The sequence below is a fragment of the Schistocerca piceifrons genome, chromosome 1, assembly GCF_021461385.2.
Source record: "Schistocerca piceifrons isolate TAMUIC-IGC-003096 chromosome 1, iqSchPice1.1, whole genome shotgun sequence".
Taxonomy (NCBI): domain Eukaryota; kingdom Metazoa; phylum Arthropoda; class Insecta; order Orthoptera; family Acrididae; genus Schistocerca; species Schistocerca piceifrons.
The window spans coordinates 38303969-38376057 of NC_060138.1; positions in this window are offsets into that span (position 1 = coordinate 38303969).

The following is a 72089-nucleotide window of genomic DNA, read 5'->3' on the forward strand; positions in this document are numbered from 1 at the left end:
TAGGATAACAAAATAGTATAGTACTGCAGCGATCAACAATTCCGGCCAGCCCGGTGCCAGGGGCACGTTCACCGGGATAGCTCGGTGAACAGGGCCACTAAGTAGGTTTATACAACGCTGGCACAACTCTAACGCTGCAGGTAGATGTACATTAGCATAAGAAGAATAAAATAACATAGAAAGACATAATCGTAGTGCCCATAGTGAGAACAAAGGAAAACTAACATAGACTAAGCTGTAGTAGTAGTGCCAAATTGTATCAATTAGGACCCACTAATTATATAAGGTGGTGGGTTGTTATGTATCACATATATAGAAGAATAAAGATTTAAAAAAAAAAACATCCCTTCACTTCTAAACCCAAAATAGCAACATTTGGATAAAGGGCTCACTTCTGCGACATTTTGTTCTTTTCAGGCTTAATAGACGGCCAGGCAGCAGAAGCAACTCCAAACTTTTGTATTAAGTATGGGAAGAGCGCATCGTGCCAAAATACGTCAGAAAAGTATTTCCTGCATTAGCTGTCGTGTGGTAGTAGAATTTTATTCTTCTTCAAACCTTGTTTGACAGCCTTAACTCAGAACAAGTTTTCTATATGCATGTAATCAATAAACTGCATGTGTATTGTCAGACAGTTATAGGTAACATCAGTGAATTCGCATATTTCGTTGATGATTAATTTGCCTCTCAGGTATACTATTGTTTTAACAACACTAAAAGAAACCTTACGAAAACTGCGCACTGTGGCATTTCATAAACAAAGATATGTAATCCTGGAAACCCAAAATTTGCTTCGCAGTAGTGGAATGAGGCGTTACCTGTTGTGCAGCATTGTATGTTTTTCGCCATTGCACTATGAGCCGAAAGTATTTTCTTACGATTTCCTTATCGATGTTTGATCTGACTGCTTGTATATCTTTCACAGGAGGGATAAAAACATCACAGTCAGTGTGACTAGAACCGGGAAGCATAACAGATGGGTTTTCACAGGTCAGTACATTACTACAGAGCTAGCGAAGAAATATGTGCCTTCGCTTCCTCTTACGAGGCGATTAGTGGCTAGCACTCGTAAACCGCTGTTTAAAGGACTAGATTAGTTGCGATTTCAGAGTACTATGACTTTCGTGGACTGAAAACCGTAAATTTACAATGTTTTGTTACACCTCAAATAATAATAACTCAGATTATTCAATGGAAATGACTGAAAAACTCAAGTGAAGTTTGAGGCTTAATTCCGTGAACACCAGTAAGTAACTTATCGAGCACAGAGTTGCCAAACGTACCTTGCCCTGTTGCCAAATCTCAGTTACAGTACCAACAAGAAGATGACGAACAGACGTGTGCCTACAGCGGGCTAGGAAGTGACCAAAGATGCGGCTGCCACGGGCTGGAATACGTAATGCATCGGATTCGCATTTCTGTAACTAGTTTTAGGGACTGGAGTAGAGTTACTAATAATACTCAGAACTGACTGCAAACTAAGCATCATAAAGCAGTAACTCTCATAGTTGTTTTTATATTCTTTTCGTAAGTGTACTCAGAACTAAGAAATTCATTCATGGTCATTTACTTGCCAGGTCGATAGTCGAGCACAACAAACAAATAAAATTAAAAAAAAAATTGTGTATGTGTGTGCGTCTGTGAGACAAGAGAGAGAGAGAGAGAGAGAGACATAAACAGAAAAAAGAATGAGACAGAGAGAGTAAATAATAGTTGTAAAGAAATTGAAACATTGTATGTAGAGAAACCTTTCATAAAACTGACACGTTCCACATCATTACGAAATGTCGTATTCATGATCTGTGGAACAAGTATTAATGTAATCAGATCTAATCTAATTTAATCATATCATATTGCTGACTGGCCATGAAGAGTCAGGAATTACCGAAATTTTTGCCAATATCAGTAACCAAATCTAAGCTTGAAAGTAAAAGACAACTGTTTTTGTAATAAACTGGGACTCCAATCAAGACTCTTTCGTCCCTGTTAACTAACCACGAAAGATGTCTAATATACTTCCATTCACAAGTAACAAAGTGTGCATGCTTTTTAAGATGAAGTGCATGATGAGAAGTTCTGTGATGGAGATACGAACCCAACTCATAATCGGATTGTTAATTAAGTAAAATGAAATGTTACGTATAAGTTTTTCTTACCAGCTGCTAGGTGTTTGAATCTAAAATAACGATACAAATTTTTGTGCCTGAGAGACAATCGAACCGCACATCTACCGTCCTTCTTTATCATCCACGAATGTAGCTTAAGTATCAATTGTTTAGTGATCAACAGTAAGAGGTGTACGTATTTGACCAGAAATAACGACGCCTATAGCGATTGTTGACAACACATGAACAGACATTAAAAATGCACATTAATTTTCACTAGCAGGCTGGTTTGCACGTGAAAATTAAATTATGAATATTTTTGTACTGGATCAGGATTCGGAGCCACTTATTTACCTTTGGAGGAGACCTAGGGAAGAGTGCAGTCTTGGAAAAAGGAACGAAATTATTGAACTATACTCTTCCGAGAGATTCAGATCCCCCAAAGAGGAGATGCGAATTCGAATCACAGTCCAGCACCAAATTTTTCAACGTCTCTAGTTCATTCAAGTACAAATAAAATAAAAGCCCTGTTCCTTTAAATGACTATCGGTTCATGAAACAAAATAAATTTTTCTAATGTAAGTAAGTTTACTAGCGACAGTATTTCTGTTTATCATGACATCCGCCTATGTCATTTCCCAACGTAAACTGCCTCTGCCCAGTTGGTAATGAAGGAACGTGATGTTTAATGCGGATTCTGGATTATAACGACTTTCTCTTGAAGTTACCAGAGGTAAAGTAAATCTGTCTGTGCGTCTCAAAAGTAAAAGTCTGAACCCACGCGTTGCACCTGTGATAGTTCGTTCCACCAGACCATTGTGGCCACATATTCCAGCTCAAGGAGTGTGCTGCAACTGAATATGTGCTTAGCTTTCAAAGTGCGAGTCTATAAAATGGTTAAGTAGAAGCAAGCTTCTGACGTGGAGATTATGCTATTCTCATGTCAGCAGGATGTAAAGACTCTTTTAGGCATCGTAGCCTCAATGTTAAACCATTTTGAAATTTTCACTAATTTAGGAAATGTCTTACTTCGTGAAAATCCAGTGTGAAGTGTGAAGTTACCGGATTATTCGATTATTACCGTCACTGTTAGTATCATTTTCTTCATAGCGCTGTTGGAACACATTTGCTTGAAGATCTTTTAATGCCTTTTGATGATTATAGAAGCAGTTGCCCAAGAACAGGTTCTTTCCCTGTCTACGGAATCCTTTTCATGTTTATATCAAACATCAGCAATTACTCGTAGATTACATTAAAACTAAAGTAACTGATGAAGACGTTACTTGATAACAAAGCGCGCTGTATTTCTTCTTTTACTTACGCCTAGAAATGGCTGTCGAATACTGCCAAACCAAAAGCGAAAGGATCTTACTGCCTTCCGATATACGTCGCTGTCAGTCTTTCCATATGATTTGGTCGACGTGACCTGTTTCAAGTTGTGTATGACAGAGAATGTTTTAGATAGTCAATTGTTTTCCTTTGCAATAAACAGAAAGATTTACATTCTAAGCTATGCAAGTTCAAACTTTTCGCAATATTAGTTCAAATTTAATATTCGCTTCTATAATGTAGGAAAGTATTCCACAGTTTCGGAACCCGCATCCGACTCATTGACCTCACACTTGGTCGCTGACCGTTAATTCTAGGTCAAAGTGACGCCAGTTTTAGTAACTTAATGCAGCGACGACTGTTTGCCATTGCTCTTTCTCACCGGAAAATAGGCAGTTCACTCCTTGGGCTCCATAAGTACACTGTAACAGTATTCGTTTTACCTGATTTTGTAATCATTTAAATAAAACAACATGACCTTCCAGTGGGAGACGTTTCGTCCCCCTTCTCCCTCTGTGAAATTTGTCAGTAAGCTTTTTGCCTTCCAACCAGCGAAATGCGGCAGAGGATGGTCGGTGAACGATTCACAGACCACGATTTAGTGCCGTTAAGACGATTTCTTTAAACATTGTGGTAGCTGAAGGAATTTAGTTTCTTCTTAAGGATGCTGCATAAGGATGCAGCAACGTTCACAAATATCTCAAATAGGAAAATGCCTCTATGCAAATACGAAGGTTGTAAAATAAACTTCCCACAGTTTGTGTCAGATAGATCTTTTCGTCTGACAGCACTGCGTAAGTATTTTGTCCAAGAGGTATCACAAGTAGTTTTCGTATAGCTGTGGGATTCATTGGTTGAAAACGGTTTTAACACCAATGGGTACAGTACTGCTAATTATTCAAAATGATGATCAACCTAAGTCTGAGTTCATCCACAAACTGAGGCGTATTTATAATACTGAAGCTAGACTGTGTATCCTTGTCTTCCTTGAGTGGGCATTGGAAGGCGTTTACACACACGTATACAACACTATGAATACTTCGAACGCTATAATTAATATTGATCTCATAAACTGATTTTTTGTAAATTATTCTGGGTCTTGAGCATGCAATACGTGTTGTAGATACAGTCTTAGACAAAAACATTGACCGCCGAGTCGTTCACGTAAGGTGGACAATACAGTCGTGCTCCCCTCAGAATTCTATGACCGGCAATATACTCGATCTGGCAACATTGTAGACTGAGGCACTTCCCGGAGGAATTTTTGACTGCAGTCTGAGTACATCACCCTTGACTACGACCATACTCTTGAGGAAAAACGCGGGACTTGCTAATACGACGTCTGGCAACCGAAAGCACACGTCGACAAAGTTTTTATCGCATCTTTCCTCTCTATGCTGAAGCTATGAGTGTAATTCAAGCGAATGTACAACATATTCCGCCGTCTGTCACATCGGTAATAACAGTTATGTTCAACAATAATTTAGCGAGAGATTTCTTGGCTGACCATCTGCCTCTGTACACTGCATGTGTCTCAGTTCTCTGGGACCCGTTTGCTGCCTACCGGCGGGGGCTTAAGCACTGCGCTGCCTCGCCTTCTCCAACAACCTCTGCTCCACTACTCACTTTCGACGGTGTAACATGCACTAATGTTGTTGAGTGGTGACCCATAAAGTCTGTCTACGATTTGTGTGTCACACTCGATAGCAACGGAAGCACAAAACCGTTTTTATTTGATGAGTATTTTAGTACACTAGTATGCAATACATCAATGTGGCACAGAATTAATTTCATTGTTCTGGATCCAGTGGGATATAATTAAAGCGTCACATCCTTTTCTTTTTCCTTTCACAGGAGATTCTTAAAATAATTTATTTTTGTCTTGGATTCATATGTGTTAGTCAATGCACAGAGAGTAAATGCAGTGTAACGTGTTTGGTTTCTTTCTTTGATTCCCTATGGTAAATGGATGCGAAACATTGTCAATACGTTTCAGAACCTGTTCTATAACTACTCAGGCAAATTGCTTGTTTTCAGGTTCATACATTAATAAATGGAGAAGTGAACGTTGTTCAAAAGTGTTATTTAAAATATTCAATTGGATTTAAGGCGACAAAATTGCACATATTTGAAGCTACTCAGTGAAAAAGTAAGTTGTTAGAGCCTCTGTTAGCAAATGTCTGCAGGGAGTTCCTAATTGCTACTGTGGAAATTCAGTATAGAGGCCCTATAGTAATCAAGAGGTTCATTTCCTTCATACTTATCATCGTGGCATGTGAGTCCTAAGTGAAGAACAACAATGAAATTCGTATCGTTGATGGTCGATCCGAATTTCTACAGAGACGCTTGTACTGTGAAGCAGCTTCGCAGTCATAAAGCCGAGATCTATGACCATTAACACAACTTACTGAGTCGAGCTACCAAGAGGACTTGATGTGTAAAGGTTTTCTTCCGATTTCGTTAAGGAATTTTTCTGGGAATTCACGGCTCCATTAAATAAATCAGAAATGAAAGCTCGCACATGCTGGCCCCTACCACGGTTAGAATTGACGACTAATTGAACCGATGTGACACGAGAAACGGGCGGAACGATGCGGCTACGGACACACTGCTGCCAGCACGCCACTCTCGTAATTATATTGGTCGCTCAGCCTAATAACGCATCGTGAAAGATAATAAAATTTGTCATTTACGTAAAGAATAGCATTTCTTTATCCAAAAAATTGAATTTTCAATCTCAGCGTCTTAGTTTACGTGAGGATTATATAGCACGAATCATTCAAATGGAAAGGGGATATCACGTGAATTTAGCAAGTCAGTTCAGTACCATACACGGAAGTGATTGCACTGTCACAGTGTAGCCAAATGTTTGTGACGATGTTGCCAATTCTCAGCTGTGCTAGGACCAGCACATAGAGGCATTCGACTGAAACATAGCCATGACAAAGATTGTAACTGGGGTCGACAGCATCGTCGTCTACCACCTTGAAAACTCGAACGGTGACAGTGCTCGGACAGTTACTTACGTTTACTGGTATCAAAGCTACAGCGTTAAAACACAGAAATGTTAATAACCCAGAGATTATTAACTTTGGAACCCATAGTAAAGTAAAGCAGTCATCAGTCGGAAGATTGGTTTGAACACCATAGTGCTTTAATAGGCACGGTCTTTGTGGAGACCATATGCCATTGCTTTCCTCCGACGTTTGAGTTGTCTTGCCTAGCCAGTTAATAGGGAAACCTACTGTTTAACGAGGCTTTCAGACCACAGTGCAGCTCGGCATTTTTCACATCAACAAACACTTCGCGAGGGGAAATATGTGTAAAATGGTAATTAAAAATTTTGGGGGTTTGACCAGGGATCGAACCTGAGAACTTCATATTCCTAGTCTTGCTCTTTACCACTTTTTTAGGTTTTTTTCTTTTTTATTTATATATTTTTTTCAATGTCTACTTTATTTATCTATTTACTTTTAAGAAAAGGAATAAGGATTTTGGAAGGTTTGTTTTTCTGCTTGATTTTTATTTTTATTTCATTTTATTTTTATACAAATGGATAAAAAGAAAGCCGTTCCTCTTCGGCTACATAAACAGAATAATAGGAAGTCGTCCCGTTACGATAAAGGATGCTCCAAACTTTAGCCCGCTGCGAATTTTTCGATGACCGTCGTCTCGTTGCTGTGTTGTTTCCGTTGTTTGTTCAATCTCATAAAAAAAGGAACTGGGAAGAGGTGGAATGGTTATCTTCTCATATCATCAATAATCCAGCTGTGAGGCGGATTATGGAATGCGCTCCAAAGAAAATTAGAAAAATATTGCCTAAATTTAGGGTTTTTGACGTTCGCAAAATGTCGTTCGTTAAGGTAATACCAAAAATCGGGTACTGTCTTTTCGCCATTACCGAACAGGTAGTGAACAGCGTGGCCGCTAATCCACGTCAAAGAGTTCGTTTTTGCTCTCTGGAAATACATCTCATCGGGCAAAAGAAGTGATCGGGTAGTTATCCAGTCGAGAGTATTGCGTGTGCGAAAAGCCAATATCTGACGCACCAAATAACAAACGTACTTTGCCGACCCGCATTCCAAACGATGTTCATCCGTGTCAGTCACTTGGCATGTGGCGCACAAGGGTGTATCAGCGAGGTGGATGTGATGTAGGCGGGTCTGGCACAACTGTTTCCCATTAACAGTGACGTACCATGCAGACTGCACGTCAGTATCAAGGGTGGTGGCATTCACTGCGTGCCACACAGTGCGCCACTTTGTAGTGGGATGATTGCTTTCAATCACATTCGGCGTCCTGTTCATTTGCATGGCAGCATATATCGCCCTCGTCATCATCAAGCGTGTGGGTGGTAGTGCGGTGCGGATGCAGCTTAATTCAAGGAAGAATTGGCTAATGTGGAAGAAAGGTGCTGGGATGTCCGATGTCATCACAGGGGGTGCCAGTGAGATTGGTCGCAATGCCTCCAGTAAGAGACTTGTTAGGCGCGTCGGACTTCGTCGCCACAGTTGCAGGTGACACCTGACGAACAGGGCCTTCGCTCTGTCCTGAACATGACAAAGGCCTAAGCCCCCTCTTCTCCTCGGGAAGGTTAGGCACTCGTAACGAATCTTAAATAACATGCCCGTATTAACAAAGGATCCCAAAACCGCCAACATGCGGTGAGCCAGGGTAGGTGGTATCAGGAGTACCTGTGCAAAATGGGGGATACGTGACGCCAAATAGATGTTAGCGTATCGTGTTCACTGCAGGAGGCCTAGATGTCTCACACGGTGGTCACTTATTCCTGCTCTCATCTGATTCAATAAACGGCTGTAGTTAAGGACTGTTGAACGCTTCATGTCAGATGTAAATTCGTGCCAAGACAGCGGATTGAGTTACTGATTCGTAGCGGTGCGACGCTCTCGTCGGGTAGACCTCTGCCTATAGACAGAGCGTGCGATTTGTGGAGTTTGAGATTGCTCCCCTATGCCGTGCCGTAGGTCGCCACCCACGCCACTACTGCACAAACATCGTTAATACTGCGAAGAAGGAGTACCAGATCATCCGCATAGGCAGTGCAGCAAAAAGTGTGTCCACCAAGGGACATGCCAGTCACGTGTTGCCGGAGGCCGCAGAGGAGTGATTCCAAGACGAGGGCGTACAATATCGCCGAAAGAGGGCAGCCTTGTCGCACCGATCGCTGGATCTGTATCGGCGGCGTGAGACGGCCATTACATAACACCTTGGAGGTCGCGCCGCGTAGGAGACGCATCAGTACCTTAACTATGACGTCCGGATACCCAATGTGTCGCAGTACCTCCATCAAAAATGTGTGGTCGACTCTGTCAAAGGCCTGGCTAAAGTCGAGTGAGGCCAAAACTCCTGGCAGTTGGCGAGCTTTGGCTAGCGTAATCATATCTCGATATCGGCAAAGTGCAGTGCGAATATTATGGTCACCACCTAACGATGCCTGGTCCTGCGACACAACACACTGTACCGATCGCTTTAGGCGTGCTGACAGAAGCCGGGTGAAAATCTTCAAGTCACTGTTGAATAAAGCCAAGGGGCGATAATCACCGATCCTGGATCCGCCTCGTGGTTTGTGTATGGGCACAAGCAGTCCTTCTAGGAAAGCCCCAGGAATCTGCGACGTGGGAGACATAAGATCGCGGCAAATATCAGTCCATGCTCGTGCCAGCAATTGTTGATATGTCCGGTATAATTCCAGAGGAAGGCCATCAGGTCCCGGGGACTTATGAGCAGCCCCGCCTGTATTGCTTCAATGATTTCCTCTTCCGATACATCTGCAGTCAAATCCGCTGCCGCTATCGGAGAGATCGTGGCCTAAGTGAGTTGAGAAAATTCGGCGATCACCTCTGGGGGATGTCGATGTTCCGTGTACAGCCTAGTGTAGTGAGCATGAAGGGCGTTTCCTATATGGCGCTGAGTATCAAGGCGTCGTCCGTCTTCCGTCGTGATAGCTTGGATCAGGGTCCTGCGTCGGCGCCGTCGTTCTGCAATGTCGTGATACATGGACTGTTCCTCCTGGCCCACTCTGTCTTGAGTGCACGCACTGACGTTCGCACCCTCAAGATGGCAACGTGTTAATCTGATGATCCGTGCCTTGGCACGGTTCACTGTCACCTGCCGTGCACGTGAGTACCGCAATGTTGTACATTTCATTAAGATGCTGTAGTAAAAGTCCATGGTATGTCTCTTCCATGCTGCAACATCTCGGCCGTAGCCTATCAAGATCTTCTGGAGGGCTGGTTTGGCGCAGAGTAACCACCACGACAGTGTAGACCGGTAGATTCCACGCCGGCGGCTACAGGAATCTCACATGTTCTCTATAAGGCTGCGGCATTCCTGAGAGGCTATGTGAGTGACGTTCAACTTCCAAGGCCCACAGCTGTGCCATACCTTCTGACGGCCGAGGGTAATGGCGCAGATGTAGGCCTCGTGGTCAGAAAACACTATGGGCCTAACTTCGGCAGCTCTCGTCCCCACAGCTATGGAGCGCGAGTTGTAAATTCGGTCGATACGGCTGGAGGAATGGCTGGTGTAGTGAGTAAATCCGGACCGATCGCCACAAACATGTTCTCACGAGTCCACCAACTGAAGATTATTTATAATTGTCGCAAGTTCTGTGCAGGGATAATAATGTGGTAACTGATCTTGGCTACAGCTGAAGTCCCATCCGAATAGCCATAAAGAGGGGCGTGATTGTATGAGCGAAAAAGGTGGATCGTTCGCGACGCCGACCAGATCCTGACGGTGCATAGATGTTAATAAGTTTGACTCCTTGGATAGTAAGAGCCATGCCTCTGGCGTCAGGGAAATACTCGACATCTTCTGCGGATATACCTTCACGGAGGAGGATCGCCATACCACTGCCATTGTCCGACGCATGTGAGACTTGTAGCTATAGGGTTCCTTGAAGTCTGCGACATACACCTATACACCTCTTGAAGGAGCGCAATGTCGATGTCTGCTGCGTTGAGCAGAACCTATAGCATCGCTGTTTATGTCGGGCACGTATGTTGTTGACGTTAATCGTTGCTAGGCGATATGTCTGGTCAGCCAGGTCAGCAACTGGGTTATTTAGGAGGCCAGGTGTGGGCGGCAGGGGCGGCCCCACAGAGGCTGACGATACAGCCGTAGTCACTGTGGTTGGTCGGTGCTGGGTACAGCCGAGGGAGCATCTCTGCCCTCGGCATCCTCCTGGTGCTGTGGCTCATCCTCGACGTCATCCGCCCAAGAATCAGATGCAGCAATTGGTAACTGTTGACTAGTGCTGTCAGTAGAGCGCTCACGTGCATGTTCAGTAGCAGAAGTGGTGTTGTCAGACCGAGACTCAGAAGCAGTATTCGCCGTAGAATCGTGACGGGAAGGGTGAGCTGTGGTGGTAGAGTCCTGAGTGTCGCCCGACGCCGGATATTCGTCCGGGTCACACATCCGAAGCAGGCAATCATCGGATGGCGTATGGCGCCGTTTCTTGCGTTTTCGAGGGGTCCGTTGTTTTCGGACATGTTGTTCTATGTCAGAGTGCGGGTGACAATCATCTGATGCGGTCTCCATTGGAAGGAAGGCAGGGGTCGGGTCAATTTCCGTTTCTGCTTCCACCTTCTCTTTAGGCTCGTCTCGGTGGCACAATTGATCACCGTCTTGAGGCAGGTCTTCCGATGACGTCGTAGAGGGGGATATGCTGTCCGCCACACTGTCATCGACCACTGACTGCAATACGGTGTTACGATCCTGGGCAGGAACAGCTGTTGCGGTTGCAGCCGCTGCATCCGTGTTGGGGAGTGAAGTAGGCGTCGCCGGCGAAGGAACTTCAGCAACCGGTGTCTGGGTCAGTCGGCGTTGAATGCACACCGATCGGACATGTCCTTCCTGGCCACAGCCGGCGCAAGTACGCGATTGTCCGTCGTACATGACAATGGGTCTGCAGCCGCCAATTACTGCTTCGTCAGTTCAATCTTAATTTGTCGCACTCCCTTTAAGACGGGGTACGTCTCAGACGTTTGCCATTTTTCAGCCAAGTGGCTTAGCACGTTGCCGTACGGTTTGAAAGCTGTCATCACAACATCTGGCGGTACTTCCAATGGCAGCTCGAAGACCCTTAGAATGCGAAGGCCTAATCCAGCGTGGTCGATCGTGACAGTTCCTATGTGGCCATGAGTGTGTCGGCGCACAACATCAGTGGACGCCTTTTCATTGATAACTTTGTGTTATGGAATAGTGGATCCCAATGATGTCTTGAGGTGCAATTGAAGTTCTTCCCGGATGAAACGTTCAATGTCAAGTGCTCGATGTCTTGCGTAGTCCGCTTGAAATGTGATCTTAATTGTGGTCTTGCGGAACGAGTGCGCCATGGCACTACCGAGACACGGACGCGTGACATTCGCCGCAGCGGAAGGTAAACAAGTAAACACGCGCTCGCGCGGTACGCTAACAGGGGGACACAGGCACGGCGACCTTGCCCCACAGCTGACTGCTCTTTACCACTTTGCCACGACGTAGCCACCACTGTGGCTTTTGCTTGGCCTTAACATTAAGAATCTCTCGTTTGTGCCAGCGTTGGCACTTGCGTGTCCCTGCACCAGAGTAAATAGAACTGAATTGAATGTAGTGCCTCCAAGTTGGCTTAAACAGAAATGGAGAAAAGTTAAACAACATAAATGGTCTCTCTTTTATGCCTTAATCTTCATTGCCATTATACGTCTTATGAGAAAAAACGTACTCTTCGCCAAAATTAACATCTTCGTCTTGTTATGCTAATATTTGCGATTTATTTTACATTAAAATTTTACTAACAAAATTAAGATAGGAGACGTTTCCCTTTTGTTCACAGCATCTTAATCTCTGAAGAGAAGGTAAGCTGAAATTAAACAATATGTGCTTTAAACAAAGTCGTCTTCCTATTAACACAGTAGTATCAGTACCGCGTCCAGTTCCCGTCCGCTTCTACAACTGCATTTAATCGCCAGGGAACAGAGGAAACAAGCTTTTCTGATGCATCTGTCACTCTCTGACATCTCTTTGCACGCAGCGTGAACTGCTTCCGACAACGCTGCCTTGGATGTTGGTGCAGGTCTTTTCCTCCTAGTAATTTTTTCCATCTCTGCCCACACGTGCTCTATGGGATTGAGGTCAGCAGCATTTGGAGGCCAGTCTAACAGCTCAACGTCTCCTTTCATCTGAAAACAGTGTCATACACGATTGGCTGTATGAAGTGGGGAATGGTCATGTTGGAAAATGATTCTGCCTCCTGGAAATCGCTGGCGAACAGAAGGAAATATGATTTCTTCCAGTATTTCGCAGTAATAAGCACTACAAAGCGGACGCTCAAGTTCCCACAGCACGCCGCAACCATTTGCTGATATCCAGCCCCAAACTGTGACAGACGTCCGGCCACGCCTTTGCCTCTGTTGGACATATTTACGGTCGTATCTCGATAAACTTGGTCGATACACATGGACAGAGCTATTTGGAGCAGTTGAAAATACCTTCTCGTCGGTAAACATAACTCTGTCCCAGTACGAAAGCGGCTTCCTTCTACAGGCCTGCGCGAAATTTAACCTGGCAGCCTTATGTTGCTCTTTCAGCATTTCCTTAACCGCCGATTCTTTGCTTCCTCGTTGAGCCGACGACGTATGGTCGACCTGCTCACTGTTAGCTGCAGGATGTTTTTACTTTCTCCTGAAAGGGTCCTCAACACTGCAGCGGAGTATACTCCTGTCTTCATTCCATGTGATAGTCCGTGGGCGTCCAGAGCGACGACGACGATTTACGTGGCCTTCATCTTCCATCCTCTTCACCCAGAGATGAATAGTGGATTTGCTGTATCCCAGAACACGGGAAATGGCACTGATACAGTACCCGTCTTACCGGACGGAGTGGCCGAGCGGTTCTAGGCGCTTCAGTCTGGAACCGCGCGACTGCTACGGTCGCACGTTCGAATCCTGCCTCGGGTATGCACGTCTGTGATATCCTTAGGTTAGTTAGGTTTAAGTAGTCCTACGTTCTAAGGGACTGATGACCTCAGAAGTTAAGTCTCATAGTGCTCAGAGCCATTTGAACCATTTGAACCAGTACCCGTCTTCATAAAGCGCAACGATACGACCTTTATCAAACTCAATGAGCTGTGACATGTCGCCTTGACAGAAGTAAGAACCTACTCACAAGGCATCAGGAAACGAAGTGCCACACAGGAAGCAGAGCACTCGCACCAGCACCGACGTCAAATTCATTCCCGATTTCAAGCTTTCAATACTGTGACACGCGGATTATATTCACGATTTCACTGGAACGTTTAGAGCAATATCATTAAATCAATGCTGTTGCAGACGATCCAGTTACAACAGATAGGTGTGTTTATTGGTATATCAGCCAAAATCACTAGTCTGAAATTGTTATGAGCTGTGTTAGATGACGATATATATCTGTCCAACAAAATTCAGGGTATACAGAAATATGTTTTAGTCGTAACTATTATTTCGATGGAACGAACATGTTTTAGTACGGAAGACTAAAGTAAACTGTGGCGTTCAGTGTATTCGAGATATTGCATACATTGCTGTATGTCACTTGGAACGTTCGTTGTGAGGAGCAGGGGGAAACAGTCTCCAAAAACTTCCGATTTGCAAATACGTTTCACAGGGAGAGGGTCTGACAAGTGCGCTACCGATTTTTGTCAAATATTGCATGGATGTTCTAGCTTTGTGCTATACACTCCCTAGCATCTGAAAAAATCGAGGACAAAGTTGAGGACGGACAATCGTATTTTCATTGTTGTACACCGAAATAGCGTCTACAAATAAAACATTTCATTATTACGTTAGAGCTTCCAGCCGTTACATGGTGGCGAAGTGGTAAAGAGCAACACTAAGACTACAATGGTCTCGGGTGCAACCTTAATCAGTACCAGGATTTTCTAGTGCCACTGTACACTTATTTCACCTCGGGCAGTGTTTGATGATGTGAAAAATGCCGAGTAGGACTGTGGTCCGAAAGCCTCGTTAAACTGTAGGTTCCATTATTAACTGGTTAGGTACGTCAACTCAAAGGGCGTAGGATAACAACGGCATACCACCTCCAACAAGAAAGCACTGTGGCGTCCAAACCAATCTTCCGACTGATGACTGCTTTACATTACTATGGGTTTCAAAGTTAATAATCTCTGGGTTATTAACATTTTTGTGTTTTCATGTTGTAGTTTTGATACCAGTAAACGTAAGTAACCGGCCGAGCACTGTCACCGTTTGAGTTGTCAAGGTGGTAGACGACGATGCTGTCGACCCCAGTTACAATCTTGGTCATGGCTATGTTTCAGTCGAATGCCTCTATGTGCTGGACCTAGCACAGCTGAGAATTGGCAACATCGTCACAAACATTTGGCAACACTGTGACAGTGCAATCACTTTCGTGTATGGTACTGAACTGACTTGCTACATTCACTTGATATTCCCTTTCAATTTGAACGATTCGTGCTATATAATCCTCACGTAAACTAAGACGCTGAGAATGAAAATTCAATTTTTTGGCTAAAGAAATGCTATTCTTCACGTAAGTGACAAATTTTATTATCTTTCACGATGCGTTATTAGGCTGAGCGACCAATATAATTACGAGAGTGGCGTGCTGGCAGCAGTGTGTCCGTAGCCGCATGGTACCGCCCGTGACTCGTGTCGCAACGGCTCACTTAGTCGTCAGTTATAACCGTGATAGGGGTCAGCATGTGCAAGTTCTTTTTCTGATTTATGTAATGGAGCTGCTAATTTAAAGAAAAAATTCTGTTAGATTGATTTAGCAGTACTGTACCCATCGGTGTTAAAACTAGTTTTCAACCTATGATTCCTACAGTTACAGGAACACTACTTGTGATACCTCTTAGACAAAATACTAATGCAGTGCTGTCAGACGAAAAGATCAACCTGACACAAACTGTGAGAGGTTTATTTTACAACCTTCGTACCTAGATAAAGAGCTTTTCCTGTTTGAGATGTCTGTGAACGTTGCTGCATAAGGCGAGTTAAGAAGAAATTAAATTCCTTCAGCTACGACAAAGTTTAAAGAAATCGTCTTAACGGCACTAAATCGTGGTTTGTGAATCGTTCAGCAACCGTCCTCTGCCGCATTTCGCTGGTTGGAAGGCAAAAAGCTTACTGACAAATTTCACAGAGGGAGAAGGGGGACGAAACGTCTCCCACTGGAAGGTCATGTTGTTTTATTTAAATGGTTACAAAATCAGGTAAAACGAATACTGTTACAGTGTACTTATTAAGCCCAAGTAGTGAACTGCCTATTTTCCGGTGAGAAAGAGCAATGGCAAACAGTCGTCGCTACATTAGGTTACTTAAACTGGTGTCACTCAGAGCTAGAATTTATGGTCAGCGACCAAGTGTGAGGTCAATGAGTCAGATGCGGGTTTTGCAACTGTGAAATACTTTACTACATTATAGAAGCGAATATTAAATTTGAACTAATATTGCGAAAAGTTTGAACTTGCATAGCTTAGAATGTAAATCTTTCTGTTTATTGCTAAGGAAAACAATTGATTTTCTAAAACAATCTCTGCCATACACAACTTGAAACAGGTCAGGTCGAGCAAATCATATGGAAAAACTGACAGCGACGTATATCGGAAGGCAGTAAAATCCCTTGGCTTTTTGTTTGTCAGTATTCGACAGCCATTTCTAGGGGTAAGTAAATGAAGAAGGGCAGAGCGTTTTTGTTATCAAGCAACGACTTCATCAATTACTTCAGTTTTAATGTAATCCACGAGTAATTGCTGATGTTTGATATTAACATGAAAAGGATTCCGCAGACAGGGAAAGAACCTGTTCTTGGGCAACTGCTTCTATAATCACCAAAAGGAATTAAATGATCTTCAAGCAAATGTGTTCCGTCAGCGGTATGAAGAAAAAGATTGTAATAATGACGGTAATAATCGAATTTTCCGGTAACTTCACACTTCACACTGGATTTTCTCGAACTAAGACATTTCCTAAATTAGTGAAAATTTCAAAATGGCTTCACATTGAGGCTATGATGCCTAGAGATGTATTTACATCCTGCTGACATGAGAATAGCATAATCTCCACGTCAGGAGCTTGCTTCTACTTAACCATTTTATAGACTCGCATTTTTTCCACCGTGACTAATTTTGTAAGCTACGCACATATTCCTTTACAGCACACTCCTTCAGCTGTGATATGTGGCCATAATGGTCTGGTGGAACGAACTAACACAGGTACAACGCGTGGGTTCAGGCTTTTACTTTTGAGACGCACAGACAGATTTACTTTACCTCTGGTAACTTCAAGAGAAAGACGATATAATCCAGAATCGGTACTAAACATCACGTTCCTTCATTTCCAACCGGGCAGATGCTGTTTACGTTGGGAAATGACATAGGCGGATGTCATGATAAACAGAAATACTGTCGCCAGTAAACTTACTTACATTAGAAAAATTTATTTTGTTTCATGTACCGATAGCCATTTAAAGGAACAGAGCTCTTATTTTATTTGTACTTGATTGAACTACAGACGTTGAAAAATTTGGTACTGGACTGTGATTCGAATTCGTATCTCCTCATTTGAGGATCTGAATCTCTCGGAACAGCATAGTTCAATAATTTCGTTCCTTTTCCCAAGACTGCACTCTTCCCTAGGTCTCTTCCAAAGGTACATAAGTGGCACCGAATCCTGATCCAGTACAAAAATACTCATAATTTCATTTTCACGTGCAAACCAGCCTGCTAGTGAAAATTAATGTGCATTTTTAATGTCTGTTCATGTGTTGTCAACAATCGCTATAGGCGTCGTTATTTCTGGTCAAACACGCACACCTCTTACTGTTCATGACTAAGCAATTGATTCTTAAGCTATATTCGTGGATGATAAAGAAGGACGGTAGGTGTGCGGTTCGATTGTCCCTCAGGCACAAAAATTTGTATTCTTATTTTAGATTTAAAAACCCAGCAGCTGGTAAGAAAAACCGATACATAACATTTCATTTTACTTAATTTACAAAAAGATTATGAGTTGGGTTCGAATCTGCATCACAGAACTTCTCATCATGCGTTTCATCTTAAAAAGCATGCACACTTTGTTAGTTCTGAATGGAAGTATATTAGACATCTTTCGTGGTTAGTTAACAGGGACGAAAGAGTCTTTATTGTAGCCCGGTTTATTACAAAAATAGTTGTCTTTTACTTTCAGGCTTAGATTTGGTTACTGATATTGGCGAAAATTTCGGTAATTCCTGACTGTTCATGGCTAGTCAGCAATCGATATGATTAAATTAGATTAGATCTGATTACATTAGTACTTGTTCCACAGATCATGAATACGACATTGCGTAATGATGTGGAACGTGTCGTTTTTATGAGAGGTTTCTTTACATTCCATGTTTCAGTTTCTTTAGAAGTACTTCTTACTCTCTCTCTCATTCTTTTTTATTTTTATGTCTCTCTCTCTCTCTCTCTTGTCACACACACACACACACACACACACACACACACACACACACACACACACAACACACAACACACACACATTATTTTTATAATTTTATTTGTTTGTTGTGTTCGACTATCGGTCAGGCACGAAAATGACCATGAATGAATTTCTTAGTTTTGAGTACACTTATGGAAGAAATATAATAACAACTATGAGAGTTACTGATTTATGATGCTTAGTTTGCTGTCAGTTCTGAGTATTATTAGTAACTCTACTCCAGTCCCTAAAACTAGTTACAGAAATGCGAATCAGATGCATTGCGTATCTTTGAGACGCCAGCTATGGTCACTTACCAGCCAGCTGTAGCCACACATCTGTTCGTCCTCTTTCTGTTGGTACTCTAACTGAGATTTGGCAACAAGGCAAGGTACGTTAGGCAACTCTGTGATCGACGAGTTACTTACTGGTGTGCACGGAATTAATCCTCAAAGTTCACTTGAGTTTTCCGGTCATTTCCATTAAATAAACTGAGTTATTATTATTTGAGGTGAAACAAAACTTTGTAAATTTGCGGTTTTCAGTCCACGAAAGTCATAGTACTCTGAAATCGCAACTAATCTAGTCCTTTAAGTAGCGGTTTACGAGTTCTATCCACTATTCACCTCGTAATTCTGTGGTAATGTACTGACCTGAGAAAAACTCTCTGTTATGCTTCCCGGTTCTAGTCACACTGACAGTGAAGTTTTTATTGCTTCTGTGAAAGATCTACAAGCAGTCAGATCAAACATCGATAAGGAAATCGTAAGAAAATACTTTCGGCTCATAGTGCAATGGTGAAAATCATACAATGCTGCACAACAGGTAACGCCTCATTCCGCTACTGCGAAGCAAATTTTCGGTTTCCCGGATTACATAACTTTGTTTATGAAATGCCACAGTGCGCAGATTTCGTAAGGTTTCTTTTAGTGTTGTTAAAACGATAGTAAACCTGAGAGAAAAATTAATCGTCAACGATATATGCGAATTCTCTGATGTTATCTATAACTGTCTGACAATACACATGCAGTTTATTGATTACATGCATATAGAAAACTTGTTCTGAGTTAAGGCTGTCAAGAATATAATTCCACTACCACACGACAGCTAATGCAGGAAATACTTTTCTGGCGTATTTTGGCACGAAGCGCTCTCCCCGTACTGGCCATCTATTAAACCTGAAAAGAACAAAATGTCGCAGAAGTGAGCCCTTTATCCAAATGTTTCTATTTTGGGTTTAGAAGTGAAGGGAATTATGTTCAAAGTTCCATTAGATTGAAAACCTCAGCAGACAGCTGAATTGCGTTTTAAGAAATGCAGCAGTGAATGTATTCAAACTCGCGACACTTACCATGACGCTACCAGCTGACACATAGCTACAGCAGCTCCAGAAGTCAACAACAATTCCTCCAGAACTTATACATTCCTCACTGCTGTGAGATAATGCATATGGACGGATCTAGACTTCTGAGAGACAGACGGTTACACCTTTTCTGTTGCACTGCACGACGTTTTCGACAAACAAGTAGCGTAATAGAGTAGCTCAAGTGGAAAGGAACACTTCCCATTTAAATTTCTGCATAATACAGTGTTGGCAGTTCTGTGCAGGTGGCAGTTACATGATTTTATTTCGGCGATTACACGATAGAGTCGAATGTATGCACTCGGTAGCCGAGGCAGCTAATTCATGGTGATTGGGTCAAGCAAGTAAATGAATGTACTGAACATGCTGCAAACCACTACAGGGAGCCGGTGTGTCAGAATTCTAATCCAGTGTCGCGCAACGGCGTTACAATAGAAAAATGAGTCACCGAGGATGGTCTGTTGGATTGCTAATAGATTCGTGTACTCATGGTCCAGGTTGGATTCCAGCTTCTGCTGATGAATTTTGTCAGGGAGAGAGAGATTCTATCCGCTTCTGGCTACGCCAAATGAAGAAGGTATAATGGCATTGTGGTCTGAAATTCACATGAAACATGATATTCCTTCTCTACCAAGTAGACGTTAGGTTGAACCACAATAGAGCCAGGAGTGGCGACATGTAGAAACTCTTATCACCAGTATCCTTCCTTATAATAGTTATTTGTTTCTAGTTATGAAACAAACGCTATGTAGGGTCACGGGACGATTATTCCGTCTTTTATTTGAGCTTCTGTATGTCGATAAAATTGGTTCTGAACTGGGGATACAACTCAGACCGCCTTTAACGCGGAATTTGACTTCTTCGTGACAATACAGCTCGACTACAATTTGTTGTTTGTTCAAAACTGTAGATTCTTCAGCATCTCCACATATTGCGCGTGAATGGGTTTGAATCCTGGCCGGGCACTAAAGTTTTCATTATGTATTATCAAGCTCTAAAATGAGAACACTTATCTGCTGGTGGACAATAATTTTGATTTTTGACATATTTTCATTCGTTGTCAACACTAACGATATCTGACGTTTTTGACTCCCAGTGAGACACAGAACAATTTGCGAGATCACTGTAAGTTCAAGGATGTGATTCTGAGCTGCTGGTGGAGAAAAATTCGGTAGCTACGTCTCTTTGTGTGTAGTCAACAACGATATGTGTGGGGTTCGATTACCAGTAAGCACAGAACTCTTCGTCATATTATTTCTAGTTCAAACATGCTCACGTGTCATTGCTGGCGTAACAAACCCGTATTTAACGTTCGTTTTCTCTAGAATATAACAGCGATAAGTGTCGGGTTAGTGTCCTGGGAAGGAAAAAATTAATGTTTAATCTCGTCATTTTAGTTAAAACATCTCGCTACTGCCGAGAAAATCCGATATGTCACAGTTGATTGTGCTTCGATAACAATCCGAATAGGTTCTGGGTTCGAATCCCTGTCCAACACAAAGCTTTACTTCACGGCATTTCAAGTAAGTCATTTGTGAAGAAGTAATTTTTATTATCTCGCGTAATTCGTTAACAGTGACAACAGTTGCTGGGTGGAATTCACGTACGTTAAAAATGTTTACCTTTTTTAATTTAAAGTTGATATTTGCTAACTGATATTATCTGAAATCGAAGTATATCACTCTCTGTATGCCCATTCAGGAATGACTGTTAGTTTGCGTCAGTCACGAAATCTTTGCTTAGTCTGCTTGATCTGGGTTTGAATCCATATGCACAACCAGACGATCCGTCGTGTCATTTGAAGTTCATACCTATTCTCAATTAGCTGGTCGTGAATAACTTAAATTTTTAATGTCATTTTGTGTTAAGTAATAAGTACGGTATGTTACTTTGAAGAGGAAATCATGAATGCGACGAACTTACTATCTGACGTAATAATGAGAGTGGTAACATTTCAGGTATGTCATTTTTTGTAATAAATGTGAGATTACAAGCCTTAAGGACAGTCTTATCTGTGATAAGGTGTTCCCTGATATTTGTAGTATCGTAGTATTACTTTACATCTTGAGTTATTGCGATACAGGTCTGTGTTTTCTAGTGGTGACTTGTTGGAACGATATTCAATTGTCCAATGACTACACAGAGGAACGATTAGAGGACCTGCTAGACAGCTGCGTTATGCGGGTTGCATCCGATTCAGGCGATATGCAATTCAGGGCGTTCGGATACTTTTGAACACGATTGTACATGTATCACAACCGAAATGAAATATTCAAACGTACCTACGTTCTGTATTTTAATTTAAAAAACCTACCTGTTACCAATTGTTCACCTAAAATTGTGAGCCATATGTTTGTGACTATTACAGCGCCGTCTATCACAAATCAAATAAAGTGGTCCAATTAAAACATATATATTTCTTTACGTACTAGACGAATATGTAATAAAAAATGGAGGTTCCCATTTTAAAAAACGCAGTTGATATCCGCTTGACCTATGGCAGAACCATCTAGCGGACCAACCATAGCGCCATCTGGTTTCCCCCTTCAAGCAAGACAAATTTCGTTCTTTGCAGTTTTTTCGTTTGACGCTTATTTCATGAGATATTTGGCCCGGTCACAATCAATGGACCACGCTGTATATTGCATTAGAGCCACACAACACGTGTGGTTGTTATTCTTGATGACATTTCACTTTATTACTTTCACCGTTGACATGACACTTGAGTATCCTTGGTACAATTATTTGCTGACATTTCACTCGTTATTCACAGTGTACAATTACTCGTAAGTTACATAAGATGAACACACATACCGTCTAGGAATAGAGTGGAGCTGAGTATGTCTTAGCTCGTGTAATGAAAATGATTTCTAGGTACGCTGCACATGTGGGCAATTGAACGGACAATGGGTGGACATAGTAAGTTGTACGCTCGAATGGAAACATTAATTAAACCGACGAATTGAAGGGCTGATGTTTAGCGGGTAGATGGACGTGCATTCGAGAAATGTAATTTTAGAAAATTTTTGTTTAATTCGAGGACATTTGCGTGCGGCGGAGGTGGTCTTTTGTTTTGTACAGTGCGAAACAGTTTATTTCTCTTTTAATTTATAACGAAATAAAATGAAACTTACGTACCCATTCCACTATTGTTTTCATCTTTCTGTACATTCAGTTATTTTCAAAGGTTTTATCCACCTTTTACTTACTACAGCATGTGTTCTCAGCCAGTAAAAGTCACTGCTTCGGCTATTCACCCACTAGAAACCAGTGTCTCGTAATTTCATCATTTCATCGAATAAACCAAATAATTTGTAAGTACTGTGGATTCGCTGACTCTGCACTAGCTTTGTTTTGCTCTTAGACGAGCAAAGATTAATTTGTGACTGACATTCTCCGAACAAAGAATGTTAAAATTTACGCACGCGCGTTTATTTCACAGTGCAGAGTGCTTTAAGAATCTTGCAGGCGACTCACGTCGAGAGTGGCTAAAAGGTTGACTGCCGAAATATCGTTACAAGAGGCAATAAATTCCGAGGTGAACTCCCGAAAACTTACGGAACATTCGAACCACCGGGAAAACTTGAAGAAACATATGTAAATGTTGCGTGTTACTGTTGCACTTTTGTGTGACAGGTAGAAACGGCAGCAGAGTGCATTAAGCATTAGTGTCTTTCGTGTTTGGTGCAATTACTGGTCGTGGTAGGGTATACGAAAGGCCTGAGCAGGCTCAGATGGGGGGTGATCACTGTGAGGGACACAGAGGCGGCGCACGCTTTTGGGACAGCGTTATCAGCACCTGACCAACTTTGAAGGGATCCTCACGGCGCGTCTACATTTCACGCAACATCCTGATTTGTGTGGCAGCTGGATGTGACAGTGCCCTGTGTTGGACTGGAGGGTAGACGTACTCGTCGTCACGGTTCCAGTCGACCACATCACGCCACAAGAATGGAGTGTTGTACACTAAGCACAGAGTAACCGCTTCACATTAGGGCCTGCCATCCGAGAGCAAGTAATGGACTCCCAGAAGTTCTCTGTGTCATACCGCACCACTGATAGGAGACTGACAGCAGCCAGACCGGGGAATTACCGTTGCCTCCACTGGCTGCTGCCGGCACCAAAGCACGAACGGCTGCATTCGGCACGCGCCCTGACCATCTGACGAACGCCGTCGCACTGTGTTCAGAGACGAAACGCGAGTCTACATTACCCGGTATCACCATCGTCGACGAGCATGGCGGCGGCCTGGGGAGAAGTCCCATTCATTCAGTAGGGGCACAGTGGTGTCACTCCCGGCTTCGTGATGTGGGGATCCGTCGGGTTAGGCTTCAATCACGGCTGGTAGTGATGCAGGGAACTCTGTCGGCTTAACAGTACGTCACGGACATCCTGCGTCCTGACGTGTAACGTCTGTCGCGCAGTGGTTGTGGCACCGTTTTCCAACAGGGCAATGTTCATCCATAAGTGGCATGTGCCTCCATAAACTGAGTGACGTTGAGGCACACCCGTGGTGATCGAGATCCCACGATCGGCGCGCAATAGAGCACGTGATGGACCAGGTCGGACGCAAGTCCGTCCCAGTGCCGTTTCCTGAGTATCACTGGCCAGTTGCAACAGTTGTGGGCCAGCTAGTCTCAGGAGAGGGCACGAGGGGCTTATGACACCCGACCCCACGGACTCAGTTCGTGCATCCAGGCTAGAGGTGATGCAACGTCATAATTATAAGCTGGCTCGTACTGGCAACTTCTTCGTAAATTTGATTCGGTTCTGTAATCGTTAAAATAACAAAACACACCTCCTCAACCTGCGACTTTTCGTTTCGCTTCCACCTCCCCTCCTGAGCCCCTCACTTTCTTCGTCGGGCATCGTATTCTCGGAGGTGAAGAATATGGGACAGAATGCACTCCTCGCCACTATGAGTTACCAATTAGTCTGTTGGCTCATGCTTTCGACCGCTCTTCCAGTTGAATATCTGACCAGCCTTTTGCGGTTTTAAATGTGGTCAAACTTCTACTGGTTTTATGCTCTCCACCATTTCTTCTCATATTGTCCTATATTTTGCATTTATACCTATCTACTACACTCGACGTCCTCCTCTACTGCTTCCTTAGCGCCACGATATGTTCTGATGGACGCCATAGCAGTTGTCTCCCAAGGAACCCACTGGTTACGAGGTCGCAAGTTCAGTCTTTAGTAAAACTCTTTTGAAAGTGTTGTGTTAACAATTGTGACAGGAAAAATATTAGCTGGTGATGGCTTACCATATACATCAGGACGGAGACAGGAAATCAGCGTCCCAGAGACGTAGACATCAACGTTCTATGGGACGTATGTATTACACTTTACCAAATGGACGTCATAAACATTCAAGAAACGTTCAAAACAAACAATTAACTTGCATCATGGACACAGAATGAAACATGGCGCACCACAGAGATGACAATGGTTTGCACTATCAAGATCGATGGCGAGCTCTTTGGAGTTAAAAGCCGTGCGGAAAGTTCAGCTAGGACCCACTCTTGTTTTACATCACGGAAAAAGCAAACATACAGAGTCTGAATTTTTCCAATGTTTCCAGGTGGTAGAACTCCAATGTAGTACATTTTTCAGGAGCGATATTACGCTTTAAAGGAGGATGATTTTTATAAGAAAAGCAGAAATGAATAAACAACAAGTTATTTTGACCAGCCCTTGCCCAAAAGCAATGTTCATACCATAGCTGGTTCTCTTACACCCATTTCTCCGCCGTCGCTTGCTGTAACGTAAATATTCCCTACTGCTCTTGCAAGCATACGCACACGAGAAAGAACCGTAGCGAGCAGAGCACCAGCAACTTCTCGCAGCCCAACAAAAAACTTTCTAGACAATCTACTATCCAGATTAAATGTCGGCATAATTGAATATAAATGTGTTAAGTAATCGATGTTAGTTGAGCTGGATAAAACTCGCTCGGTGGCTCTAATTTACAGTGTTCCTTTCATATGTATTTCTTGTTCAAATTCCGTTTGGTCTGAGTTGAATAAAGTCTTCTACAAATTTTCGTGCCGATTCCGCAGTTTGCTCTGCATCGTCAAGCTGACGCATAGTTTGAAGTTACGCAGCCATCTACTGCTTCTCTTGATATCATTGTAATGAATGTCGTGCGCAATTTGACGTGCACAACGCAGTAGGTCACTGCCAGGCACATCCTGTAAATAGTATCTCACATCCTTGAACAGCGCGAAGGCCCGCTTTTGTACCAAGTGTATCCTGTCCTCCCTTTAATATCGGTGGTTTTTCTTATGCACTACACTGTCATACCGCTGCGAACTTACTGGAGATCAGTTGATAAATGTTTATTTCCTTTTTTTTTTCATTGCTGCGGGTTATCTTCCATGTACGTAATTATGTTTAGTACCCGCCTTTTGGACAACGATTGCCCCTTAGTATGTTTCACTGGAGACGGGATTTGTCGCTCCCTGTCCCTCATGGATGATGATGCACATGGCCCAAAACGTGTTTCACTTTTTAAGCACTTATCGTCATCATTGCAATTATCATGTGCACGGTCCCCACACTCGAGCATATACGACAGCACGCATTTTACGACTCATCTTGCAGAAACGCTAATATTTCATCTGCCACTTCTTTCTCACTCTGCGAAATTCCATGGGTTCCTTTGTGACTAAAGTCAACTTCAGCAAATGTTGGTGTAGATATAATGCAATGTTTGCTTCGCTACACGCTGCCATTACTCCGCTTTGCATCGACACCGTTAACACTGCAGCACTGTTGTGATTTACTCTTCGACTAAGCAGTTCAACTACGCTCCGTGACCTCATGCTGTGCTCACCATTAGATACCCCCCCCCCCATTTCCGCCCTCTATTGCCAATAGATGCCGAAATTGTGGCTGCATGGTAGACAACATGTGGAGCGTCGAATGCCGTAAACATCATAGGCCATTTGCGACCTCATACTCAAGATTTCCTTGTTAGTAAACTGTCTCAGCCCGCATCTCGTGGTCGTGCGGTAGCGTTCTCACTTCCCACGCCCGGGATCCCGGGTTCGATTCCCGGCGGGGTCAGGGATTTTCTCTGCCTCGTGATGGCTGGGTGTTGTGTGCTGTCCTTAGGTTAGTTAGGTTTAAGTAGTTGTAAGTTCTAGGGGACTGATGACCATAGATGTTAAGTCCCATAGTGCTCAGAGCCATTTGAACCAAACTGTCTCATATTCAAGGTCTTCCACAGAATGTTTTCCTCACATGTCTCTATTTCATATTCTTCGGTACGTATTTTATCTACGCAATAAGTTTGAACAATTTTTCGATTCCGTCACCTTCCAAATTCTTGCAATTTCTTTTCGTCCATATTCACGATGTTCCATTCTCCATACTTCGTGCAAGCTGACGATTGTAGCTGATAAGCAGCTAACTTGCTTTCCACCCTTCTTAACTAGACCTCTCCTTCTTTATCTTTCACTTTTAGCATTGTCTCTTACATTTTATTGGTGGTTCATAATTTTGTTCTTCCTCTGTAGTTATGACTCAGTCTTCTAAGAGTTAAGGACATGTTCCTCTATGGAACATTGTGGAAGACTTCTTGTTGTTCAAAAAAATGCAAGGAAGTTATTATTTTCTTCAGTTTGCCTCCCAGTACTCGGCACAACTTCAGAATCGCTTCTCTGGAAGTTTCCTTTTCGACATTATCTTCTTGTCGATCTTCAATATTTGTATTCTTCGATATATTATTCCGATCTGCAATTCACCAAAATTATCTGCCAAGTTAACTGCCTGGCAGTTTTTAAAGATATCAGCAGATGCTCGACGTCATCCGTATCTACATTTACATCCATATTATGCAAACCACTGTGAAGAGCATGGCAAAGAGTCCTTCCCACCGCATCAGTTATAACGACCTCTTCGCATTCCATTGACGTGTGGAGAGCTGGAACTGTAATTGTTTTAGAGCTCTATGCGGGCGCTATATTTATAGCAGTATTGTCCTCGGGTCCTCCATAAGAGCAACATGTAGTGGAGTGTTGTATTTTAGCGATTACATTGCCTTAAGTCTGTCAGCTGCCAACGTGATCCTTCCATGTCACATCTCAACAAATAGCTGCATCTAGGTATTTGTGTGCTTCGACCGATTTCAGTTGAGAATCGTTGATACTATAGTTATAGAATGTTGAACCTTTTCTTATTGTGTGGTAGGTTGTTTTACAATTCTGGATGTTTAAAGGGGGTTGCCAATCTTTGCAGTCCTTTAAAATCTTATCAAGATCCGAATGATTATTTGGCCGATTTTTTCGGACAGTAATTCGTTATTATTGTGTCCTGCCTACTCGTCGAACATGGGATGCCTAGGAGACATGCATTGTCGCATCGCTAGACAACAATTCAAACAAATCGTATTAACGAATTTTTATTACAGTAAGGTAAATGACAATACTTAATTTTGAGAATCGACAATGATGGGTCGCAAACAAATGGCAACAGACAAATAAGAAGTATATTCGGTGTATACAATTCGTTATACAAGATAAGTTACACACTTCCTAAATCTGTGCTGTAGAGCTCGCAGAACGGCTGGTCTTCAACTGGCGGTGTTGCCAGGCGGCGCGGCGCTCATGTTCTCTTCTCCTGGAGGCCGCTGCTTTCTCGATGTCGTCCTGTAGAGAGGTCGGTCAGCACACTATTGGCTCACGCCTTCTTCACGCCCTGTCAGCTCTAGCGTTTTTGACCGGCGTGCCGGCGCTCGACGATACGCCAGAGCAGTTACAGATGAATGCTTCGTGTACATAAAGTCTGAAGTTACTTACAAGACTGTCTAAAAAACATTAATATTCAAGAGGAACAGCAAGACTTCCAACACACTTCCCTGGAACACACGTGAAGTTGAATCTATGTCTTCAGAGGCTTCTCAAACCAAAGTAACAAGCTTGTTATCTTCCTATCGAGAAATTCTCAATTCAGTCACAACTTTAGCTCGATGCTACGTACGACCGAATTTCCTGTATTACGCATAAGCTTCTACTGAGTCACATGTTTTTTAGAGAGACTTGCAGGATGCCACGTAAGGGACATGAGAGTTGTGTTTCACGTGATCAATGTTTCCGGAATCAATGCTGCTTGGCATTCCGTTCGAGCTACGTCCTTACTTCTGAGCTCAGAAAATGTTCTAAGATTGCACAACTGATGGATATGACAGATTGAAAGCGTCGAGGCAGCAGGCCTCGTCACTTTTCATTCTGCAATAGGTCATTATGCGAACTAGCCACATATTTGTATGCAAATGAGAGTCAGTCTGATAAGGAAATCAATTACATTTCAAATTAAGTCAAGTGCAAATCGAAGATACTGTGGAAACGCAACTTTATTTTCAATTTCTATTGAACAATAATGTTTGCGTATATGATTTATCGCTTTTTCTTCCATCTCGACGCTTGTAGGTATTCCATTACATGTGCTGGATGTGGGGTAAGACGATTTCTGGGTACTGTGGCGGCCATAGAGCAAGAAGGGCAATTCAACAGAAGCATCGCCCTAAGAACTGCTGGCTCTGCTGGCAGGGGAAGCACCTGCCCCTGTGGCGGGGGCGGGGGGGGGGGGGGCGCAGCAGGCAGGGCAGGGGAAAGACGGGTGCTGGAGGCACAAGTTCATTGTGCTCCATTACTTCGTGACAGACTTTGTCAGCGATGCGCACTCTGTAACATTTTTTGATAGGGACAATCTGAAAAACGTTTCGCTAGCGGAAAGAGGATTTCGTAAATAACAGGGGCGGTTTTTTGAGCCATTTTTTGAGAGAAAGCTTTGTAGGGGAGGTAGTGATCTCGTAAATTTTGTGAAAGACACAATCAGTCCCTACCTGTTCGGCTCCAGCCCAATATTTTTATCAATTTTTTTTTCTTTTTATGTTCCCACACAAGAAAACAGCGCAAAAATGCCCTACATTTAAGACACGTAAATTGGCTGGAGCACCGTCGTGATAGTACAGCGACATCTGCTTTATATTTTCGTTGACAGAACAAAAGTATTGCTTTCTGATTGTCAACTGCTGCTCGAGACGAGAGCAGTATCTGCAGAACTGTTGCGCTCTTAACTTTGTTCTAGTCCGCAGTAGCTAGCTGTGCTGCCTCTGGATCACGGGGTGTCGAGTCCGATTCCCGACTGGGTCACGGATTTTCTTTGCCCGGTGTCTCGGTTTTTGTGTTGTCCTCCTCATTCCATCGTCATTGAGGAAATGGCGTGACTGGACAGTGAAAAGATTGGGAATTTGTAAAAGCCTGGAAACCGCGCAATCGAGCGCCCCACAAACCAAGCATCATCATCATCATCATCATCATCATCATCATCATGAACTTTGCTACCGATTCTCCTCTGAGTAGAGCGACTTGTGGCTCTGCTGACAGAGAGGACACCTGTGACTCTGTCTGCACCAGATACTCTCCACGTCTTGCGCCTGGTACAGACACTTCGGGTTCCGCGCACAGCTGGGACAGTCTTCGGTCAGGACGCTCCAGACGCAGGAGGCTCGGCCCAGGCGGCTTCTCGACGATGCAGCAGCAGCAACACACTCAGGCGTGATTAGCGAGCTATCGGCACTACCCACAGCTAGCAAAAACCAACCAGAAATTAAGTACTCTATTTATTTCTATTGTCTCCAAGAAACGTTATACAAAAACCAATTCCCACTGACCTTCTTTAGTTGCGTGACAGAGCATTTCTGTTCATAGAATATGACACTTCTGTGTCCAGGAAGTGACACGTGCATACTTAAATGAAGACAGATCAGAAAAAGGCAGAACAAATTAAAATTCTTTTGTGTTTTCGCTTTAAAGTATTTTTCTTTATAAACTGATAATAAGTATTCCAACTGATAGCTTCATTCGGCTTGTTTTTCTGCGACGCACAGTTCTCCACAGGATGATTCCAAAGATTTTCCAGCAGCTTGAATGACTGTCAATGATGCCTCCTGTGGCATACCTGCGGTTCCCAACTTCGCTATTGTCACAGGCAAATGTGCAAAATTTGAGTTGATGTAAATCAGTAAAAATTATTATTTTCAGTGCGTGTGACTTTGATCTTAGCTGCATCAGTGGTTTTAGTTGAGTATTCGGCCTAAATCCAAGAAGAAAAATCAAAAAGTGGTCAAAAACGTAAGTTTTGAATAGAATCAGGTAAACAGACGTTAATTTCAACAAATTTGGTGGAAATTTACAGTCTCCTTCGACTTACCTACATCATAATTACCACAGTGAAGATGACACCATTTATTCAGGTACTCTGTCGGGTTGAAATAGGTTTCAGTGACGAAGCTAAATTGACAGTATGAGCCCAAATTAGGCAATGTGGGCAGGTGTGTTCAAGAATATGTTGAATGGAAAAAAATCAGCATATGATATGTTTAGTGCTAGCAAAAGTATCAAACGTTTGTGTTTTATGTGTGTATTTACTTTCTTTGTAGACTTTATTAGGGTACTCACAATGTCATATTTTGGACGTACTGTTTCAGTTCCACGATGTAGCACATGGGATAACCGTGGAATGACCTTTAGATTACTGTAAATATTTTAATTGCTTCTTCAGCCTTCATCATATACAGGGCAAGATCACTGAACAACAATAGCGCTTTTTTGTTTAAGCTTATTAGCCACAACATACCTAAACAGAAGCATCATATTACTGCTGCATTTTAATACACAAAATTTTAGCAAACACAACTTCCTTACTTATTGGTTACAGGGGTAGGAGCACAATGACTTTTGAAAGATGGGGGAGAGATTGCGCAGGGAGAATCGCATTCCATCACTTTGTGCAGTACTGACAATATTAGCTTTGTGCCGATGATCCGCATTAGCACAGAAATGTCGCACTGAACTCGGACCTAACAAACTGAAGTGCAAGCTCATACTAAAAGTAGCCCACGCTCAAATAATGTACTCTTTGAAATAAACAACTATTACGACCTAACAAAGACATGTAGGAGCCACAAAGTCCACCGACTTCTACCGACCGAAACCATACCTCAGATTACGAAAACGTTGATAGACTACACAATTTTTTTCTGTTTTCAATTACTCACACACATCCACCCGTGAACTAAATATGCTTTGTACAGTGGTTTGCTGTTTGCTAAATTTTGCAGCGCACCAGATGAGCTTGTCGCGATCCGTCGTCACTTAATTTTCCAGCTATTAAATTTGCAATATATCAACCCAAGCAGTCAGTAGTTTCGCCTAGAGACACACCTATCCTCTTGTTTTGTACGACTTTGTACACATAAGGAGAGGTGGGCTGCTGAGTGGTGCTGCAACTGTCGTCGTAGGAAAGCTGGACTGGACCGCAAATGATTAGTGAGCTAGTTAACTCAATAAGCACAAAATTGACTTGTGTTTTTCCAAACGTATGAAGATCTACAGTTAGTGCAGTAAGAAAAAGAGTCCAGCTATTACAGTGTTAACTGGCACGAGGATCGCGACATTACAGCAGGAAATACGGTGTCGAGGTGAGGTGGCTGCGAGTCGCTGCCGCCGGCCGCCCTGCACTGCAGCTCCAGAGGGCGCTCCTGGTGCTGAGCTGCTGAGGGTGTGGCGCAGCCGGCGCGCTCCATTGGCTCCACCAGATGCCGCGAGCCTGCGATCGGTTCCCATGTGGTGATATCGATGATTGCTCCTCTTCAAGTATCACAATAGAAGGATTTTGCATTTGCTTAGTCGGTATTTCGCTAACAATTGATTGAACACATTGTATTATTGCCTCTTTCTGTAGTTGGGTCTGTCAGCTGGGGTGGCCGAGAGGTTCTAGGCGCTACAGTCTGGAACCGCGCGATGGCTACGGTCGAAGGTTCAAATCCTGCCTCGGGCATGGATATGTGTGATGTCCTTAGGTTAGTTAGGTTTAAGTAGTTCTAAGTTCTAGGGGACTGATGACCTCAGAAGTTAAGTCCCATAGCACTTAGAGCCATTTGAACCATTTTGTAGTTGAGTCTGTGCCGTGTGACAGCTGTATGACATGCTGATCTACTTGGAACCTTTTAGAGTATTTTGTCTACAAACGAAATAAACATTACATAAACACTATTTCCTGACGCGCACGTTATCTGAGCTTAGTAAGGATTAAACAATGTGGCTTTGTATGTCCTGAATGTGGGAGTGGAAAATGATGTATGAAATACAGTACTGTCTAGTAATGATGAGGTAAATACACAACTACTTTCTAATCTACTCTCCAGGTCGTTATGACCCGTCCTTATCACTTGCCACGCATGGAGATATTTGGCAGAACTAAAGTACGTGCGAACCCAGGCCCTGCAAGGTACAGAGATCCCGGATGAAGTCTCGATTAGACATCGCAATAGCAGCCGTCATATCCTAAAATATTTCAGTGCGTAGGGTGTAGACTCTACTCTAAAACACACAAACCAGTACGAACTATTACATGTACGAACTCTTTTTATTTCAGAATCACCATACATATTGGGTTCAAGTGTGTAGTTGGTAACGTTGGAAAATCCTCTACGGTTACGAAGATCCTGGCAATGAAATCACAAACTAAGTGAAATTAATCGTGACAAACATGAGAAAAGAACCCCCAGCGAAACTTACAATAACATGATCATGAAACAATTTACCGTCCAAAATATCACATTCACAAAACTTCAAAATGACTTGTTGTCTAGGGTACTTTAGCTTAACAATAACGTATATTTACTAGTAGTTTTCCCTAGTTTTATCCTCTATCAACACACACGCGATACGTGGCTAGCATTAATACGAGGGAATGAGAAGCAGATACGTAACGCAATTCTAATATCCAACGAAACTGAAGAGCACACACATGTTAGTGACTCCCTTACTGAGCGCCTGAGCAGACGCGATATTTAATGTGCTTTGTCGGCGGCTGCTGTGGTCGGCAGTGGCGTATGATGAAGGCAGCGCGTGCGCACCTGTAAACCTCAATACTGTTCTGGCCTTGACTGAATCAGCAGTCGGAAACTGCCCAGAGTTTTCGTGAGACGAAAAACTATGCTTTTCCCTAGCTAAATTATTGGCAATGTCCACTCTCTTAGTCTTAGCGACGTGTACAGTTCTGCCCTCTTTAAATTGTTCCGCAGAAGGTAACTAACTCGGTTCGAAATCCATGATGTCCACTCCGGAGATGTTACGAAATTTTCAAAACCTGTGAACGCAAGTGCTCACTAAAAAGCTGTTCTAGGCCGACAGAACCGGAAGTGGTCTGTCTACACATGGCCCTGGTCTGAAGACACCTTTCCCCCTTCTACCCACGGCCACTGTCTGTATATCTTTCTTGTTCCCCTAAGTGCATCTTGTGTTCATCCCCTACCACAAGTTGTAGCGGCCAATGTTGATTGTTGTACTACTTGCTTCGTTTCTTGGCCCAACAAAGCTTGACAAGCGTATTGTGGTGGAAACTATTTCCTCCTGGCCTATGCATTCATATTCCGCTCCTATACCCTGAGACTCCACCCCTACACGAGCTGTCCATGTGAAATTTCATGTTCTGCACGCCCTTATCAGGTGATACCCGAGTATTTGTTAACAATAGCGGTTCTTTTCAAATATAGCCTGTTGTATGTTTCGAAATAAAAAGAAACATAGCGACAATATTTTTTATTCTTTTCAAAGACCTTCCATTGTGATTCTGAAAGCATACTTTTCCTAGAAAGTTTCCCAGGCATCAGGTACGGTCTTTCTATATGTGTTCTGTCCAGTCATCTCCGGCCAGTAGTTAACTTTATTTTTTGTTATCACCTCTTTTCGTACATGCGAATTTGTCCTCTAAGAGCATATAACACTAATTTGCTGTGAGTACTGGGACAAAGAAGGTACAAGGGCACTCTGCATTGTTGTCAGATGTGTCCAAGATGGTGGCGACGACGTCATCCAAGATGGCGGCGTATAGACTTAGCAACAACGCATGACATCATCTAAGATGGTGGCCATGGTGTCATTCAAGATGGCTGCTTTTGGCGGGAAGTTTGAATTTTGACGGAAAAGTGCCATGCACCTTTCCCCCAGAAAAATGGCGGCAAGTTTAAATTCCAGCAGGATAATACATCACACTGCGGTCATCTCTACTAAGCTAAGAAAATCGCAGGAACATAGCTCACTTGGCCTAACTTCGCTAACTTAAGTCACCCAACTGCCACTTATTCCTACCAACTGGAGCTAAGTTGGAATTTTGGTGCCGGCCAAAGTGGCCGTGTGGTTCTAGGCGCTGCAGTCTGGAACCGCGAGACCGCTACGGTCGCAGGTTCGAATCCTGCCTCGGGCATGGATGTGTGTGATGTCCTTAGGTTAGTTAGGTTTAACTAGTTCTAAGTTCTAGGGGACTAATGACCTCAGAAGTTGAGTCCCATAGTGCTCAGAGCCATTTGGAATTTTGGTGGTAAACAAAGGTCAATTCGCATATCTCTACTACGCTAAGAAAATGGCCTTAAAGAAAGGGCACATGGACTAACCTTATTCATCCCACTGCCACCTCCTCCTAAGGATTCATCGGAAAAGGACTTGGACATAAGTCTTTATTTAATCGTTTTCATGCAGTAGGGCCATCTGGTGTGTTCACCACGAGGTCAGGACTCCAACTGGCTTAGTACACATCGCCACCAACAGAGGGCGCTCTCATCTGTGACATAATCCAAGATGGCGGCAGACAGTGTGTTCGCCATGTGATCTAGGACATAGCCAGAGCACGATCGCATTGTGTAATCCATGATCATTGCTCGCAGTACGTGAGACACATGTCACACCTGTAGTCAGGTGCTGAGAAAGAGAGATGCAGCAATGCTTTCTCTCTCAGGTGTTTATACCTGGGCATGCGCCACATGTAGAACCCACGAGCGTGTGAATGCTGGCATCATAGCCTCTAGCCCGCACATTCATATTAGTGCCATAGATCGTCTTGGAGAAATATGCAAACCATGTCAACTGAACACATGTGGCGCATCTATCATATGAATTACCTAAGTACTTTATTCCAATCGAATTTTAATGATATTCGATAACTGAATGCACCACTTGGAAATTCAATGATCAAACGGGGAATCTGAGGTTTTCCCACCAGGAGCGCACCGACCATTCATTCATGACGTAGCAACCTCCAGCCCTAGAATGCTGCACTCATATTGGCTACTGCATTAGTGACGTGATTCGACGTCATAGAAACTATATAAGCCAAAGCACAACCGAACTCACCCTCAGTCTGCCTCTGTTCTTCGTTGAGTGTTCAATCACTGTACTTTCGTGTGCATCATGGAGCGTACGGGCAGCACCAGCAGCAGCGACAGCGGCAGCAGCAGTGACAAGTGCCTCTGAGGAGATGAAGATCAATTACCTGGTAAGTACTTTTTCAGTGTTCAAATATCGGTTTGAGCCACAGTCCACAGACTGCTGAGTCCTTTAACGGATTGTATGTGTGTTACGTCTGTTTTGCACCGCTCTCTACACAGACTGCTGCATCCTTTAACGCATTCTGTGTGTGTTATATCTGTTTTGGACCGCTCTCAACACAGATTGCTGCATCCTTTAACGGAATGTATGTGTGCTACATCTGTTTTGGACCGCACTCTGCACAGATTTCTGCATCCTTTAATGGATTGTATGTGTGTTATATGTGTTTGGGACTGCACTCTGCATAGATTGCTGCGTCCTTTAACGGGTTGTATGTGTGTTTTATCTGTTTTAGACCGCACTCTATACAGATAGCTACACCCTTTAACAGACTGTATGTGGGCTCAATTATAACTTCCTTGGGCGACTGTGATGACTGTGAATTGGCTGATTATGAATAAGATCATTAATAAAATACTAATAACTAACTTTCCTCCTCACCAGCAACCAGTATAAACACACTATTCATTAAAATTATGGCACCAACATCTTCCTGATGCGAAACTAATCCATCAGACATACTACTAAACTAGCAAGAACACAGACTACATAGCTACATGCTGTAAGAATTATTTTCCGCGTCGAATTGAAGACAGAAATAAATACGCTAGATAAGATAAAACTGTAAGAAGCCGTCCGTTTCGTCGGCCCGCAAGTGTTTGAAGGCACAAGAAAAAGTACGGTAGTCATATGCTTTTGTAAGTCATTCATCTATTCAAGTAGAATGCCATTCTTGAGTAACTCAACGAATAACAAGCGCTTCTGAGACTTCGTAATGTTTATTTAACCGCAGTAACAAAATAAAAGAACAAATATCAGAAGAAAGAAGTCTCTATACCACGGTAAATATTAATGTCCTACTTCATACAAAAACCCAATAGCAGCAGTATATCATGAAACTGTCTTACAGTGAACTGTGCTTCAGCAACCAACTAAAGAAAAGGTGCCTACAATTAGCCGTAATATCCGAACCAAAACAAAACCTTCTGTTCTGAATCATAATAAAACTGATATAAACATGTTATGTTCAGACAGCCACGCAAAGAGAATGACACAATTTTACAAACATTACAAGCAAATCCTGGTTGTTGTATGCGCGAAATTTTAATGAGACGTAACGCATCAAAAAATCAGTAGATTCCAATACTTGGTGATGCGTATGATGTTTACAGGAACAAACTGAAAGTTTCACTTGAAACTCTGATAGTGAATGTGAGTATTTTAAGGTAGCAAACAGTTATCGTGGCAGACGTCCATTACAGAAATCATCAATTCTGCAAAAGACAATCAAGAAACAAGTCAGTGCGTAAAGAAATTTTTGCCCGTCTATTGGGAATGTATTTTTTTCTGTTTGCTTTATCTCTCCTCTGTTAACTGCAAATGCCCGCTGATTGCTTCTTTCCTTATTCCGTGGTGATATTCTAATGGACACTTTATTCTGCATTTTCAGTGATTGATTAAATATGTAATGATAATGTGATATAAGTTTTACCACTAGTTTTTTGTTATTTTGTATTTAAGTGTAAATGAGAGGTGAAATATTTTAGATATTCTAATGTTACAAGCACTTTGGATTGTATGCCGTTTATAGGTATAGAGGTTGCTTTCGTCTAGCAGGAAAACTTTTATCTGTGCATTATTTTGTTAAGGAGGAATCGACAAATGATAGGAATCAATCGATGTTGTGGCTCGATAACCTAATGACGAACAGACAGGGCAACTCGTTTAATTGAAAGAGTGATAATGCCGGGGAAAGTTAGGGAGTTTCTTTGTGACAAAGGTCACAAGATTTTACGTAGAGCTTGGAATCATCATAACGTGTAGAATAATGCAGTTTGACCTTGCAGCGGAAAGCAGAGTTTTAAGAATAGACACAGATCTTCATGGTATCAACAAAGAAGAAGCGATGCAAGACAAGAAGATTTCAAGCAAAAAGATAGCAAGAAAAAAATAGCAAAAAAGACGGTTCAAGACTGCCAATTTGACAGTGAATCAGTGCAGGAGAAAAGACAGATCAGGACATCAGGAGTATGAGAAGAACTATCAGTCATCACAAAACGCTAGCGTGCAGTGAATCTGCTGAGGCTGAGTTCATTGAGTACTTATCGGCTTTACTTTGATTGAGGGAAGACTATGAACGTCAACTGTAATGTGACAAGAAGATTTCAAGCAAAAAGATAGCAAGAAAAAAATAGCAAAAAAGACGGTTCAAGACTGCCAATTTGACAGTGAATCAGTGCAGGAGAAAAGACAGATCAGGACATCAGGAGTATGAGAAGAACTATCAGTCATCACAAAACGCTAGCGTGCAGTGAATCTGCTGAGGCTGAGTTCATTGAGTACTTATCGGCTTTACTTTGATTGAGGGAAGACTATGAACGTCAACTGTAATGTGGATGGTGTTGTGAAAAGTTACTGTTTAGCGGCCTACCATGGTAATTGAATTTGGTCTGAGAAGTGACTGTCTATTGAAAAATTACCTGTAATGAGGACCAAGACACACTTTATTTGAGGAGTGTTCTCAACACATATTTTGTTCAGACGTTAATTATAATTAGAGACATTTAAAATGAAGATTAATGAATGATATCCAGAACAATTGTCGGGCTGATATATTTTTATATTCAATGAAACAAAGATTTGTTTTGCAATTAAGTGTTGTTCAAATGGTTCAAATGGCTCTGAGCACTATGAGACTTAACATCGGAGGTCATCAATTCCCTAGAAGGTAGAACTACTTAAACCTAACTAACCTAAGGACATCACACACATCCATGCCCGAGGCAGGATTCGAACCTGCGACCGTAGCACTCGCGCGGATCCTGACTGAAGCGCCTAGAACCGCTCGGCCACCGCGGCCAGCTTAAATGTTGTTTTCAAGCTATTGGAGAGTGTATGATCTCCGCATTGTCAATATTTTTCTTGTACTTTAAAGTGCAACAGTTGGTGGTGGTTAAGTCCTGCATAAAGTTTGCCTTCCCTGCGAAAATGGATAATTCTCAGTTGTTACAATGTAGTCGGGCTACTCCCAGTGACGATTCTCAGACCCTGACACTAAAAAAGTGCAATGGACTTTATATTTGAAGTTTGAAATAGTCCGTTTGTCAGAAAACCTTCAGGACAGGGTATTTCAAAGAATAGAAAACTGTGCTTACCAAGTCATGTTCCTAGCCTCGATTCACAGTTACAAACCTACAACGTGGTTGCTGGAGGTATTAAGAACAAGCAAGCAGGGAAATTTTCAAATGTGGTGCTTGTAAGTTTATTTCTCACAGCCTATTGGATATCTGCGATATCTTGATGCAACTCTCCATTCAGTCACCTCTTCACTCGCTGAAACAAGGAAAAAATCGGAAATCGGGAGATCGGGCGAATATGATGGACGTGGGATGTCAATAATAGAATTTCTGACCAGATACTCGATAACAGGTAAAGCAGTAAGGGGTCTTGCATTGTCCTGCGGTAAGAAGCAGTCTTGTGAATGCTGCAAATTTGGGTGGTGGTATCGAATTGCTCGTCGCAAAATTTTCAAGACTTCGATGTAAGCAGTTAGGTTCGCTGTTTGACCTGGAGGAACATATTTGTGGCGAACTAATCCTTTAGCATCAAAGAATGAGTTCAACATTGTCTTTGTTCTCGAAGATTATCGTTTGACTATTTTGGAGGCTCATGATCCAGAACTCCTCCATCCAGCACTTGACGCTTCATGTGAGAATGTTAACGGTAGCACCAACATTAATCACTAACAATAATCTTTGACAGAAATGTGGAATGATTGTATCCAGTAGTTCAGCAGAAACTCTTCGTCTTTCCTCTTTCAGTTCGCATGTTAGGGTGTGAGGGACGACCATTGCAGTAATTTTCCGTTTGCCTAAATCTTCGCATAAAATCGTAAAACACACATCAAGATTCAAATTGAGTTCTTTTGATATCACACGATCAGTTGCCAGTCGCTTGCAATAAAAGCGTCACACGCTCCACGTTTGCACCGGTATGTGCTGTAGATGGGCGACCCTGTCATGTTCGTCTTGGTCCGAATCTCTGTCTTCACGAAGCCCTTTGTGTTCTTGAAAGTGCCTCGCTTGCATTTATTGCCCAAGTTTCACTAGAAGTTTTCCCGAACTTAATACACAGCTTTATATTCACTCTTTGTTGACGATCAGCATCCATTGTGTCAGCTTAAGTAATGTGCCAAGTGTGTTGCTAAGCACACCACTGTCACATCGTTAGTTTGCACGGAAACATGGTCGAGGTCATTTCTAGAAAGCAGACATACCGGGTAACATAAAACAACATTTGTTCCTTTTTCGTATTCCAAACTCAGAAACATAAACCTTGTCCTAGAACTTTTTTGACAACCGAAGCAATTAGAAATATTTACCGCTAGTTGACTTTCCTTTTACTAAAATCAGTTTGAATGTTCCTAGGATCTAGCTTTCCTCTGATTAGTAAGATATGGGTAGTAGTTGTGCTTTAATACAGAATATGATCTTCTCTCAGTGGCGATCTTGTAATACCACAAAACGTGTAATTATATTAATGGAGCAACCCTCTCAAAATAAGTAGCTTAATAACACAAAAGTATCGTATTTCTCGATATTCATCATGGACAACTAATTCTGAATGAAATGTAAATTGAATTGGCCATTATAGTATGTAACTTGTTACCTCCAATAAATGCTTCGAAAAAGACTTGTTTAGTAACCAACGGATGTTAACTCACAAAAACTGTGCTTCCTTTAACTGAATCCGTCATTGGTATGGATTTGAAATAAAACATAAAGGATTTATTACCTGGGCTATTATTGTGCCTCATATACAAAAAATCCCCATAAGGACATCGACTAAAGTAAAGAATCACATGTTGTCCTTAGCACAGACCTTCAAAAGTCAGTTTTTCAACGGATGTTAGGAGATCGTGTCAGGTACAGCTTACTCGGTGAATGAATTACCGACTTGCTAAAGCCGACTGCAAGACAAAGCCATTTCATAAACAGAACGCAAGCTGTTTCAAAGAATCGTATTCATAAGAGTCACTCTAGCCTGAGCTAAACAGATTCGCACTAGCCAACATGGCTCTCCCACTGCCAGCTTTTTGTAGTGCATAACTGTTGGATTTGCCCAGATTCATGGCACGAGGGGAGCTTTGTTCTCAATAAAGTGTCTGACCCCTCGAAACTATTGCTGATTCCCTCTCTCTCTCTCTCTCTCTCTCTCTCACACACACGCACACACACACACACACACACACGCACACACACACAAGCGCGCGCGCGCGCGCGCGCGCGTATACGCACACTCGTGTGTTTGAGTAGAGGTACACACCTCTTTGTGTGTGCATGTGAAAGCAGCAATATTCCTCAGCACGTGTAAATGCAGGCACTTTCAACAACACATTATTTCACGCTATAAGACGAACATCTTATCCATACCATACTCATGGACAGATGAATAAGAAGCCTGTTGTGGCGTAGCAAGACAGCCACGCCACTCAGAAGTAGCCGAAAGGCACGCGCTTAAACTGACGCAGGGTAGAGAGGTCTGAAACAGGATACGTAATGAATGCTATAAAGAAAAGTACGTAGGGGCTGGAATACTTACCTTTAATCCATCATTGTTGTACATCGCTCTTGACGATACAAGTGAGACTCTGTTGATACATCCTAATTGCGCCTTGCTAGGTCGTAGCCATGGACTTAGCTGAAGGCTATTCTAACTATCTGCTCTGCAAAGGAGCGAGGCTTCGTCAGTGTAGTCGCTAGCAAAGTCGTCCGTACAACTGGGCGAGTTCTAGTCCGTCTCTCGAGACCTGCCGTGTGGTGGCGCTCGGTCTGCGATCACTGACAGTGGCGACACGCGGGTCCTACATGTACTAATGGACCGCGGCCGATTTAAAGCTACCACCTAGCAAGTGTGGTGTCTGGCGGTGACACCACATTCCTCCTCCGCAAATCGGCGGACGGTCGTGTTATAAGGCTTCCGCCCGCCGTGGAGAGGACCCCATGTTGACGTATGCGATGAGGCGGGGAGCCTAACAACAGGCGAGGTTGTGCCACCCGCACCCTGCCATTCAGTCCGAGGGGAGCTAGGAAAGGCCTGAAAACCTAGTCCAGTGTGCACGTCAACATGCGGTGTCTGCGCCCGTAGAGAGACAGGAGGGGCCGAAGGGTCGACCTCCATTGCGTCGGGGTACCCGACGCGCGAAGACGCCATGTGGTCCGGAGCGGGCAAGAGTTCCATGTCGGTGGACGGCTGGTCACGGGAAGCGATCGGCGGCGCCTGACCCAGGGAGGCGCCAGGCGGTTGCAGCGACGCTTCCACTGCGGGCGGCGCCGGCGGGAGAACAGGCGGCGGCGGCGGCGGCGGCTGCGCGTCGCCATGGGGCAAAATGGAAGGCACCGTCGGGAACACCTGGGGATTAGGCGAGCCAGTAGATGGGTCCCCAGGGCGCTGACCGTACGGCACCGTTGCTGAAAGCAGACGGGGAGCGGCAGAACCCGTGCGGCGACAGAGGCGCAGCTGATTGAGATGCCGACGCACCTCACCAGAGGCCCCCAAAACCAAATACATCGCGCGGCCGAGGCAGCAAAGAATGCGCCCTGCGAGCCAACGCCGTGATCCGCGATAGTTGCGATAGAATACAACGTCGCCTGGAGCAAAGCAGGAGTCTGCCGCTGCACAGGAACCTCATGCGGCGGATGCAGCTAAGACATCAAGGTTCGATGAAGACGACCGTGGAGCAACTCAGCCGGCGAGCGACCATCTCGGGGCTGAGAGCGATACGAAGACAAAAAGAGCAACAACGCGTCCTCCCGAGAATGCGACTCTTTCAACTTCAACATCTGTGACTTGAAAGTCCGAACGAATCGTTCAGCGGCACCGTTTGACTGAGGCGAAAACGGTGCGGATGTCAGATGTTGAATACCATTGGCCTTGCAGAATGACTGAAATTCTGCGGACATGAATTGTGGGCCATTGTCGGAAACAATAGTCTGTGGAAGACCTTCAATGCAAAAGATAGCAGACAACGCTTCGAAGGTGGCAGATGACGTCGTGGAAGACATCCGGACAACAAAAGGAAAATTACTGAAAGAATCGACCACAACCAACCGTCGAGCATTCCAGAATGGACCAGCAAAATCGATGTGCAAGCGTTGCCAAGGGGAAGTGGCTTTCGGCCATGCAAAGAATTTCCGCGGCGGTGAGGATTGTTGTTCGGCACACGCCATGCAAGAAGAGCACATAATCTTAATCGCAGCATCGATTCCGAACCAAGTACAGTGCTGACGAGCAAGTTGTTTCGTTCGCACTATACCCCAATGTCCTTGGTGAAGAAGCCGTAAAACAGAGGACTGTAACGAACGTGGGACCACGACTCTGGACTGATCATTATCAGAACGCAACAACAAAACACCACGTAGAACAAAAAGTCTCTCTTTGTGAGCAAAAAAACTGCGAACCAACGGATCCTCGATCCGTGACTTTGACAAGGGCCATTGCGTAGCAACAAAACGCAAAACGGGAGCCAGGACAGGGTCAGCAGCTGTGGCTGTAGCTACACGACGAAAATCAATCGGAAACGATTCCACCACGTCATCGGTTTCCGAATCAATGAAGATGCAAGCAAGTTCGGAAGAACCAATGCTTTATCCTCAGCAACAGGCAAACGGGACAACGCATCTGCGTTTCCGTGCTTAGCAGTGGACCGATACAACATATCATAGCGGTACTGCGAGAGGAAAATTGACCAGCGAATGAATTTCTGCGCTGTACGTGGAGGTACAGGCTTGTTCGGATGAAAAAGCGATGTCAAAGGTTTGTGGTCTGTGATGACGGTAAAGTGACGACCATACAAGAAATCATGAAACTTAGTAACACCAAAGACGAGAGCCAAATCTTCTTTCTCTATTTGTGAATAATTTCTTTGCGCAGATGAGAGCAATTTTGACGCAAAGGCAATAGGGCGATCATGCGATCCATCTCTGTGCGCAAGCACTTCTCCGATCCCGAAATCCGATGCATCTACCATCAACAAAAGGGGTTTCTGGGGATCGAATGGCGTAAGGCAAGTATTAGAAAGTAATGCCGATTTCAACTGGCGAAAGGCGCGTTCGCATTCCGTCGTCCAGACGAACGGAACATCTTTACGACGTAAGCGATGAAGCGGAGCTGAAATGGAAGAGGCATGCGGGAGAAAGTTATGATAATAGTTAATTTTTCCCAACACACTCTGTAGCTGCTTCAAATTCTGCGGCGAAGGCAAATCTTGTATGGCTCGGAAGTGCTCTGGACTGGGATGTATGCCTTGGGCATTGATGACATGTCCCAGATATGGTAAGTCACGAGCAAAGAACACACATTTGTCCTTCCGCAAGCGAGGACCATTTTGTCGCAATACCTGAAATAAAGTACGGAGATTCGCTAAATGTTCGTCTGCTGTCTGTCCGGAGATCACAATATCGTCCAGATAGTTCGCAGCAGTAGGGACAGACGCACAAACAGTTTGCAGATATATCTGAAACAATGCAGGGGCGGATGCACACCCGAATGGCAGTCGTTTGAATCGGTACAAACCAAGATGCGTGTTAACCACCAAGACGCGCTGAGATTCCTCGTCCACTGGCATTTGCAAGTACGCATCTGCTAGGTCCAACTTTGAAAAATATTTACCCGGGTACAGTTTGTCAAAAAGATCTTCCAGGTGGGGTAAAGGATAAGTTGCAATCACTAATTGTGGATCCACTGTTGCCTTGAAGTCCACACAAAGTCTCAATTTTCCGGAAGGTTTTGGCAAAATTACTAAGGGTGAGGCCCAGAGAGAAGCTTGCACACGTTCAATTACACCCTGTGATTCTAATTCGTTTAATGTTCTTGCGACCTCATCACGCAATGCGTGGGGAACATTGCGCACTCTGAAAAATTTCGGTTGCGCGTTTACTTTCAGTTCCAAATGTGCTTCATAGTGCTTAGCGCAACCAAGGCCCGGTGCAAATATGTCTGCAAATTCTTCACATAGACGAGAAACACTGGCTGAAGGCACAGTCTGATTCACTGATAGTACCTGATTTACTATAGACATGTTAAACAACTGAAATAAATCTAAACCAAACACGTTCACTGCAGTAGAAGAACGAAGAACGTAAAATGACACAAGTTTTGTTTGTCCCTTGTATGTTGCAAGAAGGCTGCACTGTCCTAACACAGGGATATTTTGTCCTGAATAACTACTTAACTTAACATTTCTGGCAGGCAACGGAGGTGTGCCCAGTTGTTTGTACGTGTCTTTATTGAGCAATGAAACTGCAGCTCCGGTATCAAGCTGGACTGGTATGACCTTGCCATTAAAGTCCAAATGTACAAAAAGTTTATTGTCCTGCTGACAACAAGAGCGACTGTCCCGTGCAATTTGAACTGATACTGGTACAGAAGCACTTGCTACTTGACGTGATTTCCGTCGACGTCGACGCACACGTTTTGTGGGACGAACATAGTCACTGTTAGAGAAAGTGGCACTGGACGGAGTGGAATTAGCTACATGAATGTCCATGGGCGAAGGTCCACGAGCCTGAGTGTCCTTGGTTCGATTCCGGCGAGAAGCAAAGGGCCTGGAATGGTTGTGATTGTCCGATCGGAGCTTTTTCTGGCAAACACTTTGAACATGTCCTTTCTTATTACAGTAAAAACAAATAGCTTGGCGTGACGGGCAATTTTCACGCGAATGTCTAGTTGCACACTGCGGGCATGATTTCACTGCATTTGCCCGCTTACGCGGCACACTGGGTGGAGAGCGAGGCGGCAGCTGCGCGGACGGGCGCGAGGGCTGTCTATCGTTCCGTGCAGCGCACCCGGGGGGCCGGTTAACGTGACACATGGCTGGCGAATGTTCAAATGATTCCTGAGCAAAGTCAAGTGTGTCTCGCCTATCGAACATGTCTATCACCTGTTGAAGGGAGGGATTAACCAGTTTCAAAATCTGTTCCCGTATACGAACAGCAGAAACGTTCTGTGCAATTGCATCACGCACCATTGTATCTGAATAAGGGAGGCCACATTCACACTCAAAAGCACAATCCCTAGTAAGGCCTTGCAATGTGGCAACCCACTCCCTATTAGTCTGACCGGCCGTACGTTTCGTACGAAAGAAAGTATACCTCTTTGCAACTACATTGACTGTTTCTTTGAAATAGGCATCTAACGCCGACAAAATTTCTTCATAGGACAGAGTTGTTACGTCGCGTCGGCGAAACAATTTCACTATCACACGGTACGTTTGCACGCCGACTCAAGACAATAAGTGAGGCTGTCGCTCATGACCTTGAATTCTGTAGGCGGCGAGATGGAATCCAAATTGGCGTGACCACTCCGTCCAGCTTTCCATTGCCGGGTGAAATGGCAGGAACAGGGGTGCAACAGCATGTTGTGGCTGCGGTAGCGGGGAAGCGGCGGCTGCCGGATCGTTTTGCAGTGCATGTTGACCCTGGACGAGCTGTCCAAGGGCATCCAATAAGGCCTGCATCTGCTGATTCTGCTAGCGATAAAATTCGGACAGTACATCTGGAGATTGTGGCGAAGCCATGACACAAATAAATTAGAGCAATACGAACGCGAAATCCTCTTTTAAGCCTCGTCGCCAACTGTTATGGCGTAGCAAGACTGCCATGCCACTCGGAAGTAGCCGAAAGGCACGTGCTTAAACTCACGCAGGCTAGAGAGGTCTGAAACAGAATACGTAATGAATGCTATAAAGAAAAGTACGTAGCGGCTGGAATACTTACCTTTAATCCATCATTGGTGTACATCGCTCTTGACAATACAAGTGAGACTCTGTTGATACATGCTAATTGCGCCTTGCTAGGTCGTAGCCATGGACTTAGCTGAAGGCTATTCTAACTATCTGCTCTGCAAAGGAGCGAGGCTTCGTCAGTGTAGTCGCTAGCAAAGTCGTCCGTACAACTGGGGCAAGTGCTAGTCCGTCTCTCGAGACCTGCCGTGTGGTGGCGCTCGGTCTGCGATCACTGACAGCGGCGACACGCGGGTCCGACATGTGCTAATGGACCGCGGCCGATTTAAAGCTACCACCTAGCAAGTGTGGTGTCTGGCGGTGACACCACAAAGCCTTCATTACTGTTCAGCTTTTATATGGCCAATGATTTTGGTGCTAATAACTTTGTTGGCTGGGGCACTATTGCGCTTATTAACCTTATCATGTACACTATCACATCAGACCACATAACGAAAGTCAATCAGTGGGTTCAAAGGTGAGAGAAAAAGTCCCTTGCAGATAACTGAGATGAAACAAACGGAATCTATACAAATTGTCAAATATGCAAATATAATCAGCAACTTTCATCAGACTCTCTTAAAACTGGAGAGCAGTAAACAGAAGAACACATTCCAAGCTGATAAATTTTCACAACCTCTACTGCTAGGAAGTTGTACTTATTCAGCAAGTATAACCAGAATTAAAAATTTCGGTATCCATTAAATATTAGAAAATTTCTTTGCTAAATAGTCTCGATAAATTTGAACATGTTCCTCCAGAAATTATCACAATGTCTGTGAGAGTAATAATTGTATTCTATGCTCTTGAGTAATAACATTAGTAATAATTTTACACATGTAACACTAATCTAGTAAAATGTGAGAAGTTTCTAGGAATATTACTTGACGGCTGTTACCCATATCGAAGACATGACTGTAATATGATTTAAACTATTTACAATTAATAATAGAAGTTGTGCAAACTCCTTATATTGAGAAAGCTCTTGCATAAGAGACAAATGTAAATCCTCACAGAAATGAAATTGTACACGATTTAGCCAAAGCTATGGCCTCACTGCGGTCGTGATGTAGGAGAACATCAACAACTAATACTTGAAAGTAATTCAAATTACAAAAATACAAAAATAATACAAAAATATTATATTAAACGGTGTAAAATGTTAACTCAAAATATAGTCTCGCTGTGGGTATTATGTAAATGAAACATTCATAGTTATTAGAGTTATTCTAAAAAGCTCAAGCTTAAGGGTACTCTCAATAACTAACTTACAGGTATGTAATTTGCGTTTACTACCCTAACTATTTTGTAAATCTGAACACACATCTCATTCATGCTCTTCTTTGGCGTAGAATTCTACGTACTAAAAGACAGAAGATTACTGTTTCTGCAACTTAACCATGGTCGCATGAAGGACACATTACATGTGTAAAGTCACTATGTCGATGGAGACCATCTAGATACAAAAGATCGAACAAATCGTAATACTCGAGACGCGATTATCTATCACACCAGCGACATTATTGCAAAAGATTGTGAAGTGGCTTCCAGTATGTCCTAGTCATACACAAAAGATTGTCGCAAGTAGCATGTGCAGTTACATAGCTAATGCCGTAAGAAAATATTGTTCATGGGCTAATATTTAGAGAATTATAAGATTAATTACAAAGTCTCAGTATGTGAGACCATTAATGAATCAAGATTGTCCACACTGACACAGAATGGCTCAAATGGCTCTGAGCACTATGGGACTTAACATCTGAGGTCATCAGTCCCCTAGAACTTAGAACTACTTAAACCTGACTAACCTAAGGAAATCACACACATCCATCCCCGAGGCAGGATTCGAACCTGCGACCGTAGCGGTCGCGCGGTTCCAGACTGAAGCGCCTAGAAGCGCTCTTCCACACCGGACGCTAATCGTTACATTTGTGCATCAATTATACGAAAAGTATTTAAGTACATACTACAATGACAATATGTTGTTTCATTACTCTCAGAGTTGTTCGCGTCTACTTAACTTACAATATTTGTACTTAATTTAATTCATAAAAATTGAGAATCAGAAATAACTATTTGAGAATTACGTTGACGTTTATAATTATTGTTGTATCTCGGGAAGACAAATGTTTTACGTTGGAAGGAAGCAGTAACTTTGTTATGTTCTGGAGAATATCTAATTTCTGCTTGCGGTTTCTTGTATTTTTTTATCATGTCAGGGGCAAAGTTCACAGTGGGAACGGATCTGAATTTTATTCTCATTTTAATTACGCTCGATATTCAACATATTACGTACCTTTACCCACCTTTCCTAAACGTGTATGATTGCTAGATTGTGTGTATGTCTGTGTAAATACGAACGCACGCACATCGATAAATTTAGATGGTCCTCTTCGGTTCCACCTTTGGATCTTGGAATGGCCGTTGGGAATTTTTCAGAGGCTGCCTTGTGGTGGCAGTCTAGCGGGTGGGAGCAGAGGGGAGGAGCTCTGTCTGCTTGTTCATTCTTAAAGAGTGACTTCGCAATTGGTTCCTTGAAGATCGTTGCACAATAAAAACGACTGTTTCAATTTTTGACTGTTAGGAAATACTGAAAAGAGAAACCATGTGCTGTGTCTGCTGTGTCCTGATTGGAGGAGACGCTCGGTGCCACTGCAGAGTCGTTTTGTCGACTGGTCAGTTCGCCACCTCCAAGGTTTTGTCTGTCTCTATCCTCGGAGTTGCTACAGACTGAAACTTGTTCAAAGTCAGCAAACGCTGTTCGGGGTCTGTTGAGTGTGACTGCCACTGCCGTGCTCACTTGAAATGAGATTTTAGTCGTGAGATAGTAAGTATTTCCGTGTTAGGAAGTATCTACGATTGTTAATTCATTTGTCGGAAGCATTTTTTGAGCACTTCGCTAGTTATAAATATCTGGTCGTTTAACAAAATTCTGTTAGGGAACGCCTTGTTCCTCATCCAGTCATGATTTACTTCTTGCATTGCGATCCTTATTACGCTTCTTGATGTCTTTCCATTGTCGACTGCATGTCAGTTTTCGCAGCTCGTCTGCCCTAGAGTTGGTAACTTTGTCTTTTGCTCTCTTTAAGTGTCTGGATTTTTGTATCACTTGCGTGTCCATTTTGAATTTTTCACTTAACCTAATCCTTACGGAATACTGTTGACTAAAATTGTTAAAGCAAACACCCCTCAAGGATCCACAGTGAAAGGACTTTGTACATTATAAGTGCTTACAGGAGTTGAGTATTTCATTCCATTTCGTGAATAAATGTAGCTGGGAATCAACTAGTAAGCCAAACTTCACCCTAACGTACATTCCAGCACACAATCCAATATTTCTGTGCTCATTAACACCATCTGCCTTGCAATTAAAACCTATGAGAAGACACGTTTAAATTGTATCCCGTCATCGGCCGTTCTGAAGTTTGAGTTAGAATTCCCATTGCACGCTTTAATAAAAAAATAAATTAGGACCAAATTCAATATCGTGTGACTTCAGCCAGTTAGGCGCTGTGGGTGTCAGAGAACGAAAGACGTGGGATTCCGTCCACTCGCCTCGCACAGGGTGCCTAAAGGATGCTGCGTTTTTATTACAAATAAGAAGAATGACGAAACCTAACTCGTATTTACAATAAGTGGTCGCAAGCGATGGGCGAAATGCAAATGAGTGTCCCTTGCTATATACAGTGTTAATGAAAGCAATTGATGTGGATCACACGACACTGATACCGTGGCACTCTCTGCTGGGCCGTGCTAATGCTGTCCGAATACTGAGCCGCCGAGGCTCCTGCTGTGAGACACTGGCGACATCTGCCAGGTGTGGGGGCAGTGTAGGCAGCGTAGTGTGCTGTTCGTGCGCTGACCTCAGCGTTGAACTGAGTTGCCTATCTTTGTGAGCTACCCTCTGACTATGGTGACGCTCTAAGTGGCGCCATCGACACCGCGGGAGTTTGGTTACTCCCTCAGTAGGTCGGGCCAACGTGTTGTCGGCCTGTGGTGGACCTAGCGGCCAATCCCACGAATCAGGCGACTGCCAGAGTGTTCTGCATTGTTGTAGAACATTCTGTCGATGTGCCGGAAGCGATCCCGCAGTAGCGGGGCGACTGCTTCCTTGTGAAGCAGCCTCGTTGGGTAGTGAGGTAGCTTGTGAAGGGCAAGGCGCAGCGCCCAGTTTTGGACGCGCCGGAGCGTCGCGATGTGCCTGTTGGCAGCGTTGCCCCACACCACGGCACGGTGCGTCGGCGGTGTAGAGGGAGTACAACAGGGGGCCGAGAACCGACCCCTGTGGTACTCCCGCGCGAATCTGCCGGTCGGTGGAGATGCCTCCGTCTGCTCGCACGTGGAATGTTCGTACTGAGAGATAGGAGCGCAGCAGTACCGCGTGTGACGTCGGTACCCCGTGTACAAAGAGTTTATACACGAGGCCGTAGTGCCACACGCAGTCGAAGGCCTCGGAGACGTCGAGAAGCACTGCCCATAGGTAACTCTCGCGTCTCCTGCTCCACTAGGCGCAACAACTGCTGGCTGGTCGAATGGCCGCTCCGGAACCCTAACTGCTCCTCAGGGATGAGCTGCTGGTCCGTGCTTCTTATGCAGTGGAGACGGCGGGGGCCGCTGAGGCGGCCTCCGCCACAGGGGCGGCTGACTGGGGCCGCTCTGGAGGTGTCGACTGCCGTGGAGCGACAGTTTCCGGCCGCAACTGCGCCGCAGCGCGAGCTGTTTGCCGCTGCCGCGGGGGAGTGTGGGTGGCAGTCTGTTGCGCAGTGGCGACGCCTGCGCGTGCGGGCAACCCGCGCGTCAGGCGCGGCCGCTGGGGTAGCCGAACTCTCGGGCGAAGCCGTGGACGGCGCGGTCGGCTGCTGTCTCTCTCCGACGGGTTGGTCAGAGCGTTGGGAGGGGGCAGGTAACCAGCTCTCGGTGGCGGCAGCGAAGCTGGTGGAAGAGTGCACCTAACGAGAAGGCTTCGCTGCTGGTTCCGGCCCGTCTTGAAAGCCGAACAGCCTCTACAACAGGCAACATGCGGTTCGCCGCGGTTACGGGAAGTCGGCTTGCCCTCGCGGGAAAGGCCGCAAGATTTGCTCTCGTGCTGCTCCGCGCACTTGACGCAGCAGGGAGGCATGTAGCAGTGTCTAGAGACGTGGTCCAGCCGCTGGCAGGAGAAACACTGGGCCATTTTGCCTTTGGCCCGGAGTGGTTCGACCTCAACCTTGACGCGGCAGACCCGCTGCACCTGGAAAATCTTCCGATTTTCCAGGTTGTCGACGAGGACAACCTGGTACAGTGGCATGTCGCGGTGGGTACGGGGAGACTTCATCGAGCCCGTGGACCTGACGCCGAAGCCCATATCCTCCAGTTCCTCACGGAGGTAGTCCGCGCCAAACTTGAGGGGAAGGTGGCGGAACACCACCTTCAGAATTTTGAGCGGCTCGGTGGGTGTAGCAGTGGAGGCCGTCCTTGCAGATGGCGTCCATCACCGCCCAGTACTCCTCGTGTGTCGCTGCCGTGACCTTGTAGAGGGCGAGGACGCGGCCACCCTGTCGAGCTTCTGTTGCAGGTCGACCAACGCGAGCAGCAATGTCGCGATACGATAACCCCAATCGCGATAGAGTACAATCCGATCTTTATCAAAGTAGGAAACGTGATGGTACGCATTTCTCCAACTTACACGAGGCATCACAACAACGTTTCACCAGGCAACGCCGGTCAACTGCTATTTGTGTATGAGAAATCGGTTGGAAATTTTCCTCGTGTCAGTACGTTGTAGGTGTCGCCCCCGGCGCCAACCTTGCGTGAATGCTCTGAAAAGCTAATCATTTGCATATCACAGCGTCTTATTCCTGTCTGTTAAATTTCGCATATGTAGCACGTCATCTTCGTGGTGTAGCTATTTTAATGGCCAGTAGTGTATACAGTAATGTCACGGACACAGACAAGATTCAAGAATTAGTACATGTTATTTGATTGCTGTGAACCACGGAACTTCATATTGGATATAATTGAAGTTCAGTATTCAGTTTGTTCCTGTAATAAAGTGTATTTTAACCACGTGTGCATTTTGTATAGTAGTGAGAGGTAACTGGCCACACTGAGGGTATTGACTTAATTAATTAGTGAATCAATGTGATAGAGTGTAGGGCGTATTTCCAAGACATACAGGGCCCAGTATTTTCGGAAGGCGTGAGAGTTTCCCTAGCACCGACTACATTGGCCAGGACATGAGAGAGTTTAATGTGGCACGCAATAGTTGATACGTGCACTAGGTTCACTTAAGAGAGAGAGAGAGACAGGCAGACAGAGAGGGAGAGATTTGGAATTTCCCAGCTGTGGTGTGTAACGGAAATTGAGTCTCATATCAGAGGGTTTCCGCCGCCTGAAGCTTTTGTCCAGGGAGCTAGCGTGGCTTCTGGTCTGTGCGGCCCAGCAAATAGGTCTGGCAGTGAGGCACCAACACTGGCTTTGATGTGCAGCCCCTGACGGCGGTTTCGATGTCCACGGATACCTCACGGTCCAGATGTTGATGCGGCTACTACCAAGGGACTCATGACGCTTCCTGTCTAACGCTGCAGCTGTGGAGAAAGCGTTTTTCTTTTTTTTTTCTTTTTTTTTTGCAGAAGAAAGTCACTACAATGTAATTAGGTTGGGGTGAAATGGAAAACCACTTAACAGTACAATAAATTAATGAGTATTATAAATTTGGTAACCGTTGAGAGTAGGAAGAATACTGAACAATATCTTAAGGGAGGGGGAGCTGTGACACGGAAAACCACTTCGCAGAACAATAGGTTAAGTGGGGTTGTAAATATGGCAACCACGGTGAGTGGTGTGCTGTTCCATCTTGAATTAAACTGGCTAGGATTCAGGGTGGAGTGGTGCCCCAATTCCATCTCGAACAAATTTTGTAACAGTGCATACTGGGTTGATATCGCCATTACCTTACTACTTATACAGTGTCTTTCGCTCCTCTGCACGTTCTGAAACGCATCTGCCACGCTATTGGGGCGAGCTTTAGCGCAGACATTGAGACACCGCTGTCGTTCTTCCCAGTACTGACACGAGCTGCAGCAGTTGTTTTGTGAAGCTTCGGGACACGTCGGCATTGGACCCCCCGGAGGGAGAACAGTACCACGACGGCCTTCCGGTACGAAAAGCGCCTGCAGGTCTGCGCCCACACTCTGTCCGGCCCGCTCGCACCTGCACTGTGCCTGCCTGGCCTCATCCTGGACAGAGATGGCCGCGTCAGCAGGGCCGCTGCCTGGACCGCAGGCGCCGTCTCGGCCCTGGCGCGGCCATTCGCCTCCCGTTGTACCGCGAGCTGATGTCCTCGGTGTCTACAGGAGGAGTGCAGCGGTGGGGCGCGGCCCGGAACACAACAACAGACACGTTTTATCCCTGCGAGCAAAGCCTCTGTATTTGCACACACACACACAATTCGCAGTATCTGTGGTAGACTTCTCTTTCAAGACTGAATATCTGGCTAGTGGAAGAGCGTAAACGAGAAACACGTCCGAGTCAGAACCCCCATCTTCTTGTCAACTGGAGAAACACGAGGAATTCGAGTACCTGTGCCGAGGTCATGCCACACGCGCACATTCCTGCATTTTTGTGAGAATGAGTTACGAAGAGTGTCGGTGCACTTTAGGCGTCACCTTAAGATGTTCATTTGGAACGAAACCAGTTCTGACGCTATAAAAGTACTTGAAGCACAGCTGTAGTAGTGTTTATTAAAATTTATATTATTGAATTCTGGAATGGGAAATTATTAAGAAATGTCAATGCCTTTTCTTTCAGCTTACAAGGTAGGTTGGTCTCAGACCGAGATTTCGTTTTACAGGGCTGCGCTCACAGAGTTATCGCTGCACTCTTTTTCTTTCAGGGACACAGACCGACTTAGCTTTCAGTAAGACAAGATACAGAGTATTCAAACAGATTTCGGGCTTGCAGCCGGTCGTCGTTAGCTTCCATCCACGACATTTCGATTGGACAACTGCTAGCCATCCTCAGGTGAGCCATCGAAGACTGATGAAGACGCCCTGCGTCCCGTAATATATAGCGTGCAGCGAGTATTCCGCGCATGCGTCAAAATCATATTGACAGACGAACCACACCGCCCGCCAGCAGCGCCCTCGCTGGTGAAACTGCAGAACTTTTGGGACTCCGTCATAAAAGAATCAGTGGAAATTCGCATGACAGACAATCTTATGAGCCGTGACAATGGCTACCAGCTAGGTAATACGTGGAACCCCTTCATCTCTAAGATCTGCTCCAATCGAAGATGGCAGAGTACTCCGATGACCGCGGCAATTGACAACGCCTAAGACAGCTGAGTTCTGCAGTTCCACCAGCGAGGGCGCTGCCGGCGGGTGGTGGGTTCGTCTGTCCATATGATTTTGATGCATGCGCGGGATACTCGCTGCACGGAATATATTTTGGAACGGAGGGCATCTTCGTCAGTCTTCGATGGCTCACCTGAGGATGGCTGGCAGTTGTCCAGTCGAAATATCGTGGATGGAATCTAACGACGACCGGCTGTAAGCACGAAATCTTTTTGAATATTTAGTTCGCCGGGAAAATTGTAAATTTCATAAGATACAGAGTGTTACTTATTCACTATGCAATTTAATTCGTGTATCACTTATCACAGTTCAGGGTTTCATTCAATTAATTTATGGATAGCTTTCAAATATGATAACAGCGTTTCATGTGTAAACCTTAACAAAACGATAATAAGATGAAACATTTGCAAACCACTGCCCCACAGTGCAAGAGGCGGTTTGCAAACCTCTGTCCCACAGTACAAGAGACAAGCACATAACTCCACATCTGCACGATTACCCTGCAAATCACACTTAACTGCCAGAGGGTACATATGACCACTTTCAGACTATTTCTTGACCGTTCCACTCTCAAATAGCACGTGGGAAAAATGAGCACCTAAATCTGTCCTTGCAACGTCTGATTTCCCTTGTTTTGTTGCTATCGTTATATCACCCCGTACAGAAGGGAGTCAACAAAATATTGTGGCACTGAGACGAGAGTGTAAGCGATAGCAACATTGAGAAAATATCTGGCCACAACCAGGAACGCTTTTGTTTCTATTACTGCCACCCGATCTCGTTTAAGATATCCGTAAAACATTATATCCTACTTCGTCATACTAGAAATGGAGGCCCGTTTCTTTCAACTGTTCTGATGTTTTTTGTCAGTCCTATTACACTGGTGTATAAACCGCGAGGACGAAATAACTTTTGCATAATGTGTCACTGCGAAGAAACATACCTCCATGAAACTTGGACCATAAGCAGATATTACTGCTACAGTATAGTGATTAAGGCAACTGAAATAAATACCCAATAAGACAAACAGAAACGACACTTTCCGATGGAATGTTAAATATCCCTTCTGCCTTATTTGATCTTACTTCCAGAGACATTTCAAATCCTGAATGTGATGCTGGACCCTCTATGTCTTATGCATGGACTCCAGTTTCTTCTTTTGTCACAAGTAGCCGATAAGTCCCCTTCTTCACAGAGACCTTCAATGTGCTCTTTCCTTATGTGTATGTACATGTCTAATGATAAGTGTATGTATTTAGTACATTTTTAATTCTGTTCTTTATGTTATATTTTAGTGTAAATGAAATTTAATGTATTCTCTACTTGTTGTAATGTTTTACATCACATCGTTTCTACACAGTTTATATGTAAAGAATGCCTTTCGCTCGGAGGAAAAGATTTACCTGTGGATAGGTTTAGTAAGGAGAAAGTGACAAATGAACACTAGTCAGTCGACACTGCACGTATGGGACGTATCATTTTAGTAGCAAAAGAAGTGGAATAGCTAGAATATAATTTGATTCTTGATTTCTCCCGGCGTATTTGATAATCAAAATATCCACGAGTGTACTGCCCGTCTACAGTGTCCAACGGGCACAATATTTCGGCGATCATACATGTCGCCATCATCAGGTGAACTGACGGACTGAGCTCCTGTGAACGTGCCGGCACGGAGATCCGTGCGCTATGGCTGCTCAGGAGGAACTGGGTTCGATCGCGGGGGCGGCCGATTTAAATACCTTCCGCCAGCGGCGTGCTCCCTCCGCCGTCCGCGCCCCGCGCCACGGTCGCGCGGTGGAACAGATTCGGACGGCGTCTGAGGTGACGTCGGTGTGATGGCTCTGTTCGCCGTGGTCGTCACATCTATACGTTTGCTCGATATACTCTTGATTAACCCAATCGCTGGTTCCCAAGCCTTGCTAAGATTATAGCCACAGTCACGGTTTATGAGGTCGTCATTGGTGCGAATTTCGATGGCCTCTCTATCAACGCTGTCCCAGTATCTCGACGTCTGTACCAGAATCCTCGTGCGTTCATACTCCATAGCGTGATTATCCGACAAACAATGTTCAGCGACCGCCGACTTGCTCGGATACATCAGTCGAGTGTGCCTCTGGTGTTCACGGCATCGATCCTCGACGGTACGCATCGTCTGACCAATATACGACTTGCCACATTGACACGGAATCTGGTACACGCCAGCCTTCCTCAAACCGAGGTCATTTTTGGCGCACCCCACCAGTGCACTTGTTTTATTCGGAGGACAAAACACAGTTCCGACCCGATGTTTCTTCAAAATGCGGGTGATTTTCCCCGAGAGTGCGCCTGTATATGGAATACGTCGATTCCTTGTTCACGAGGGTGAGCACTGAACCAAGATACCTAAAGAAGAGCACCAATATGTTCACAGTTTCTTGTAAAAGCAACCCAGTACAAATGTAACTTCCTCAGATTTACAAATAAGGTAAAGAAGCTGGACCATGAAGTTGTTTTTGTATGTCAATCCTTAAAACAGGTGGAATTTTAAGTTCAGGAGGACACTATTTGTTAAGAAGTGTAATGAATTGCACAATTAATTGATCGCAGAAATCTCTCAGAACAAAGTGTGTTAGTCAACTACCGCCTGTAGTTTTACATTTTACTGTGTCAGGGAGGGAGACACCACCATCATGCTTGCAACAGACCTGGCGTTAGCCGTGCCTAGCTGACGTGACGTCACGACCAAGCGCCGAGGCCTTCCTTTGAGTCGGTGTTGAGTTAATGCACTTCCACCAGTTGTGTACTGCAGTGGTTGCATCCTCTTGGTTATCATGTGGCTCTCCTGACAGTATTGTTATCCTCTGCCGTATTCCTTTGCTTACAGTCTTCCAGGACTAATTGTTGCTGCATAGATCCACGATCGAATGTGTGCGACCATAACGTTCATTACACACATGATCCTAGTTTTATTGTTGTTCTGTACGCAGTTTTGATGTGGTGTAAAATTCACTTTAACTCACCGTTTCCTAAGTTTCAGTCCGTCTGTTTTTAGCATGCATACCATATTTGTAAGTTCACAATTTAACGAGCCAGTTTCACATATATGAAACACTTCAAATGTTTCCAAAAAGACCGTTAAGGTTTTAACATGTGCAAGACTTCGTTAAATTGTAAATATAACAGGAATTTAAGTTGTGTAACTCCATTAGAAGCAAACGACTTGGTTCCAATGGCGATGACCTCTGTCCACTCGTGTATGCGTAGTCACTGCTGTTTATAGCACCCCAAGAAGCTCGCAGTAGTCAAACAGTTTAACATCTTCTTTCATAATGTTCACATTTACGTCCAACCGAAATGTGTGTGAAACACAAGAACTCATTCATAAGTTTTGCGTGTGCTTCTACCTGAAGCGGTACTATCACGATACGCAGCACACCCGTGTGTACACGTCATAGAACACACACATTGACTCTCTCTGCTTGATAACTGCTATCGATATTTCACATGCATAACAGTTCGTATACCAGCTCTGCATATTGTTTTTAGTTTTACGTGCTGCATATAACAGAAGCATTACAAATAAGATCAGAAAGAAGTTCAAATGTTTTCATTCTCGGTTAATAATTGATTCGTGTAGCAAAATAAATAAAGCAAAACACGGTTACATATCATACTACAGAACAAAAAAAGAATTATAAACCATCAAAGATGTATTATATACAGCGTCACAAGAAGAGAATGAAAAGAAAGAAGAAAAAAATTATCATTTGCAATTAGAAAAATCTTAAGCCGAGCTGCTAAACATTCGCTTCACACCGACTACGTTGCAGGTATTCAAAGATCCGTACTCGTGTCTGTAAGGTAATGGGTCGCAGAGATCCAGGAAACGACGCGACCAAGAGTTTCAGACGTAGCTTCAATGTCTATCGAAGAATGAAGTTGAAACAATCAAGAAAGATTATTATTTGTTTTTGGTGACCGAATTTAGCAGCATAACAATCTTCAGACCAAACTGTCGTCGGTAAAGTGGCAGTGTTGGTAGCATTGGTGAAATAATACTTATGCTAGGTATCAGTCAGTTGTCTAAAGTAAACAAGGTTGGACTAAGGACTGCTCATCACTCAGGACCTCGAAGGATAATTTACCACCGAACTCCATGCAGTGACACAAATGGTGTAATTAAAAGTTAAGTTTCCACCAAGGCAAACAAATTTGAAAGTTAGTGGACGGTCTTCAAATTTTCTCGTTTTATTTAAAATGAAAGGATGTTTTTGTCTGCAACTAGCTGCTAAGCGTATTCGTGGATAAGCCAGGCTGACATAAAATTCTCGAAGAGGGGTAGCAGTACTTTTCAGTACTTATGTAGACAAAACTACGATAAACTGACTGATCCCGCCTTATTTCATTTTAAAACTCCCCTGCTACGCCGGTACTGCGAAGAGCTGAAAGCAGTGGTAAACTGCAGGCGATTTACTTCTCAGTGCCTCGCAACTCTCCTGCACCGCACAGTTACGGTATCCTGCTGAGTGGAATGTTGTCCCCTATAAGAAAGTCAGGCCAGGAACTGACCAGAGCGATGTTGACATATGAAGCAACAAATCTGAAGCTCTACGGTGTGGTGCGTAGACAGTTAGTTGCCTCAATCGTTAAGGTAGCTTAGAGAACTAGGAAAGAGAAACGAGATGAGTGAGTCTGGATGGCAGGAAGAACAGGATTCATTGTCTAGTGTTATTAACACACAACCATTAGGGATTATGAAGGAGAATATGTAACAATGAATAAGAAACTAGAAACGAGTGTGGATTATTACCAACAGCACAGTGAACGCATTATGGTAGCCAAGATAGACCCAAAGCCACCACTCACCACGGCAATACAGAAATACTAGTCCAGTTGCTCCGTAGACTGAGAAACCAAAATATTCAGTATCTAGTGTGAGACTTTATTTCGATAGTAGGAAACGAAAGGGAAGGACAAAATAATAGGGAAACATGGACTAGGGCGAAAGGAAACGAGAGGAATCTGGTGGAATTTGGCACTGAGATCAATTTAATCATCACGAAATAAGTCTTAGCATGTGGAAAGTACCACGAGGCACCGAATCTATTGGTAGCTCACAATATTTTACGATAGATTTTAAGAAACTAGATTTTAAACTGCAAAATATTTCAGTTAACAAATTTAGTCTTCAACCACAGTTTAGTAGTCATCACATATACAATAAAGTTGAAAAAATTAAAATGAATTAGAAAATACAGGAGATGGAGAACTTCAAACAACCATTAGTTGTGAGTTCCAAACGAGCATTATGAAGTAATAAAATGAAATAGTGGAGAATGTTGTGTTCTGCCCTCGTCGGATACAGGGTGCCTAGGAAGCCTGCTTTCTCGGATCGCTGTACAACAATTCAAGCAAATCGTATTAGTGAAGTTTATTACAGTAAGATAAATGACAATACTTATTGATAAATGTTCAATGAGACGTCGCAAGCAAAGAGCGGCATGAAACTTAAGCACTCTCTTTAGTAGATACAATTCGTAGCACAAGAGAAGGAATACTGTTTTCAAGTCACTGCTGCAGAAGTCGTAGGCCACCTGGACTCCGACTCGGGCCGCGGCGCGTGTCTCCTCTTGGTGCAGATGGCGCCACTTTCTCGCTGTTGTCCAACAGAGGGGTCGGTCAGCGTCCTGTTGGCTGGCGTCGCCCCGCAGCCCTCTCTGCTGTAATGTTCCAGGCCGACGTGCCGGCGCTTGGCGTTACGCCGGAACAGAAACGTTTATAATAAGTGAAGAACTGGTACTTTCAAAGGTGGATTAGTGAAGGTTGCAAGGAAAAAAATTAAGCAAAACGACAAGTCCTGTAAAAAATCCTTTTAACGCAGTTGCCAAATTAAATGATGGAAGGGGACGGTAAAAAAATCTGGAACTTAGAAAGAGAGAGTAAAGTGCAAGTGCCTAAAAACACCGAAAAATTAAAGCTGCTATGGCTAGCGGACAACAGGAAACATAGTTGCCGCTTAGGGGAAATTATAGAAACCATTGAAGAAAACACAAGCAGCTACATACTGATCTAGCAGTGAGATGACAAGGCAGTAAATACAAAAGAAACGATCGCTGAAGGGTGAAAGGGATACGTGGAACGGTTTTATAAAGGACATATAACTAAGTTACGAAACGAGAAAAGTGAGACGATGGGATTTTCGGCGCAATACCGCTAGAAGAATTTAAACAAATGTGTGTGAAATCTTATGGGACTTAACTGCTAAGATCATAGTTCCCTAAGCATACACACTACTTAATCTAAATTATCCTAAGGACAAACACACACACGCATGCCCGAGGGATGACTCGAACCTCCGCCGGGACCAACTGCTCAGTCCATGACTGTAGCGTCTAAGACAGCTCGGCTAATCCCGCGCGGCAGAAGAATTTAAGCAAGAACTTAAGTACATAAGTCTAAACCACGCAGCTGGAATAAACGAAATTCCTCCAGAATTATTAAGCTCCCCCCTCCCCCCCCCCCCCCCCCCCCCACAAGAACCATGGACCTTGCCGTCGGTGGAGAGGCTTGCGTGCCTCAACGATACAGATAGCCGTACCGGTAGGTGCAACCACAACGGTGGGGTGTCTATTGAAAGGCCAGACAAGCGTGTGGTTCCTGAAGAGGGGCAGCAGCCTTTTCAGTAGTTGCAGGGGCAACAGTCTGGATGACTGACTGATCTAACCTTGTAACACTAACCAAAATGTCCTTGCTGTTCTGGTACTGCAAACGGCTGAAACCGAGGGGAAACTGCAGCCGCAATTTTTCCCGAGGGAATGCAGCCTTACTGTATGATTAAATGACGATGGCGTCCTCTTGGGTAAAATATTCCGGATGTAAAATAGTCCTCCATTCGGATCTCCCCGCGGGGACTACTAAAGAGGACGTCGTTATCAGGAGAAAGAAAACTGACGTTCTACGGATCGGAGCGTCGAATGTCAGATCCCTTAATCGGGCAGGTAGGTTAGAAAATTTAAAACGGGAAATGGATAGGTTTAAGTTAGATATAGTGGGAATTAGTGAAGTTCGGTGGCAGGAGGAACAAGACTTTTGCTCAGGTGAATACAGGGTTATAAATACAAAATCAAATAGGGGTAATGAATAAAAATATAGGAGTGCGGGTAAGCTACTACAAACAGCATAGTGAACGCATTATTGTGGCCAAGATAGACACGAAGCCCACGACTACTACAGTAGTACAAGTTTATATGCCAACTAGCTATGCAGATGACGAAGAAAGTGATGAAATGTGTGATGAGATAAAAGAAATTATTCAGGTAGTGAAGGGAGACGAAAATTTAATAGTTATGGGTGACTGGAATTCGAGAGTAGGAAAAGGAAGAGAAGGAAACGTAGTAGGTGAATATGGATTGGGGCTAAGAAATGAAAGAGGAAGTCGCCTGGTAGAATTTTGCACAGAGCATAACTTAATCATTGCTAACACTTGATTCAAGAATCATGAAAGAAGGTTGTATACATGGAAGAACCCTGGAGATACTAGAAGGTTTCAGATAGATTATATAATGGTAAGACAGAGATTTAGGAACCAGGTTTTAAATTGTAAGACATTTCCAGGGATAGATGTGGACTCTGACCACAATATATTGGTTATGAACTGTAGATTAAAACTGAAGAAACTGCAAAAAGATGGGAATTTAAGGAGATGGGACCTGGATAAACTGAAAGAACCAGAGGTTGTACAGAGTTTGAGGGAGTGCATAAGGGAACAATTGACAGGAATGGGGGAAAGAAATACAGTAGAAGAAGAATGGGTAGCTTTGAGGGACGAAATAGTGAAGGCAGCAGAGGATCAAATAGGTAAAAAGGCGAGGGCTAGTAGAAACCCTTGGGTAACAGAAGAAATATTGAATTTAATTGATGAAAGGAGAGAACATAAAAATGCAGTAAACGAAGAAGGCAAAAAGGAATATAAACGTCTCAAAAATGATATTGATAGGAAGTGCAAAATGGCTAAGCAAGAATGGCTAGAGGACAAATGTAAGGATGTAGAGGCTTATCTCACTGGGGGTAAGATAGATACTGAGTACAGGAAAATTAAAGATACCTTTGGAGAAAGTAGAACCACTTGCATGAATATCAAGAACTTTGATGGAAATCCAGTTCTAAGTAAAGAGGGGAAAGCAGAAAGGCGAAGGAGTATATAGAGGGTCTATAGAAGGGCGATGTACTTGAGGACAATATTATGGAAATGGAAGAGCATGTAGATGAAGATGAAACGGGAGATATTATACTGTGTGAAGAGTTTGACTGAGTCGAAACAAGGCCCCCGCAGTAGACAACATTCCATTAGAACTACTGACGGCCTTCGGAGAGCCAGTCCTGACAAAACTCTACCATCTAGTGAGCAAGATGTATGAGACGGGCGAAATTCCCTCAGACTTCAAGAAGAATATAATAATTCCAATCCCAAAGAGAGCAGGTGTTGACAGATGCGAAAATTACCGAACTATCAGTTTAATAAGTCACAGCTGAAAAATACTAACGCGAATTCTTCACAGACGAATGGAAAGACTGATAGAAGCCGACCTTGGGGAAGATCAGTTTGGATTCCGCAGAAATGTAGGAGCACGTCAGGCAATACTGACCCTATGACTTATCTTAGAAGAAAGATTAAGGAAAGGCAAACCTACGTTTCTAGCATTTGTAGACTTAGAGAAAGCTTTTGACAATGTTGATTGGAATACTCTCTTTCAAATTCAGAAGGTGGCAGAGATAACATACAAGGAGCGAAAGGCTATTTACAATTTGTACAGAAAGCAAAAGGCAGTTATAAGAGTCGAGGGGTATGAAAGGGAAGCAGATGTTGGGAAGTGAGTGAGACAGGGTTGTAGCCTATCCCCGATGTTATTCAATCTGTATATTGAGCAAGCAATAAAGGAAACAAAAGAAAAGTTCGGAGTAGGTATTAAAACCCATGGAGAAGAATTGTATCTGTACCCGTGGTCTAGGGGTAGCGTCTTTGATTCATAATCAAAAACGTCTTCGGTCCGGGGTTCGATCCCTGCCAGTGCCTAAATTTTGATAAATAATCAGCATTGGGTGCCGAAGACTTCCGGCATAAGAAGTCAACCTTATTCTGCCAACGGCCTTGTCAAAGAGGGCGGAGGAGCGGATAGAGGTTCAGGACACTCTCGTGTCCTAGGGGTGGGAAATTGCCCCTAAAGGCGGAAGAATCAGCAATGATCAACGACATGAGGATTGAGAAGGCAATGGAAACCACTGCATTAAAGACACGTAACGTGTATCCACAGGACATGTGGCCAGTAATTGAAGAAGTGTCATGATGATGTCTACATTGGCAAAAGATTCCGGAATAGTCCCCCATTCGTATCTCCGGGAGGGGTCTGCCAAGGGGGAGGTTACCATGAGAAAAAGATTGAATAATTAACAGAAGGATAACGTTCTACGAGTCGGGGCGTGGAATGTCAGAAGCTTGAACGTGGTAGGGAAACTAGAAAATCTGAAAAGGGAAATGCAAAGGCTCAATCTAGATAAGTAGGGGTCAGTGAAGTGAAGTGGAAAGAAGACAAGGATTTCTGGTCAGAGGAGTATCGGGTAATATCAACAGCAGCAGAAAATGGTATAACAGGTGTAGGATTCGTTATGAATAGGAAAATAGGGCAGAGGGTGTGTTACTGTGAACAGTTCAGTGACCGGGTTGTTCTAATCAGAATCGACAGCAGACCAACACCGACAACGATAATTCAGGTATACATGCCGACGTCGCAAGCTGAAGATGAACAGATAGAGAAAGTGTATGAGGATATTGAAAGGGTAATGGAGTATGTAAAGGGGGACGAAAGTCTAATAGTCATGGGTGATTGGTATGCAGTTGTAGGGGAAGGAGTAGAAGAAAAGGTTACAGGACAATATGGGCTTGGGACAAGGGATGAAAGAGGAGAAAGACTAATTGAGTTCTGTAACACGTTTCAGCTAGTAATAGCGAATACCCTGTTCGAGAATCACAAGAGGAGGAGGTATACTTGGAAAAGGCCGGGAGATATGTGAAGATTTCAATTAGATTACATCATGGTCACACAGAGATTCCGAAATCAGATACTGGATTGTATATAGACTCAGATCACAATATAGTATTGATGAAGAGTAGGCTGAAGTTCAAGACATTAGTCAGGAAGAATCAATACGCAAACAAGTGGGATACGGAAGTACTAAGGAATGACGAGATACGATTGAACTCTAACGCTATAGATACAGCAATAAGGAATAGCGCAGTAGGCAGTACAGTTGAAGAGGAATAGACATCTCTAAAAAGGGCTATCACAGAAGTTGGGAACGAAAACATAGGTACAAAGAAGGTAGCTGCGAAGAAACCATGGGTAACAGAAGAAATACTTCAGTTGATTGATGAAAGGAGGAAGTACAAACACGTTCCGGGAAAATCAGGAATACAGAAATACAAGTCGCTGAGGAATGAGATAAAAAGGAAGTGCAGGGAAGCTAAGACGAAATGGTCGCAGGAAAAATGTGAAGACATCGAAAAAGATATGATTGTCGGAAGGACAGACTCAGCATACAGGAAAGTCAAAACAACCTTTGGTGACAATAAAAGCAACGGTGATGACATTAAGAGTGCAAGGGGAATTCCACTGTTAAATGCAGAGAAGAGAGCAGATAGGTGGAAAGAATACATTGAAAGCCTCTATGAGGGTGAAGATTTGTCTGATGAGCTAGAAAAACAAACAGGAGTCGATTTAGAAGAGATAGGGGACCCAGTATTAGAATCGGAATTTAAAAGAGCTTTGGAGGACTTACGGTCAAATAAGGCAGAAGGGATAGATAACATTCCATCAGAATTTCAAAAATCATTGGGGGAAGTGGCTACAAAACGACTATTCACGTTGGTGTGTAGAATATATGAGTCCGGCGACATATCATCTGACTTTCGGTAAAGCATCATCCACACAATTCCGAAGAGGGCAAGAGCTGACAACTGCGAGAATTATCGCACAATCAGCTTAACAGCTCATGCATCGAAGCTGCTTACAAGAATAATATACAGAAGAATGGAAAGGAAAATTGAGAATGCGCTAGGTGACGATCAGTTTGGCTTTAGAAAAAGTAAAGGGACGAGAGAGGCAATTCTGACGTTACGGCTAATAATGGAAGCAAGGCTAAAGAAGAATCGAGACACTTTCATAACATTTGTCGACCTGGAAAGAGCGTTCGACAATATAAAATGGTGCAAGCTGTTCGAGATTCTGAAAAAAGTAGGGGGAAGCTATAGGGAGAGACGGGTCATATACAATATGTACAAGAACCAAGAGGGAATAATAAGAGTGGACGCTCAAGAACGAAGTGCTCGTATTAAGAAGGGTGTAAGACAAGGCTGTAGCCTTTCGCCCCTACTCTTCAAACCGTACATGGAGGAAGCAATGATGGAAATAAAAGAAAGGTTCAGGAGTGGAATTAAAGTACAAGGTGAAAGAATATCAATGATACGATTCGCTGATGACATTGCTATCCTGAGTGGAAGTGAAGAAGAATTAAATGATCTGCTGAACGGAATGAACAGTCTAATGAGTACACAGTATGGTTTGAGAGTAAATCGGAGAAAGACGAAGGTAATGAGAATTAGTAAAAATGAGAACAGCGAGAAACTTAACATCAGGATTGATGGTCACGAAGTCAATGAAGTTAAGGAATTCTGCTACCTAGGCAGTAAAATAACCAATGACGGACGGAGCAAGGACGACATCAAAAGCAGACTCGCTATGGCAAAAAAGGCTTTTCTGGCCAAGAGAAGTTTACTAATATCAAATACCGGCCTTAATTCGAGGAAGAAATTTCTGAGGATGTACGTCTGGAGTACAGCATTGTACGGTAGTGAAACATAGACTGTTGGAAAACCGGAACAGAAGAGAATCGAAGCATTTGAGATGTGGTGCTATAGACGAATGTTGAAAATTAGGTGGGATGATAAGGTAAGGAATGAGGAGGTTCTACGCAGAATCGGAGAGGAAAGGAATATGTGGGAAACACTGATAAGGAGAAGGGACAGGATGGTAGGACATCTGCTAAGACATATGGGAATGACTTCCATGGTACTAGAGGGAGCTGTAGAGGGCAAAAACTGTAGAGGAAGACAGAGATTGGAAGACGTCAAGCAAATAATTGAGGACGTAGGTTGCAAGTGCTACTCTGAGATGAAGAGGTTAGCACAGGAAAGGAATTAGTGGCTGGCCGCAAACCATTCAGTAGACTGATGACCGAAAAAAAAAGAGAAGAAATAAAAACTTTGAGGTTCGCCGATGACATTCTAATTCTGTCAGAGACAGCAATGGACTTGGAAGAGCAGTTGAACGGAATGGACAGTGTCTTGAAAGGAAGGTATAACATGAACATCAACAAAAGCAAAACGAGGATAATGGAATGTAGTTGAATTAAATCGGGTGATGCTGGAGGAATTAGATTAGGAAATGAGACACTTAAAGTAGTAAAGGAGTTTTGCTATTTGGTGAGCAAAATAATTAAGGATGGTCGAAGTAGAGAGAATATAAAATGTAGACTGGCAATGGCAAAGAAAGCCTTTCTGAAGAAGAAAAATTTGTTAACATCGAGTATAGATTGAAATGTCAGGAAGTCGTTTCTGAAAGTATTTGTATGGAGTGTAGCTATGTATGGAAGTGTAACGTGGACGATAAATAGTTTAGACAAGAAGAGAATAGAAGCTTTCGAAATGTGGTTCTACAGAAGAATGCTGAAGATTAGATGGGTAGATCACATAAGAAATGAGGAGGTATTGAATAGAATTGGGGAGAAGAGGAGCTTGTGGCACAACTTGACTAGAAGAAGGGATCGGTTGGTAGGACATGTTATGAGACATGGAGGGATCACCAATCTAGTATTGGAGGGCAGCGTGGAGGGTAAAAATCGTAGAGGAAGACCAAGAGATGAATACGCTAAACAGATTCAGAAGGATGTAGGCTACGGTAGGTACTGGGAGATGAAGAAGCTTGCACAGGATAGAGTAGCATGGAGAGCTGCATCAAACCAGTCTCAGGACTGAAGACAACAACAACAACATATTAAGCTCCTTTGGAGATCAAAACAAAAGAGAAATGTTCAGCATGATTTACAAGACCTGTAAGACAGGAGGGATATTCTCAGAATTCTAGTTGCATGTAAGAACTCCAATTTCAAAGAAGGCAGGAGCTGCGTAGAGCTGTACACACTGCCGTTTCAGTATCTTGATCACTGAACAGGCGTCTCCTTTTTCAGGAAAGAGGATACTCGCTGCAGTATTCCACTGATGGAAGTGTACAGAAACAATTAGTGTATTCTACCTCTGTTTCTGCTCCCCAATTGACAAACTGAAGAATCAAATTTTCTGCTGTTCCAGTTGTAAGAACACAGTCTCATTGAATATTTTAAATAACATCATATTCACTGTATTGTTTATACCATTTTCCACGATTGCAATTTCCATCTTATATTCATTTTCAAGTAGATAAAGGTGCTGAAAACACAGCAGTAGCCAGCATTAACAAAACGAATGAAAAGCTGTGAATCTTTAAGACCTTGTACTACGTGAGCGACAGAAGCGGACGCGACGGCAGCTATGAATTGCTTAACATCCGATTTTAAGAAAACTATTCCGTGAAAAAATTTGATTTTTCCGCAACCTATAGCTTCATATCTTTAAACGATTAAGGTCTGAATTATTTTCGTTATTCGTCGTAGTTACTGTGCTGCACGAAATTGAGTACGTGGCTGCACGAAACTCTTAACAATTTCTATATCACATTGTGTAGACTTTCCGTATTGTTCATTTAAGTGCATACATTATTGCGTATGAAATGTAACCAATATAACTAAATTGTATTTAAAGTTGAGACCGGAATGACCTCTCTTTTAATTCTTGAGATATTGATTGTTATATCCGCGGACGGGTCGCTCGCGGCGCGTCCGAACCTTTCCTGCGTTTCGGGAATCAAGTGGTCGTAAAAATCGTCGTATCTCATAAAAGGTTCAAGATATCGAAACGACGAATTTTGGAAATGTCAGCACGCAGAAAGGACTACTTTATCATATGATTAACACTCGATACGTTTTATCAAACGCGTGAGCAGAGCGAAAACAAGACTTCCTATAACTTACACCACGAGGTTTTGTCCAAATTTTCATAGCCAAACAAAGGAGGGACACAGGTAAACGGGATATCAAAGCGACCAGCATGAGGTCTACTTTTGCATGAAAATATTTAACTGCTTTAAAGTAATCAAGGTAATTAACGGAAACTTAATTAAGACGCTGACAAAAAATTGGAATATTCGACGGAAAGATGGTGTAAATAAAGTGTCAAAATTTTCATCTGTTCAAGACCAACCTATTTTGCACTTAAAAAGATACGTTGGTGCGGTATTTCAGTGTCAAAAAGGCTTCCTTCGAGTCAAATACGTTAGGAAGGCAAACGAGTAGTCAGTAAGATCATGCTTACAGAATAAATCCTGAAATTGAAAAATGAAAGAAACCAGTCAAATACTTTATGAAATGATTTGTGTAAAAAAAATAAGTTGATCAGAGAAACGGTCTATGTCCCTTCAAAGGCTCTAAATCATGAACAGAAAATGAGGTTCACCAAACGTTTCCCTAATATTTTTTATTTAATACTTTTAGACAAATCGTTACAAAAAACGTTTGACTTTCTTTTCAAAAATTTTCTAAGCTTTACTTTTACAAACCATTTACAGTAATCGAAATGCTTGGCCTTCACATTGACTGCTGATGAATTACGTTCGCAACATCAAATATGCGTAACATTTCATGGGTAATTGTAATTTATTAGGAATTAAATGTGCGTGGTATACTGGGAAAAGTGTGAAGGTCAAGTTCTTTTGCAAGACCTTAAAAATATTCTTAGCGATGCAGTGTAAACAGTATACATAAAACTTGGTATGCAGAATTGTAACTGAGTCAGTATAAATATGAGAACGCCTCGAAATCGAACCCAGGACCTGTGGCTGATACTTAATCATCAACTGCATACGCTACTCCTACACCATAGGTAGCTTTTGCCCAGAGGTCTCAATCTGTGTAGTTATGGTTGTATTTAGCGCTGTTAGCCATGTAGTAGTCATGCCTCCGCATTTATTGGCTGTTAAAAGTTGTTGATCATCTAAAAAACATTCGTATTTAATTTATTAATGAGTTAGTCGAATGCTCCTCTGTTCATTCATGTGTATTCGAAGAATTTGTCTGGTGAACTTCGTAGTTGACGATATTTATGAAATTCTCCATGGAGATTCCTCCCTTTGTAAATTTCATGCACTGCATTCCTTTTTGCTTAAGTAAACCTAATTTTGTAGCCTTACTCTCCAGTTTCAGTATTCTACAGGTTAGGGACACCGTTTTATAGAAACAAGTGGTTGGCTGAAAGCAGCCACCTTGTAGCACGACATGGTCGTTCGCACGCAGGACGTGCAAGCTTTTCGCCCGATGCTGCTACATGTCGCTGGAGTGTCGCGTATCCAGAAGTCGCTAGCTGTCGCTCGCTTCTGTCGCTCATGTAGGACACGACCTAAGCCTCATGTCATCATTTGTGCAGACATCGTCGGTATATAACGGATGGGATTCAGTCTCTTGAAACTATATTTGAGCTTGCTGCACATGTCGCTGGCGATGAGTTTTGATCCCACCCATTATCTGCTGTAGAACAGTGTACATTATTGCCATGTGCAGTTAGCTTTAACCTGGTTTCAAGAGTTTAAATCTCGTCCGTTACTTACCATAGATCGGCTTCTGATACCAACTTCTGTAGTAAGCACGATTCTGGTTTCAAGAGTTTCAGCCCCATCCATTTCTTACGGTAGCATTGTGTTTGTGGATATGAAATGTAGGCTGCCAATAGCGATAAAAATTTCCCGAAGAAAAAGAGAATTATTTTAACATCGAATATAAATTTATTCTTACATGGTGTTACAATGTGGACGATAAACATTACAAACAGGGAATAGACAAGAGGAAAACTGTAATGCATGACTGTCTGGGAGACATCGAGGGGTAGACTGAGGTGCCTAATTGGGAAGTCTCTGCTTCCTTCACATGCACTGGCAACTTTCCTTTGCGAAGTGTGGAACTTGTGTGTTAAGTGTATCTCTCGAATATAGGTGGTGTGGTTTTAAAATATGTGTTTATGTAGCATTGGGTCATATTTGTGTTGTATGACGACATGAGAAAGGCTACCATTCATGCCGCACTTATGTCCCGATAACGTGCGGAGGTTCCACGCGGTTTGAGGCGGCATGTCACGGATTGTGCAGCCCCTCCTACTGGAGGTTTGAGTCATCCGTCGGGCATGGGTGTGTGTGTTGATCTTAGTATAAGTTTATTTAAGTAGTGTGTAAGTAGAGGGACCGATGACCTCAGCATTTTGGTCCCCTAGGAATTCACACACTCACAATGTCCCATGAGACACACAGATCCCCATGAAGAGTGTCACGTGCCCTTACTTCATGAGACACTGGAAAGAGGTTTGGAATTTAATTCACAAACCTGGCGAAAAACCTGGTGCTCAAGAACTGTACGACAACACCGGTCCTCTCTGTGCCATGGAAAACTCCTTCCGCCTAAATTTTGTATATAATGGTGCAAGAAAAAGGATGTTTGTAGATCTCCTAAATTCATATGATCCGATGCAGATTGTGTTTTTTCCAGCTGGGGTGCAGGGGAACATTAGCACAGCCATAGACAATATTTTTATTCATTCTTCATTACTAGATGGGCAAAAAAATGGTTCAAATGGCTCTGAGCACTATGGGACTTAACATCTGTGGCCATCAGTCCCCTGGAACTTAGAACTACTTAAACCTAACTAACCTAAGGACATCACACACATCCATGCCCGAGGCAGAATTCGAACCTGCGACCGTAGCGGTCACGTGGTTCCAGACTGAAGCGCCTAGAACCGCACGGCCACACCAGCAGGCCTAGATGGGCATTTTGTTAGTTATAGCGTGAATGGCCTTTCAGACTATGATGCACAAATTTTAACAGTAAAAGGCTTTTGTACTCAAAACAATGTCATATTTAATTGCAAACTATGTAGGAAAGTTAATCCAACAGCAATAGACAATTTTTTAAACCTTGTCTAGCAACAAGAGAGGCAGGATATTTACAGTGCCGATAACATAGAGGGCAAATACAATGCTTTCCTCAACACATTTCTCATGCTTTTTGAGAGTTGCTTTCCGTTAGAACGTTCTAAATGGGGTAGTAGCAGTAATAGGAAGCCTAGGTG